We start from the raw sequence: 72,089 nt of genomic DNA on the forward strand, positions 1-72,089 counted from the left end.
GTACTGAGTATATCTGCTCTTTATGTGTATGTCACATGGTGTAGCAGTAATATGGATAATGTAGTGTTAGTGACACAGCCGGTACTGAGTATAACTGCTCTGTATGTGTATGTCACATGGTGTAGCAGTAATATGGATAATGTAGCGTTAGTGACACAGCCGGTACTGAGTATAACTGCTCTGTATGTGTATGTCACATGGTGTAGCAGTAATATGGATAATGTAATGTTAGTGACACAGCCGGTACTGAGTATAACTGCTCTGTATGTGTATGTCACATGGTGTAGCAGTAATATGGATAATGTAGTGTTAGTGACACAGCCGGTCACATGGTGTAGCTGTAATATGGATAATGTAGCGTTAGTGACACAGCCGGTACTGAGTATAACTGCTCTGTATGTGTATGTCACATGGTGTAGCAGTAATATGGATAATGTAGTGTTAGTGACACAGCCGGTACTGAGTATAACTGCTCTGTATGTGTATGTCACATGGTGTAGCAGTAATATGGATAATGTAATGTTAGTGACACGGAGGGTACTGAGTATATCTGCTCTGTATGTATATGTCACATGGCGTAGCAGTAATATGGATAATGTAATGTTAGTGACACAGCCGGTACTGAGTATATCTGCTCTGTATGTATATGTCACATGGTGTAGCAGTAATATGGATAATGTAGCGTTAGTGACACAGCCGGTACTGAGTATAACTGCTGTGTATGTGTATGTCACATGGTGTAGCAGTAATATGGATAATGTAGTGTTAGTGACACAGCCGGTACTGAGTATAACTGCTCTGTATGTGTATGTCACATGGTGTAGCAGTAATATGGATAATGTAATGTTAGTGACACGGAGGGTACTGAGTATAACTGCTCTATATGTGTATGTCACATGGTGTAGCAGTAATATGGATAATGTAACGTTAGTGACACAGCCGGTACTGAGTATAACTGCTCTGTATGTGTATGTCACATGGTGTAGCAGTAATATGGATAATGTAGTGTTAGTGACACAGCCGGTACTGAGTATAACTGCTCTGTATGTGTATGTCACATGGTGTAGCAGTAATATGGATAATATAGCGTTAGTGACACAGCCGGTACTGAGTATAACTGCTCTGTATGTGTATGTCACATGGTGTAGCAGTAATATGGATAATGTAGCGTTAGTGACACAGCCGGTACTGAGTATAACTGCTCTGTATGTGTGTGTCACATGGTGTAGCAGTAATATGGATAATGTAGTGTTAGTGGCACAGCCGGTATAAGGTATAACTGCTCTGTATGTGTATGTCACATGGTGTAGCAGTAATATGGATAATGTAGTGTTAGTGACACAGCCGGTACTGAGTATAACTGCTCTGTATGTGTATGTCACATGGTGTAGCAGTAATATGGATAATGTAGCGTTAGTGACACAGCCGGTACTGAGTATAACTGCTCTGTATGTGTATATCACATGGCGTAGCAGTAATATGGATAATGTAGTGTTAGTGGCACAGCTGGTACTGAGTATAACTGCTCTGTATGTGTATGTCACATGGTGTAGCAGTAATATGGATAATGTAGCGTTAGTGACACAGCCGGTACTGAGTATAACTGCTCTGTATGTGTATGTCACATGGTGTAGCAGTAATATGGATAATGTAGCGTTAGTGACACAGCCGGTACTGAGTATAACTGCTCTGTATGTGTATGTCACATGGTGTAGCAGTAATATGGATAATGTAGTGTTAGTGACACAGCAGGTACTGAGTATAACTGCTCTGTATGTGTATGTCACATGGCGTAGCAGTAATATGGATAATGTAACGTTAGTGACACAGCCGGTACTGAGTATAACTGCTCTGTATGTGTATGTCACATGGTGTAGCAGTAATATGGATAATGTAGCGTTAGTGACACAGCCGGTACTGAGTATAACTGCTCTGTATGTGTATGTCACATGGTGTAGCAGTAATATGGATAATGTAGTGTTAGTGACACAGCCGGTACTGAGTATAACTGCTCTGTATGTGTATGTCACATGGCGTAGCAGTAATATGGATAATGTAGCGTTAGTGACACAGCCGGTACTGAGTATATCTGCTCTGTATGTGTATGTCACATGGTGTAGCAGTAATATGGATAATGTAGTGTTAGTGACACAGCCGGTACTGAGTATAACTGCTCTGTATGTGTATATCACATGGTGTAGCAGTAATATGGATAATGTAGCGTTAGTGACACAGCCGGTACTGAGTATAACTGCTCTGTATGTGTATGTCACATGGTGTAGCAGTAATATGGATAATGTAGTGTTAGTGACACAGCCGGTACTGAGTATAACTGCTCTGTATGTGTATGTCACATGGTGTAGCAGTTATATGGATAATGTAGCGTTAGTGACACAGCCGGTACTGAGTATAACTGCTCTGTATGTGTATGTCACATAGTGTAGCAGTAATATGGATAATGTAGTGTTAGTGACACAGCCGGTACTGAGTATAACTGCTCTGTATGTATATGTCACATGGTGTAGCAGTAATATGGATAATGTAATGTTAGTGACACAGCCGGTACTGAGTATAACTGCTCGGTATGTGTATGTCACATGGTGTAGCAGTAATATGGATAATGTAATGTTAGTGACACAGCCGGTACTGAGTATAACTGCTCTGTATGTGTATGTCACATGGCGTAGCAGTAATATGGATAATGTAACGTTAGTGACACAGCCGGTACTGAGTATAACTGCTCTGTATGTGTATGTCACATGGTGTAGCAGTAATATGGATAATGTAGCGTTAGTGACACAGCCGGTACTGAGTATAACTGCTCTGTATGTATATGTCACATGGCGTAGCAGTAATATGGATAATGTAGCGTTAGTGACACAGCCGGTACTGAGTATAACTGCTCTGTATGTGTATGTCACATGGTGTAGCAGTAATATGGATAATGTAGTGTTAGTGGCACAGCCGGTACTGAGTATAACTGCTCTGTATGTGTATATCACATGGTGTAGCAGTAATATGGATAATGTAGCGTTAGTGACACAGCCGGTACTGAGTATATCTGCTCTGTATGTGTATGTCACATGGTGTAGCAGTAATATGGATAATGTAATGTTAGTGACACAGCCGGTACTGAGTATAACTGCTCTGTATGTGTAGGTCACATGGCGTAGCAGTAATATGGATAATGTAGCGTTAGTGACACAGCCGGTACTGAGTATAACTGCTCTGTATGTGTATATCACATGGTGTAGCAGTAATATGGATAATGTAGCGTTAGTGACACAGCCGGTACTGAGTATAACTGCTCTGTATGTGTATGTCACATGGTGTAGCAGTAATATGGATAATGTAGCGTTAGTGACACAGCCGGTACTGAGTATATCTGCTCTGTATGTGTATGTCACATGGTGTAGCAGTAATATGGATAATGTAATGTTAGTGACACAGCCGGTACTGAGTATAACTGCTCTGTATGTGTAGGTCACATGGCGTAGCAGTAATATGGATAATGTAGCGTTAGTGACACAGCCGGTACTGAGTATAACTGCTCTGTATGTGTATATCACATGGTGTAGCAGTAATATGGATAATGTAGCGTTAGTGACACAGCCGGTACTGAGTATAACTGCTCTGTATGTGTATGTCACATGGTGTAGCAGTAATATGGATAATGTAATGTTAGTGACACGGAGGGTACTGAGTATAACTGCTCTATATGTGTATGTCACATGGTGTAGCAGTAATATGGATAATGTAACGTTAGTGACACAGCCGGTACTGAGTATAACTGCTCTGTATGTGTATGTCACATGGTGTAGCAGTAATATGGATAATATAGCGTTAGTGACACAGCCGGTACTGAGTATAACTGCTCTGTATGTGTATGTCACATGGTGTAGCAGTAATATGGATAATATAGCGTTAGTGACACAGCCGGTACTGAGTATAACTGCTCTGTATGTGTATGTCACATGGTGTAGCAGTAATATGGATAATGTAGCGTTAGTGACACAGCCGGTACTGAGTATAACTGCTCTGTATGTGTGTGTCACATGGTGTAGCAGTAATATGGATAATGTAGTGTTAGTGGCACAGCCGGTATAAGGTATAACTGCTCTGTATGTGTATGTCACATGGTGTAGCAGTAATATGGATAATGTAGTGTTAGTGACACAGCCGGTACTGAGTATAACTGCTCTGTATGTGTATGTCACATGGTGTAGCAGTAATATGGATAATGTAATGTTAGTGACACGGAGGGTACTGAGTATAACTGCTCTATATGTGTATGTCACATGGTGTAGCAGTAATATGGATAATGTAACGTTAGTGACACAGCCGGTACTGAGTATAACTGCTCTGTATGTGTATGTCACATGGTGTAGCAGTAATATGGATAATATAGCGTTAGTGACACAGCCGGTACTGAGTATAACTGCTCTGTATGTGTATGTCACATGGTGTAGCAGTAATATGGATAATATAGCGTTAGTGACACAGCCGGTACTGAGTATAACTGCTCTGTATGTGTATGTCACATGGTGTAGCAGTAATATGGATAATGTAGCGTTAGTGACACAGCCGGTACTGAGTATAACTGCTCTGTATGTGTGTGTCACATGGTGTAGCAGTAATATGGATAATGTAGTGTTAGTGGCACAGCCGGTATAAGGTATAACTGCTCTGTATGTGTATGTCACATGGTGTAGCAGTAATATGGATAATGTAGTGTTAGTGACACAGCCGGTACTGAGTATAACTGCTCTGTATGTGTATGTCACATGGTGTAGCAGTAATATGGATAATGTAGCGTTAGTGACACAGCCGGTACTGAGTATAACTGCTCTGTATGTGTATATCACATGGCGTAGCAGTAATATGGATAATGTAGTGTTAGTGGCACAGCTGGTACTGAGTATAACTGCTCTGTATGTGTATGTCACATGGTGTAGCAGTAATATGGATAATGTAACGTTAGTGACACAGCCGGTACTGAGTATATCTGCTCTGTATGTGTATGTCACATGGTGTAGCAGTAATATGGATAATGTAGCGTTAGTGACACAGCCGGTACTGAGTATAACTGCTCTGTATGTGTATGTCACATGGTGTAGCAGTAATATGGATAATGTAGCGTTAGTGACACAGCCGGTACTGAGTATAACTGCTCTGTATGTGTATGTCACATGGTGTAGCAGTAATATGGATAATGTAGTGTTAGTGACACAGCAGGTACTGAGTATAACTGCTCTGTATGTGTATGTCACATGGCGTAGCAGTAATATGGATAATGTAACGTTAGTGACACAGCCGGTACTGAGTATAACTGCTCTGTATGTGTATGTCACATGGTGTAGCAGTAATATGGATAATGTAGCGTTAGTGACACAGCCGGTACTGAGTATAACTGCTCTGTATGTGTATGTCACATGGTGTAGCAGTAATATGGATAATGTAGTGTTAGTGACACAGCCGGTACTGAGTATAACTGCTCTGTATGTGTATGTCACATGGCGTAGCAGTAATATGGATAATGTAGCGTTAGTGACACAGCCGGTACTGAGTATATCTGCTCTGTATGTGTATGTCACATGGTGTAGCAGTAATATGGATAATGTAGTGTTAGTGACACAGCCGGTACTGAGTATAACTGCTCTGTATGTGTATATCACATGGTGTAGCAGTAATATGGATAATGTAGCGTTAGTGACACAGCCGGTACTGAGTATAACTGCTCTGTATGTGTATGTCACATGGTGTAGCAGTAATATGGATAATGTAGTGTTAGTGACACAGCCGGTACTGAGTATAACTGCTCTGTATGTGTATGTCACATGGTGTAGCAGTTATATGGATAATGTAGCGTTAGTGACACAGCCGGTACTGAGTATAACTGCTCTGTATGTGTATGTCACATAGTGTAGCAGTAATATGGATAATGTAGTGTTAGTGACACAGCCGGTACTGAGTATAACTGCTCTGTATGTGTATGTCACATGGCGTAGCAGTAATATGGATAATGTAGCGTTAGTGACACAGCCGGTACTGAGTATAACTGCTCTGTATGTGTATGTCACATGGTGTAGCAGTAATATGGATAATGTAGTGTTAGTGACACAGCCGGTACTGAGTATAACTGCTCTGTATGTGTATGTCACATGGTGTAGCAGTTATATGGATAATGTAGCGTTAGTGACACAGCCGGTACTGAGTATAACTGCTCTGTATGTGTATGTCACATAGTGTAGCAGTAATATGGATAATGTAGTGTTAGTGACACAGCCGGTACTGAGTATAACTGCTCTGTATGTGTATGTCACATGGCGTAGCAGTAATATGGATAATGTAGTGTTAGTGACACAGCCGATACTGAGTATAACTGCTCTGTTTGTGTATGTCACATGGCGTAGCAGTAATATGGATAATGTAACGTTAGTAACACAGCCGGTACTGAGTATAACTGCTCTGTATGTGTATATCACTTGGTGTAGCAGTAATATGGATAATATAGCATTAGTGACATAGCCGGTACTGAGTATAACTGCTCTGTATGTGTATGTCACATGGTGTAGCAGTAATATGGATAATGTAGTGTTAGTGACACAGCCGGTACTGAGTATAACTGCTCTGTATGTGTATGTCACATGGTGTAGCAGTAATATGGATAATGTAGTGTTAGTGGCACAGCCGGTACTGAGTATAACTGCTCTGTATGTGTATGTCACATGGTGTAGCAGTAATATGGATAATGTAGCATTAGTGACACAGCCGGTACTGAGTATAACTGCTCTGTATGTGTATGTCACATGGTGTAGCAGTAATATGGATAATATAGCGTTAGTGACACAGCCGGTACTGAGTATAACTGCTGTGTATGTGTATGTCACATGGTGTAGCAGTAATATGGATAATGTAGCGTTAGTGACCCAGCCGGTACTGAGTATATCTGCTGTGTATGTGTGTCACATGGTGTAGCAGTAATATGGATAATGTAGCGTTATTAGCACAGCCGGTACTGAGTATAACTGCTCTGTATGTGTATGTCACATGGTGTAGCAGTAATATGGATAATGTAGCGTTATTAGCACAGCCGGTACTGAGTATAACTGCTCTGTATGTGTATGTCACATGGTGTAGCAGTAATATGGATAATGTAGCGTTATTAGCACAGCCGGTACTGAGTATAACTGCTCTGTTTGTGTATATCACATGGTGTAGCAGTAATATGGATAATGTAGTGTTAGTGACACAGCCGGTACTGAGTATAACTGCTCTGTATGTGTATGTCACATGGTGTAGCAGTAATATGGATAATGTAATGTTACTGACACAGCCGGTACTGAGTATAACTGCTCTGTATGTGTATGTCACATGGTGTAGCAGTAATATGGATAATGTAGCGTTAGTGACACAGCCGGTACTGAGTATATCTGCTTTGTATGTATATGTCACATGGCGTCAGTTCCTTCTGCTGTTACTCAGAAATTAAAATGACTTCTCATTTATCTGCAGGGTTGTCAGCAGCTCCCGGGCAGACCAGCCGTTACTGATTGCTGCCCCCGCTCTCCCTGTGTGTGGTCGCGGTGTTCCGCTGTGAGCGGTGTTGGTGTATGCGGCACTGTGTGTCTCGTTGTTATAATGAAAATGAATGGATTGGAATAACGTCTATGTGCATTCTGCTGGATATCTGGCTTCCTCAGGGCAAAACAAAAAACCGCAGGAGGCAGCGTCCATGTGGGTAATATTGTCCCCAAACGGCACTTAGGTGTCAGGAAGAAAGGGCAGGGGGCATTACACAGGTAACACCGTGATGGACATCCCTAGTGGGCAGTGACAGGCATGTACCCAGGTGAGGTGTGAGAGGGTGGAGACAGGGCAGGGGGCATTACACAGGTAACACCGTGATGGACATCCCTAGTGGGCAGTGACAGGCATGTACCCAGGTGAGGTGTGAGAGGGTGGAGACAGGGCAGGGGGCATTACACAGGTAACACAGCGATGGCCATCCCTAGTGGGCAGTGAGGGGCATGTACCCAGGTGAGGTGTGAGAGGGAGGAGACAGGACGGGGTCATTACACAGGTAACACCGTGATGGACATCCCTAGCGGGCAGTGACAGGCATGTACCCAGGTGAGGTGTGAGAGGGTGGAGACAGGGCAGGGGGCATTACACAGGTAACACCGTGATGGACATCCCTAGTGGGCAGTGAGGGGCATGTACCCAGGTGAGGTGTGAGAGGGAGGAGACAGGACGGGGGCATTACACAGGTAACACCGTGATGGACATCCCTAGCGGGCAGTGACAGGCATGTACCCAGGTGAGGTGTGAGAGGGTGGAGACAGGGCAGGGGGCATTACACAGGTAACACCGTGATGGACATCCCTAGTGGGCAGTGAGGGGCATGTACCCAGGTGAGGTGTGAGATGGGGGGAGACAGGGTGGGGGGCATTACACAGGTAACACAGCGATGGCCATCCCTAGTGGGCAGCGACAGGCATGTACCCAGGTGGGGTGTGAGAGGGGGGGAGACAGGGTGGGGGGCATTACACAGGTAACACAGCGATGGCCATCCCTAGTGGGCAGTGACAGGCATGTACCCAGGTGAGGTGTGAGAGGGTGGAGACAGGGCAGGGGGCATTACACAGGTAACACCGTGATGGACATCCCTAGTGGGCAGTGAGGGGCATGTACCCAGGTGAGGTGTGAGATGGGGGGAGACAGGGTGGGGGGCATTACACAGGTAACACAGCGATGGCCATCCCTAGTGGGCAGCGACAGGCATGTACCCAGGTGGGGTGTGAGAGGGGGGGAGACAGGGTGGGGGGCATTACACAGGTAACACAGCGATGGCCATCCCTAGTGGGCAGTGACAGGCATGTACCCAGGTGAGGTGTGAGAGGAGGAGACAGGGCGGGGGCATTACACAGGTAATGCAGTGATGGCCATCCCTAGTGGGCAGTGCGGGGCATGTACCCAGGTGAGGTGTGAGAGGGGGAGACAGGGCCGGGGGCATTACACAGGTAACACAGCGATGGCCATCCCTAGTGGGCAGGGAGGGTCATGTACCCAGGTTAGGAGGGAGAGGAGAAAGGGTGGGGGGTATTACACAGGTAATGCAGTGATGGACATCCCTAGTGGACAGTGAGGGGCATGTACCCAGGTGAGGTATGAGAGGGGGGAGACAGGGCGGGGAGTCATTACACAGGTAACACAGCAATGGCCATCCCTAGCGGGCAGTGAGGTGCATGTACCAGGTGAGATGCGAGGGGGGAGACAGGGAGGAGGGCATTACACAGGTAATGCAGCAATGGCCATCCAAAGCGGGTAGTGAGGGGCATGTACCCAGGGACCTGAGATGGTGAATTCCAGTGGGGACGAATAAATAATCTGTGAGGAGGGGGATGTACACAATGAAAGGGGTGAGGAATCGGAGGATGATGATGAGGTGGACATCTTGCCTCTGTAGAGCCAGTTTGTGCAAGGAGAGATTGATTGCTTCTTTTTTTGGTGGGGGCCCAAACCAACCAGTCATTTCAGTCACAGTCGTGTGGCAGACCCTGTCGCTGAAATGATGGGTTCATTAAAGTGTGCATGTCCTGTTTATACAACATAAGGGTGGGTGGGAGGGCCCAAGGACAATTCCATCTTGCACCTCTTTTTTCTTTAATTTTTCTTTGCATCATGTGCTGTTTGGGGAGGGTTTTTTGGAAGGGCCATCCTGCCTGACACTGCAGTGCCACTCCTAGATGGGCCAGGTGTTTGTGTCGGCCACTCGTGTCGCTTAGCTTAGTCACACAGCGACCTTGGTGCGCCTCTTTTTTTCTTTGCATCATGTGCTGTTTGGGGACAATTTTTTTGAAGTGCCATCCTGCCTGACACTGCAGTGCCACTCCAAGATGGGCCAGGTGTTTGTGTCGGCCACTTGGGTCGCTTAGCTTAGCCATCCAGCGACCTCGGCGCAAATTTTAGGACTAAAAATAATATTGTGAGGTGTGAGGTGTTCAGAATAGACTGAAAATGAGTGGAAATTATGGTTATTGAGGTTAATAATACTATGGGATCAAAATGACCCCCAAATTCTATGATTTAAGCTGTTTTTTAGGGTTTTTTGAAAAAAAACACCTGAATCCAAAACACATCCGAATCCAACCCAAATTTTTCCGGTGAGGTTTTGTCAAAACGTGTCCGAATCCAAAACACGGCCGCGGAACCGAATCAAAAACCAAAACACAAAACCCGAAAAATGTCCGGTGCACATCACTAGTAAGCAGTGTAATCCATAAACACCGGAGGAGAGTAAAGGGAAAAGATACCTGTAGGCGCTATTACCAAGGTGGCTTACAAGTAAGCTTCATGTAAGCACATATATGTATTGCTGGTACACGTGGTGTCTTTCCTGTTGATTGAAGGGGAGCAACGATTGGTGGAAGAAAACCGTTTGGAAACGGGTTCACAATGTATTCCCTGCTCTGTACACCAAGTGGCTAAACTTTAGGACATTAGTGATCAGAAATACTGCACTATATTATTTTTATTGTTGTGTTTATTTTCCATATGTCTGGAGCGATATGATGGATGGATTGTGGATTTGTGGCATCCCAAGAATAACAGGGTGCTAAGTCTATCTGTGTGGTAACGTCTCTAAGTGCATATACATATGGTAGTATTTTGTGCATGTATGAGACGGGTGACTCATATTTACCTAATGTAATGCAGCGGGATTTCTAGACTGCGCTATAGAATATAGTCATTTTCATATGATTATACTTTCCTATATATGCTGAATACAGAATGGGTGAATATAATAGATAAGATAATGATGAATATGAAATCACTGTTATATTGTGATTATATAGAATCATCTGGGTATCATGTATACATACCCATGTATATACATACTGTCCAGGAATACATATATATGCCTTTAGAACGTTGTCTCTGTCACAGTATTTGGCAGTTCCACCCTCTGATCAGGGACATTATCCATGTGTCCTGTCATCTCAGGGGAATTTCTGGGAACATATAGATTACTGCTCATCATCTCATGTAGTACTGCTGTCCTGCGTCTGGCTGTAGCCTTCTGAATACAGATATTATGTAGAACCTTTCTTTCCCTGTTCGTATAGAAGGAATAAAGCTGTATACATTACACACGGTGCGATGACTATATAGTCACAATGGTAAAAAAATTAGCACATATCGCACCATGATCCTCATTCAGACCTGTTCACATGCTGTATTTTCTCACAGTAGTACGATCGGGTCTGAACTGCGCAAGCGTGTAACCCGCAATTTGCAGGCGTGTTGCTGCCCGGTGACAGGGCAGCAACACATTGCAATGCGCAGGCGTGTTGCTGCAGGGTAACAGGGGTCGCCGGAGAGCGACGGCTTCTACGATGAAAGCGATTGCAGGCATTACGGTGTGTAATAATGTGTAATGGGCATTACAGATGTGTAATAATGTGTAATGGGCATTACGGTGTGTAATAATGTGTATTGGGCATTACAGTGTGTGGCATAATATGTAATGGGCCTTATTATGGATGTGTAATAATGTGTAAGGGGCATTACGGGGTGTGGCATAAGTAATGGGCATTATGGTATATGGCATAATGTATAATTGGCATTATGGATGTGTAATAATGTGTAAGGGGCATTACGGGGTGTGGCATAAGTAATGGGCATTATGGTATGTGGCATAATGTATAATGGGCATTATGGATGTGTAATAATGTGTAATGGGCATTATGCTGTGTGGCATAATGTGCAAGGGGCATAACGGTGTGTAATAATGTGTAATGGGCATTAGTGTGAAATAATGTGTAATGGGCATTATGGTGTGTAATAATGTGTAACAATGCTGCAGATTTGTTTTAATTTTCAGCTGTGTGCTCACAATTCAAGTTGCTGTTTGTGCGTTACTATACAGGTTGTATGACACAGGTGTGTACATTACACTTGTACTTTGTAGATAAATTGTGTATAATATTTTTCCCACAGATATGTCAGCAGAAGAAGATCACAAATTCTGGTCTGGATTCATTGAATTGTATCAGGAGAACGAGTGCCTGTGGTGTGTAATAAGTGTGGACTATGCCAACAGGACACAGAGGAATCGGGCATATGACCAGCTGATCAGATACAGTAGAGCCAGGAACAGCGCTGCAGACCTAGATTAGGTAAAGAAGAACATTGCAAATTTCCAGTGTTTTTGTAGGATTACAAGAAGTACATGGAATCACAACGTTCAGGAGCCGGGACGGATGAGGTTTACAAGCCAACGCTGTGGTATTATCACCTCATGAAATTCACTTTGGAGCAAGAGACAAGGATAAGGTCACAGTGTAATCTGGATCCAGATTCTCCCACTCTTGTGGAAGAGGAGGCATCGGATAGTCTGGACCTGGTAAGTACACACACATTTGTATTGTATTGTACACACACATTTTTACATGGAGTTAATTTTTGTTTTATATTGCAGGATATTACACTGGAGCTGGAAGTGAAGCCTTCCATGAGTGAGGCAACTGAAGTGGACGACCCAACGCCACAGCAATGACCCCCAAAACAGTGGAGGTCATCCGAAAAACCACTTCTGCCCCGCCCAGCTCACAACAGTTTTTTACTCATGCAGAGTTTTTTACTCATGAGGTTCTACATAGGTCTCCGGACTTGGAGCAATCTGTTGCCAATTACATCGAGGTGGAGATGCGACTGATGAAGGAGGATCAAAAGATCTGCAAGTGTCTGGTTCTTGATGCTACCTCATGCACAATGATGAATCTCTTGTTGAGATGTGTGAGATAACACCACCTGCCATGTGCTGTCTCCAAAATGTGCCCCCACTCATCTACCCACATCACCAACCCATGCATTATGTGCCGGGAAACCCTCCTCAACAGATTAGCTGTTTTACGCAAGGACCCATACAGCCCACCCCCTCCTCCCATTCCAGCGGGTCGTCCAGTGGTATGTACTTAGACATGCTGAGTACACAGTCCTCTGTACTGGACGATCCTTGTTTTTTAAATTTGTTTTTTTTTTTCAAACCGGATTTTTAATTGTTTAAAAAAAATGTTGTTGCCCTTACCCTAGTCTCTTGCTCCAAGTAATCTGCATTGAGGTCATTAGAACCTCAGTGTCCAGGACTTCTGATCATTGTGATCTATGCACTTCTTGTGTTCCTTCTAAAAGCACTGTTCAGAAATCTGCACTTTATCTTCTCTCCCCAATGTATGGTGGCAGCACTGATATTCTGTGGGATACGCCTGATTCCTCTACTGGTTGCTGTTGGCATAGTCCGTGTTAAGAAGTCTCTTGTTCTCCTGATAGAGTCAATGAATCCAGACCAGAATTGGTGATTTTCTTCTATTTTTTGTGTATCATTTTTTTTTATTGTGTTGTGTTTTTCTTGTTTAATTAATGGTTGGTAATGCAAATGTCATTTTGTGTAACATATTTTTGTAATAATCAGAGGGTCAGCGAGACGTTATGGAGCCAATGTATCATTTACTATTTGCTTCTCATTCCCCCAAAACAACCGGACCTCCCAAATGTAGGTAGAAGGGACTGCAGCAGGTATCTCCCATACCTTCATACATGGACATTTCCAGGCGAGGGTCAGGTAAGTTTATTTAAATACTGTAAAGTTTGATTAATTTACAAGGAAAAGCAATACTGTATCACACTGTGGTTCGGGCCGCTGTAGCCACATAACGTAAGCAAATAACCGCTAAGATATGTATGCACGTTGCATATACACGCCAACACGCTATGCGCACAATGCAGTGACACGTGTGGCTGACTACACCTTATCCCCAAACAATGGAATGCGACACCAGTAGTTACATGTAATGTTGTGGTCCAACACATCAACAGTATTTACTCAAAATATACAGATAAAAGATACAACAATATTACAGAGAAGAGCTACAACCAATAGTACATACGTTTGTTCACGAGCGCTCCCGGATCCGGTCCTCAGTCAGTCTTAGCAAGATGACCTTCAGAGAATAGACTGAGCCTAGTCAGGAGGACTCTCTTTATACAATGTGTCCAAATACAGTACAATGGGAAATGTAAGCTCTTCTTACATAGGTCAAAGGGCAGGTCATTTACAGTACATGAGGGGTCATAGGTTGGTTTAAATGAATGGGCGATGCTTGGTCCAGGTGTGCTTGCAGGTGTTCACCACTGGGTTACCGCCGAATATCAAGAGTACAGTATTTACAGTATTTGTGAATATTACAATTCTGTACATATCTATGCACAGAAACATGCTATAAACTGCAAATAGCAACCGGAATGTAGATCTCAAGATACTGCACATCTGGATACCAAGCACTAAGTACTAACCTTACTCCATCCCCTCACATCCTGTAACCCTGAATAACTCTGCTGTTCTATCCTTATATATGTGCAGAAACATGCTATAAACTGCAAATAGCAACCAGAATATAGGTCTCAAGATATTGCACTTCTGGTTACCAAACACTAAGTCCTAACCTTACTCCATCCCCTCACATCCTGTAACCCTGAATAACTCTGCTGTTCTATCCTTATATATGTGCAGAAACATGCTATAAACTGCACATAGCAACCAGAATATAGGTCTCAAGATATTGCACTTCTGGATACCAAACACTAAGTCCTAACCTTACTCCATCCCCTCACATCCTGTAACCCTGAATAACTCTGCTGTTCTACCCTTATATATGTGCAGAAACATGCTATATACTGCAAATAGCAACCAGAATATAGGTCTCAAGATATTGCACTTCTGGTTACCAAACACTTATTCCTAACCTTACTCCATCCCCTCACATCCTGTAACCCTGAATAACTCTGCTGTTCTATCCTTATATATGTACAGAAACATGCTATATACTGCAAATAGCAACCAGAATATAGGTCTCAAGATATTGCACTTCTGGTTACCAAACACTAAGTCCTAACCTTACTCCATCCCCTCACATCCTGTAACCCTGAATAACTCTGCTGTTCTATCCTTATATATGTGCAGAAACATGCTATAAACTGCACATAGCAACCAGAATATAGGTCTCAAGATATTGCACTTCTGGTTACCAAACACTAAGTCCTAACCTTACTCCATCCCCTCACATCCTGTAACCCTGAATAACTCTGCTGTTCTATCCTTATATATGTGCAGAAACATGCTATAAACTGCAGATAGCAACCAGAATATAGGTCTCAAGATATTGCACTTCTGGTTACCAAACACTAAGTCCTAACCTTACTCCATCCCCTCACATCCTGTAACCCTGAATAACTCTGCTGTTCTATCCTTATATATGTGCAGAAACATGCTATAAACTGCACATAGCAACCAGAATATAGGTCTCAAGATATTGCACTTCTGTATACCAAACACTAAGTCCTAACCTTACTCCATCCCCTCACATCCTGTAACCCTGAATAACTCTGCTGTTCTATCCTTATATATGTGCAGAAACATGCTATAAACTGCAAATAGCAACCAGAATATAGGTCTCAAGATATTGCACTTCTGGATACCAAACACTAAGTCCTAACCTTACTCCATCCCCTCACATCCTGTAACCCTGAATAACTCTGCTGTTCTATCCTTATATGTGTGCAGAAACATGCTATAAACTGCAATTAGCAACCAGAATATAGGTCTCAAGATATTGCACTTCTGGATACCAAGCACTAAGTCCTAACCTTACTCCATCCCCTCACATCCTGTAACCCTGAATAACTCTGCTGTTCTATCCTTATATATGTGCAGAAACATGCTATATACTGCACATAGCAACCAGAATATAGATCTCAAGATATTGCACTTCTGGTTACCAAACACTAAGTCCTAACCTTACTCCATCCCCTCACATCCTGTAACCCTGAATAACTCTGCTGTTCTATCATTATATATGTGCAGAAACATGCTATAAACTGCACATAGCAACCAGAATATAGGTCTCATGATATTGCACTTCTGGTTACCAAACACTAAGTCCTAACCTTACTCCATCCCCTCACATCCTGTATCCCTGAATAACTCTGCTGTTCTATCCTTATATATGTGCAGAAACATGCTATACACTGCAAATAGCAACCAGAATATAGGTCTCAAGATACTGCACTTCTGGTTACCAAGCACTAAGTCCTAACCTTACTCCATCCCCTCACATCCTGTATCCCTGAATAACTCTGCTGTTCTATCCTTATATATGTGCAGAAACATGTTATAAACTGCAAATAGCAACCAGAATATAGGTCTCAAGATATTGCACTTCTAGTTACCAAACACTTATTCCTAACCTTACTCCATCCCCTCACATCCTGTAACCCTGAATAACTCTGCTGTTCTATCCTTATATATGTGCAGAAACATGCTATATACTGCACATAGCAACCAGAATATAGATCTCAAGATATTGCACTTCTGGTTACCAAACACTAAGTCCTAACCTTACTCCATCCCCTCACATCCTGTAACCCTGAATAACTCTGCTGTTTTATCCTTATATATGTGCAGAAACATGCTATACACTGCAAATAGCAACCAGAATATAGGTCTCAAGATACTGCACTTCTGGTTACCAAGCACTAAGTCCTAACCTTACTCCATCCCCTCACATCCTGTAACCCTGAATAACTCTGCTGTTCTATCCTTATATATGTGCAGAAACATGCTATAAACTGCAAATAGCAACCAGAATATAGGTCTCAAGATATTGCACTTCTGGTTACCAAACACTAAGTCCTAACCTTGCTCCATCCCCTCACATCCTGTAACCCTGAATAACTCTGCTGTTTTATCCTTATATATGTGCAGAAACATGCTATACACTGCAAATAGCAACCAGAATATAGGTCTCAAGATACTGCACTTCTAGTTACCAAACACTAAGTCCTAACCTTACTCCATCCCCTCACATCCTGTAACCCTGAATAACTCTGCTGTTCTATCCTTATATATGTACAGAAACATGCTATAAACTGCACATAGCAACCAGAATATAGGTCTCAAGATATTGCACTTCTGGTTACCAAACACTAAGTCCTAACCTTACTCCATCCCCTCACATCCTGTAACCCTGAATAACTCTGCTGTTCTATCCTTATATATGTACAGAAACATGCTATAAACTGCACATAGCAACCAGAATATAGGTCTCATGATATTGCACTTCTGGTTACCAAACACTAAGTCCTAACCTTGCTCCATCCCCTCACATCCTGTAACCCTGAATAACTCTGTTGTTCTATCCTTATATGTGCAGAAACATGCTATATACTGCACATAGCAACCAGAATATAGGTCTCAAGATATTGCACTTCTGGTTACCAAACACTTATTCCTAACCTTACTCCATCCCCTCACATCCTGTAACCCTGAATAACTCTGCTGTTCTATCCTTATATATGTGCAGAAACATGCTATAAACTGCACATAGCAACCAGAATATAGGTCTCAAGATATTGCACTTCTGGTTACCAAACACTTATTCCTAACCTTACTCCATCCCCTCACATCCTGTAACCCTGAATAACTCTGCTGTTCTATCCTTATATATGTGCAGAAACATGCTATAAACTGCAAATAGCAACCAGAATATAGGTCTCAAGATATTGCACTTCTGGATACCAAGCACTAAGTCCTAACCTTACTCCATCCACTCACATCCTGTAACCCTGAATAACTCTGCTGTTCTATCCTTATATATGTGCAGAAACATGCTATAAACTGCACATAGCAACCATAATATAGGTCTCAAGATATTGCACTTCTGGTTACCAAACACTAAGTCCTAACCTTACTCCATCCCCTCACATCCTGTAACCCTGAATAACTCTGCTGTTCTATCCTTATATATGTGCAGAAACATGCTATAAACTGCACATAGCAACCAGAATATAGGTCTCAAGATATTGCACTTCTGGTTACCAAACACTAAGTCCTAACCTTGCTCCATCCCCTCACATCCTGTAACCCTGAATAACTCTGCTGTTCTATCCTTATATATGTGCAGAAACATGCTATAAACTGCACATAGCAACCAGAATATAGGTCTCAAGATATTGCACTTCTGGTTACCAAACACTAAGTCCTAACCTTACTCCATCCCCTCACATCCTGTAACCCTGAATAACTCTGCTGTTCTATCCTTATATATGTGCAGAAACATGCTATAAACTGCACATAGCAACCAGAATATAGGTCTCAAGATATTGCACTTCTGGTTACCAAACACTAAGTCCTAACCTTGCTCCATCCCCTCACATCCTGTAACCCTGAATAACTCTGCTGTTCTATCCTTATATATGTGCAGAAACATGCTATAAACTGCAAATAGCAACCAGAATATAGGTCTCAAGATATTGCACTTCTAGATACCAAACACTAAGTCCTAACCTTGCTCCATCCCCTCACATCCTGTAACCCTGAATAACTCTGCTGTTCTATCCTTATATATGTGCAGAAACATGCTATAAACTGCACATAGCAACCAGAATATAGGTCTCAAGATATTGCACTTCTGGTTACCAAACACTAAGTCCTAACCTTACTCCATCCCCTCACATCCTGTAACCCTGAATAACTCTGCTGTTCTATCCTTATATATGTGCAGAAACATGCTATAAACTGCACATAGCAACCAGAATATAGGTCTCAAGATATTGCACTTCTGGTTACCAAACACTAAGTCCTAACCTTGCTCCATCCCCTCACATCCTGTAACCCTGAATAACTCTGCTGTTCTATCCTTATATATGTGCAGAAACATGCTATAAACTGCAAATAGCAACCAGAATATAGGTCTCAAGATATTGCACTTCTAGATACCAAACACTAAGTCCTAACCTTGCTCCATCCCCTCACATCCTGTAACCCTGAATAACTCTGCTGTTCTATCCTTATATATGTGCAGAAACATGCTATAAACTGCACATAGCAACCAGAATATAGGTCTCAAGATATTGCACTTCTGGATACCAAGCACTAAGTACTAACCTTACTCCATCCCCTCACATCATGAATGACTCTGTTATTCTATCCTTTGAGTATATGTAACTTGCTGGGAATGTGTGTGGAGACTATGTGTACATTATGCACTATATAAATAGAATATTGAATATGTCTTTGTGGCTTTTCTGTGCGATTGCGTATGCTACCGTATATACTCATACCACGTGTCAATACGTGAACCAGTGTACGTAGCGGGCGTGGATGGTGTTTGCATGTGGTGTGTATGTAATATTTTTGACTTCGACAATACAACAACCCTAATTCACCTACAAGTAAAAAAACAAAAACTGAACCTTTGAACAGACATCATTTAAAAAAAATAAGATATCTATATATACCCCACTATTCACATGAGCTGTCACACTAAGACATAGCCACAAACACAAGTACATAGTCACTATTGGTGGTTCTGGGCTCCGGCCAGTTCAAGGGAAATCGCACAGTCACAATGGCAGCGTGTGTACCCACCTTTACACACCAGACGGGATATTTATACACAGCAACACTGATATTATGTGGACACAAAAGTAACAATACAAGGGACACAGTAACAGGAAATTGTTTCTGTCACCATAGCGACAATTATCTGATAATAATATAATACACAGACACATAAAAAGACTCAACGGAAACCTTTTGTTTTTAAACAACTTTATTTCATATCTTTAATTCACAGATTTTTCTCTATATTTTAAACTTAAAAAATACTTTACTCTGCACAACAGCCTATGGGGGTCATTCAGAACCAGCCGCAATAGCGTCTCGCAACAGTTTGCTGGTGGTGGTAATATATACATGCGCACATTGCGGTCACATCCCTGAGGGGTGAACGCGGGTGGGCCGGGACCATTTTTCAGGGGCTGCGTGATGTCACATCTGCGTTCATCTCTGATTAACCCCCTATAAGCTTCCAGAGTGCACCTCGTATCTCCTCTTTTCCAAGTTACTACAAATGATATGAGATCGGTGGCAGCACTACTTTCAGGATTATTACACAGAACACACATGAAGGCTGACACAGCAAATAACAGTAACACATACAAGGGATTAATTAGAAATAAGGAAGCATGATCATCATCATGTCTAATTATCAACTTGTTCTGTGCGGGACCCATACACCTCTTTACTGCCTCCAGCAGCCCCTGTAACTGCACTGCGGCCACCCGCCCTGTCTCCCCCCCACTACTGCCACTCGCCGTCTCCCCCACTACCACCTGCCCTGTCTCCTCCCACTGCCCCATCTTCTCACACTACTGCCACCGCCCTGTATCCCCCACTACTGTCACTTTCCCTGTCTACCCCTCTACTGCCACCACCCTGTCTCCTTCCACTACTGCCACCCGCTGTCTCCCTGACACCTTAGCTCTTTTTTGGGACATGATTACCCACATAGACACTGCCTCCAGCAGCCCCTGATACCGCACTGCAGCCATCCGCCCTGTCTCCCCTGACACCTCAGTGCTGCTTGGAGACAATATTACCTATGTACACACTGCACTACACAAAATGGAAAGCTGCTCAATCAGATTGTAATGTCACTCAGGTGCTAAAAGGGGAGGGGTAATTCTGTAAGGAAAAGAACAATTAGCAGCGCTGATGGATGTATATAAAATATAATAGAAGGATTGGGTGCTGATATAAGATAATTTAATCAAATATGATCATTAACACAATAAAAACACAATAAATATAAAATAAATTATATAGTACTTAGAAGTATTTGCTAAAAAATTGAGGGGTCACAATGGTACTGCCTACTATTAGTGTAGTCCGTTCCCAATTCATATAGACTGGATAGTGCAAAATGGATGAACTACCCTGGACTGACGGCGCAGTCACTGGATGATGTTTAGTTACCACAATTTTGCCGCTGGAGGAATTAAAGTCCCTTCAAGTTGTTTATTATGGGTCCTCACTGCATCGCGGTGTCTCCTTAGTTTCCAAGGAGTGGTGGTGGTTCAATTGGGTAGAATGTTCAAAGGGTCCAAATGATAGGCACAATGTCCAGTCCTGGTCCGGATACACGTGGCAGCAAATTTCCAGTAGCTATTGGGGGCTATCACCTACTGGAAATTTGCTGCCACGTGTATCCGGACCAGGACTGGACATTGTGCCTATCATTTGGACCCTTTGAACATTCTACCCAATTGAACCACCACCACTCCTTGGAAACTAAGGAGACACCGCGATGCAGTGAGGACCCATAATAAACAACTTGAAGGGACTTTAATTCCTCCAGCGGCAAAATTGTGGTAACTAAACATCATCCAGTGACTGCGCCGTCAGTCCAGGGTAGTTCATCCATTTTGCACTATCCAGTCTATATGAATTGGGAACGGACTACACTAATAGTAGGCAGTACCATTGTGACCCCTCAATTTTTTAGCAAATACTTCTAAGTACTATATAATTTATTTTATATTTATTGTGTTTTTATTGTGTTAATGATCATATTTGATTAAATTATCTTATATCAGCACCCAATCCTTCTATTATATTTTATATACATCCATCAGCGCTGCTAATTGTTCTTTTCCTTTGTTGTGTATATATTGGGGGTGACTAACCCAATTCTTATAGCAGCAGCTGTTTGAGCAACAGCACCTACAAGCGCCCGATCTATTTATCATATTTGATAGATCATTTCCGAGGGGTAATTCTGTGTAGGAAAAAACTGTGTTCCCTAATGCACACCGAGTGAAAAATATTACTACATAATAGTCAGATAATACAGAGATCTTAGTTGCGTATATCTGCAGATATAGGGTTAATCACCCCTACGCAACTAAGATCTCCGTATTATCTGACTATTATGTAGTATTATTTTTCACTCGGTGTGCATTAGGGAACACAGTTTTTTCCTACACAGATTTACCCCTCCCTTTTAGCACCTGAGTGACATTACAATCTGATTGAGCAGCTTTCCATTATGTACACACTGCTCTGGCAGCCCCCGCTACTGCAAAGGTGCCGCCTACCCTGTGTCACCCGACATCTTAGCACTGCTTGGGGAATTATGATACTGCTGGTTACAGTCCTTCATCTGCAGATGGAACCAAACAGGGCGCTGCTTTTGGTACATGGACCCTGGTCATGTAGGGCTGGGAGAGTCAGTAAGATTATGTAATAGAGTCATCTTACAGGCAGCCGGTGAAGGGAGCAGAGAATGGGTGTTATGTGGCAGGAACAGGCTGGTTAGGTAACAGCCTGGCTGCTGCATTCTGTACAAGCTACAAGTGGTGCAATTATTTTGCTGGGAGACCAAGGTAGAGGACATTGCTGTAGTCTATGTGTGATGATACAAATACATGTATGACTGTAGGTAGATCTTCTGAGGGAAATAAGTGCTGGAGTCTGGCTGTCTTGCTATTGGCAACATCCCATCTTAAATAGAACTCCCATCTTAGTAAATTTACCCCCAAGATTCCGCACATGGGGGGGAATTCTGAGTTGATCGCAGCAGAAATTCTGTAAGCAACTGGGCAAAACCATGTGCACTGCAGGGGAGGCAGATATAACATGTGCAGAGAGAGTTAGATTTGGGTGTGGTGAGTTCAATCTGCAATCTAATTTGCAGTGTAAAAATAAAGCAGCCAGTATTACCCTGCACAGAAATAAAATAACCCACCCAAATCTAATTCTCTCTGCAAATGTTATATCTGCCTCCCCAACAGTGCACATGGTTTTGCCCAGTTGCTAACAGAATTCCTGTTGCGATCAACTCAGAATTACCCCCATGATCAGCATTTTGTTACTCTGAACCCCCAAGCTTAAGTCTGTTTGGTTTGCAAAGCTGAGCTGTAGCCCTGCCCTTTGTTGGTGAGCTTCTATCAGAAGGACCTGTTGCATGTATATTGCAAAAAGCATAAGAGATAGGACAGAATCTTGAGGAACATTACATGGCAATGATAAGTATACTCCAGAAGATTAAAATGGTTTCTCACCTGAGTGAAGTCTATTGTGTGCAACAAAAGCTTATTTCTCAGAGTATGGAAATGGCCTCTCACCTGTGTGACTTCGCTGATGTGTAACAAGATGTGATTTCTGTGTAAAACATTTCCCGCACTCAGAGCAAGAAAATGGATTCACACCTGTGTGACTTGTTATGTCTAACCAGATCTGATTTGTGTGCAAAACATTTCCCACACTCAAAACATGGAAATGGCTTCTCACCTTTGTGACTTCTCTGATGTATAACAAGAACTGATTTCTGTGCAAAACATTTCCCACACTCAAAACATGTAAATGGCTTCTCACCTTTGTGACTTCTCTGATGTATAAAGAGAACTGATTTCCGTGCAAAACATTTGCCACACTCAAAACATGGAAATGGCTTCTCACCTGTGTGACTTTGCTGATGTCTAACAAGATGTGATTTCTGTGTAAAAAATTTCCCACACTCAGAGCAAGAAAATGGCTTCTCACCTGTGTGAATTCTCTGATGATTAACAAGATATGATTTCCGTGTAAAACATTTCCCACACTCACAGCAAGAAAATGGCTTCACACCTGTGTGACTTCGTGATGTGTAACAAGTTGTGATTTCTGTGTAAAATATTTCCCACACACAGAGCAAGAAAATGGCTTCACACCTGTGTGACTTCTCTGATGTGTAACAAGATGTGATTTACTTAAACAACATTTCCCACACTCAGAGCAAGAAAATTGCTTCCCACCTGTGTGATTTCTCTGATGTCTAACAAGTTCTGATTTCCGTGTAAAACATTTCCCACACTCGGAGCATGAAAATGTCTTCTCATCTGTGTGACTTCTTTCATGTTTAGTAAGATTTGATTTGTGTGCAAAACATTTCCCACACTCAGAACATGGAAATGGCTTCTCACCAGTGTGACTTCGCTGATGTGTAATAAGATCTGATTTCCGTGTAAAACATTTCGTACACTCAGAGCAAGAAAACATATTCTCACCTGTGTGAATTTGCTGATGTGTAACAAGTTGTGATTTCTGTGTAAAACATTTCCCACTCAGAGCAAGAAAATGGCTTCACACCTGTGTGTCTCCTCTGATGTCTAACAAGATCTGATTTGTGTGCAAAACATTTCCCACACTCAGAACATGGAAACGGCTTCTCACCTGTGTGACTTCGCTGATGTTTAACAAGCTCTGATTTGCGTGTAAAACATTTCCCACACTCAGAACATGGAAACGGCTTCTCACCTGTGTGACTTCTCTGATGCATAACAAGATGTGATTTCCGTGCAAAACATTTCCCACACTCAGAACATGTCAGTGGCCTCTCACCTGTGTGACTTCTCTGATGTATAACAAGATGTGATTTGTATGTAAAACATTTCCCACACTCAGAACATATCAGTGGCCTTTCACTTGCCTTACCTGTCTGTGGGTTAATACGCTTTGTGTTCTGTGTAAAACATTTGGCATCTATAGAACAGGGAAACACTGTATCTACTGTCAGAGCTGTAACAGATGCACCAATATCAGAGTGATCAGGAGAACATTTCCCAGGATCAGGGGGATCAGCTGATAGAGCTGGATGTATAATTGGGGTAATGGGGTTATCTCCTGGAGAATCCTGTCTACTGTCATTATCTTTTATGTTACAATCCGGGGATAACATTAGATGTCCTTCTGAGATATTCCTGCTTGTGTGTCCATCTGCTGGAAATAAAATACATTATGGAAATGTGACATTTTTTGTAACAATATTAATTTTGTAAACAATAGGAGAAGACGACTCTCTAGGACACTTAATTGTAAATGTGTGTGTATAATAAAACATAACTTTTAATGAAGGCTTTATAATATTGTGTCTCAGACAATCATTGTGTCCACCCTCCTGAGAACACTCACAATAACAAATGTAATATTATAATAAGACTTAGATATATCTCTCTCTTGTACTGGTAACTAACCATGAAGTATAAATGGAGATGTAGTCACTCGCCAAGTCCTATGTCAGCACCAATGTAAAACAATAGATGGGGAACATACCGTAGACTATAGATGAACAATAACATCAGTCATATGAGCTGAAAGATCAGAGAAATGTCTCCTAACGTTACTCCTGGAAGCATTGGTAAGGTAGCATTCCTTTATGTGTGTGCTCATACGCTGGTAAGCCTGTACACGTGTTACTCACCCTTATATAAGGTATATTGCAACAGCAGAGTAGGTGTGGAACAAGGTACTTTACATGCAATACACCATATAATACCCTGTAATCATCATCTGCTAGGTTATAATCCACTCTTACACCCCCATCATCAGTGTTTTACCTCTATTCTCTCAATAGTAATAAGGATGATGTGTGTATGGTAAGTATGATACAGAGAATTACATATCAGAATCTATACAGCTGCCGCCATACTTCTGCTTCTCATACGTGTGCTACTGGCAGCAGTGAACATCTGAGTGAGAGTGCAGGGAAGACAGCAGAGTCTGATGAGAAAGAGAATGGATCTGCCTTTGCAGGGATGTACCACACCTGTCACCCCTGTTAGTATATAAAATAATAAAAAAGAGGGGTGTGGTCCATCCAGACGTGCTTTATGGAGATCTCCTCACTAAGTGGCTTCTTATCTAACCTACCTGATATCTCTTAGCCGCCGCTGGGACCAAGACCCAATCTATTAAATCCACCACTCCTACTGCCCTAAAGCCGCTCCCTCCGGGCACCGTTCACTGCCGCAGCCTAGTGACGACGCTGATGCCACAGGCTGTATTCTGGGGCTAAGTGTGCCCAAGTTTTCCTGCACGCTCCTGACACCTGACTTGGAGGCGCTTTTCGCTCAGTCGGGATCACTTGCTCTCCCACTCACACGGGTGCGCAAGTTCTGCTACTGCTGGGGACAGAACGGGCTGCCCATAGTCAGTGGAGCCCAGCGGTGATATTGGGAGCTGAGGTGACTGTCATTTTGGATCCTGGTGCCCGGCCATCGCATGCTTTGCCTTCTGCCTTCAATAAGCTGTAAAATTGATATAAACTGCTAAAAAAGTGTTGTGACGGCTGGACCGGGGTCACTACACTAAATTGAGGCATTTGCCTGGAGGTGAAACTACCTTCTATTTATATGGTACCAGTATAATCTACTTCCTCTCAGTCTACATGCAGAGCCCAGTATCAAGTATCGTCTGAGTACAGCTCATTACACTCTGATTACAACCTCACAGTATATTATTTTGTGGATTTATTCATTGAATATATTTTTCCATTTGTGTCTGTCTGTGCTGAGTACTTCACGTCTGTGATCACGCTGACCTCTAGTGGAATTTCTCGGTCATTACTGTGTTATTTGAGTTGCATTACATCATGTTTACTTGAAATTTTGGCTCGGCTACCCCTGTCATCCCGACTAAGGGGTGAATTTACTAAGGTGTGAGATTTTTAGAACTGGTGATGTTGCCCATAGCAACCAATCATATTATATCTACTGTCTGCTAGAAGCAGCTAGATAATCCTGGCATGTAATAGTTACTGTTTTAGTGTACTGTGTGTATATTTACAATAAAGGGCATTTGCCACTTTACTAAACTGTTTACCAGAGTGATCTGAGAATCCGTATCCTCACAATTAGTTACTACTTTTTAGATGCCATTTTGTCCATGTGTATCTCCATTTTGTTTATGTATGTCCTCACTGCTCTACATATGTACATTTTATTAGGATTAGTGGGAAGAATATACACAGCTTTTAGGCTGGCTGATTATAATAGATATATGTTCCTATTATCAGTATCTCAGATGGATACTGTCTAGTAAAATGTTTGGAATATTGTATACATAAGTAGGTGAAAGGGGACAGTTGTCCAGGATAAGATAAATTATGTTATTAAAGGGGGACCCTGAGGGGCGACTGAACTATATTGTTTAAACTACGTAATTGATGACCATCATCTGGGACAGATCATGAAACATCTGAGATAAGAGCTGAGTATTCTAATTTGTTCTTCCTATTACTGTAACTGAGTATAACTTGTTATTTGCCGGTTCTCATTGTTGTAACTTAGAGAAATAAATGCTTATCCTTTATAATATGTCCTGTGTCAGTCTCCATATTTATCACAGTGTATCCCAGAATCTGGTCACTTGAATTTTTCTACCGACAGTAATTTCATGGTCTGATCACACCCCTCTGATAGGGTCCTGGTCGCCTTTTCCCGCTATTAATCCTTTACCACCTTGGAGATTGCAGGATTATATATTAATGGATGCTGAAGGCACTAGAATTTTTGCAAGAGGCCCTGTCCTCCTACTTAGATGTAAATGCTCCTGAAGATACTTCCATTAGGAACCATTGGTGTGTCCTTAAGGCCATGGATCAGAAGCCAGAGAAGGCCGTCATCCAAGTGCCAGGGGACAGGTAATCAGCAGGGAATGTGCAGGATTCTGAATGCTGGTTCCCATACACAAGCTCAATAAATGTATTATACACCTAAGGCGGCGGTAGCAAGACTCAGATGCTGCCAACTCAGTAATAGGAGCCGGTCACTAGCCAATTCCCTGAGGCCGGCTGTTACAGGAGCAGGTGGATACATGACAGGGGCTGCGCCAGATATTTCCTAAGCATTGTGTCACGTGGCATGAGGAACCCTGAGCCGGTGCCCTAGCAAGCAGCCGCACCATGGCAGAAATATATGTAGTTATGGTAGACCTACTGTCGTTAACGCTATTTCTCCTAATTCCACAGTATCCACATGATATACATTGGGATATGAGGTCAGCGGATTGGCACCAATGATCAAAAGCTTTTGGCCTCCCAGAATGCAACGGGCCAGTCCTCTATATCCCCGCCTCCTGGCTCAGGAAATTCAGTTGTTTTCCAAAGCTCAAGGCAGGAGCATCATAGAGAGCCCTAATCAGGCGAGAAGAACACACATGCACACACTTCCGTACAAGAAGGAAGAGGTTAGTAAGTGTAAGGGTCCTCAAATCAGGTGTGTCAGGGTGGGATCCCTGTGGATACAGTGGACCAAGGAGAAATAGAGTTATCGACAGTAAGTCTACCATAACTACATAATTCTCCTGTAGGGTCCACAGTAATATCCACAGAATATACATTGGGATGTTCCAAATCAATTTCGTGGAGGGGGCGCTCCAGATTGGAAAGACGAATCCTTTGCCCAAATGCAGCATCCTGAGAGGCAAAGGTATCAAAGGCATAATGTCTAATGAATGTGTTAATGGAAGACCATGTGGCTGCCTTACATATCTGTTCTGCTGAAGCACCACGTTGTGCTGCTCATGACAGACCTACCTTACGAGTAGAGTGAGCAGAGACACTAGCTGGATTAGGGATATCATCTTGAGATTATGCTTCTGAATCGTCATCCGAAGCCACCTCGCCAGTGTTTGCTTGTCAGCAGCCAATCCTCTCGTGAAATCCGTAGAAAATGAAGTGTCTGTCTTTCTGATGGCACTGGTACGATCCACGTAGACCCTTAAAGCCCGGACTACGGCCCTCATTCCGAGTTGTTCGCTCGCAAGGCGATTTCAGCAGAGTTACACACGCTAAGCCGCCGCCTACTGGGAGTGAATCTAAACTTCTTAAATGTGCGACCGATGTATGCGCAATATTGCGATCAAAACCGAGTTAGCAGTTTTAGAGTAACTCCAGACTTACTCTGCCTGTGCGATCAATTCAGTGCTTTTCGGTCCCGGCTGACGTCATAAACACACCCAGCGTTCGCCCAAGCACTCCCACCGTTTCTCCAGACACGCCTGCGTTTTTTCCGGAAACGGTAGCGTTTTCAGCCACACGCCCCTAAAACGCCGTACATCCGCCCAGTAACACCCATTTCCTGTCAATCACAATGCGATCGCCGGAGCGATGAAAAAGCCGTGAGTAAAATTACTTTCTTCATAGTAAAGTTACTTGGCGCATGCGCAGTGCGAACATTACGCATGCGCACTAAGAGAATTCTCACTGCGATGCGATGAAAAATACCGAGCGAACAACTCGGAATGAGGGCGTACGTCCAAAGATGCATCTCCCGCAGAAAGATCTGGCCCTTGGAAGGCTGGGACTACAATTTCTTCGTTAAGGTGGAATTTAGACACCAACTTAGGAAGATAACCAGATTTGGTTCTGAGAACCGCTCTGTCTGGGTGAAATATCAGAAAAAGAGGGCGACAAAACAATGCCCTGAAATCTAACTCTTCTAGCTGAGGCAATAGCAGAGTAGAAAGAGAATCTTAGCTGTCAACCATTTAAGATCCACTTACGTCAGTGGTTCAAATGGAGCAATTTGAAGCACCTTTAGGACTATACCTAGATCCCAAGGCGCTGTAGGAGGAACAAATGGAGGTTGGATGTGAAGCATTCCTTGGAAAAAAGTGCAAACATCCTGCAGGTTAGCATTTTTCTTTTGAAACCCTACAGTCAATGCCGACTCCTGAACTCTCAAGGAAGCCACCTGTAGACCTTTATCCATTGCTGCCTGAAGGAATGCTAGGACTCTGGGAACTCTGAAAGACCTAGGGTCAAATTTCCTGGCACTGCACCACTGAATATAAGCATGCCATATTCGATGATAAATGCAAGCTGAGGAAGGTTTCTTTGCTCTAAGCATTGTTTGAATTAACTGTTGTGAAATCCTTTTGCTTTCAGGATGGAAGTCTGAAGAGCCACGCCGTCAAAGACAGCTAATCCAGGTGCTTGTAATAACAAGGACCCTGAGACAGCAGATCTACACGTTGAGGGAGTAGAAACGGAGTATCCACTGACAGCCTCTGGAGATCGGTGTACCAATGTCTTCTGGGTAAATCCAGAGCTATTAGTATCATGGCGCCCTTTCCCTGTTTTAGCTTTCGCATCACCCTGGGCAACAGGGCGATCAGTGAAAACATAGTCCAGACGAAAGTCCCATCTTAATGACAGGGCATCCACGAAGGTCGCTTTGGGATCCTTTGTCCTTGACCCGTATTCGGGAACTTTGTTGTTATGACAGGACGCCATGAGATCTATCTCCGGCAGGCCCAACTTGTCTACCAGAGTCTGGAAGACCTTGGGGTGTAAAGCCCATTCGTTTGCATGAATGGCATGTCGACTGAGAAAATCCGCTTCCTAGTGCCACCGTAATGTGTGGCTCACCTCCTTCATTGCCTTTTGGCTGCGAGTTTCTGATGATTGAGGTACGCTACTGGCATTACCCGAGCGAATTTGAACTGGTTTCTCCCGAAGAAAGTCCTTTGCCTGAATGAGTGCCATATATATGGCCCGAAGTTCCAATATATTTATTAGCAGGCAACTTTCTTCCTTGGTCCACTGGCCCTGGAAGCAACATTTTTCTGACACTGCTCCCCAGCCCTGAAGACTGTCATCCGTTGTCAGAACCTCCCAATCTGAGATCCTAAAGGGTCTTCCTTTGTCCAGATGGGATGTCTGTAGCCTCCAGGCTAATGACCTCCGTACTTACAGAGGAAGTACCATAGTCTGAGTTTTTATTGTCTGATATAACCCATTCCACTTGGAATTTAGCATACTCCACCATGTCGAATGTCGACACCATTGATCCCATCACACGCATAGCTGCGTGAATGGATACCCTTTGACTCTGTAGCAGCTCCCGAATCCTTGACTGTATTGTGGTCATTTTGTTCAAAGGTAAAAACACTCTCTGAAGACCAAAATTCAATACAGCCCCCAAGTGAGTCATACGTTGGAACCAGGGACAACTTTGCCCAATTTATGAGTCAACTGTGACACTGAAGCAATTCCTGAGACTGCACCAGGATTAATAGGTCGTAGAGGTATGGAAAACTCCTTATCCCTTGTCGACGGAGATAAGCCGCCATTACCATCATCATTTTGGTGAACACTCTGGGAGCTGTAGCCAGTCCAAATGGTAGGGCCTGAAAATGAAAGTGTTGCTGGAGGATAGCAAACAGTGCTATAGGAACATGCAGGTAAGCATCCTGGATATCAAGGGATACCATAAAATCCTCCAGCTCCATGGCCAAAATAATGGAAGGTAAAGTCTCCATATGAAACAGAGGCACCCAAATGTACTTGTTCAGCACCTTGAGATTGAGTATGGGCCGGAATGACCAATTTGGCTTCTGAACTAGAAACATGTTGGAATAGAAACCTTGTCCTTGTTGCGCGCGCACAGGGAATTGGAATTATCATCCCAGATTGAAGCAACTTCTGACCTGCCTGTTGTAAGGCCCTGGCCTTCGTTTCTACGGAAGATGGGCTGGTACAAAAGAACCTTTGTGGAGGGTGTTTCTTGCAAGCAAACGCATAACCATGAGATACCGCTTCTTGCTCCCAGGCATCTGTGGTGGACTGCTGCCAGATCTGTGCAAAATGATGAAGTCTGCCTCCCACCATGGGGTCCTCCAGGTGGAGGACCACACCATCAAGCTGATGGCTTATCTTCTGGCTTGGAAGCAGGCCCTCTGCTAATTGCTTTTTAGTCTTACCAGACTTGTCAGATTGGGACTGTTTGCCATAACCCTTCCCTTTTGCTTTTCCCTGGGTCCGAAAGGGCCGAAAAGCTGGAAACCTAGGTTTGGATTTGTGGGTTGAAGGAAACTTCACTTTCTTGGAGTCTGCCTCTGACTCCAAAATACTGTTTAATTCTTTACCAAAAAGAATATCTCCAGTAATAGGCAAAAGACTCTAGAACCTCCTTGGACTCTGAGTCAGCCTTCCATGTACGTAGCCAGACCGCTCTGCGAGCTGCTACTGCTGAGACTGATGCCTGAGAGACAATAGTACCCATATCTAAGGCTGCTTCTTCCATAAACATAGCCGCCTGTTTATTATGTGCAATATGGAATTTTTGCTCTCTAGATGCCAATGAGACATCATCCTCCAATGCATCAGCCGAGGCCGCCACTGCTTTTGCCATCCAGGCTGAAGCTATGGCTGGTCTTACAATTACCCCAGACAATGAGAAAATTGTTTTTAAAAAACCATCTATTTTTCTATCCGTAACAATCACATAATGATGTTGAAGGCAGAGGTAATATAGATTTTCGAACCAATCGAATGACATGTGTATCTACTTTGGGAGCCACTCCCTTTTTAAACAGTCCCCAGCTGGAAGAGGATAATGGGAATTCCATTTCCATGAAATTCTAAACTTCTTACTGGATGTGACCAAAGCCTCTTGCATAATCTCCGTCAGCTGTTCTAACCCCGGAAATTCAGTTCTGACTGTTTTGGGATGTTTAAACACAGGATTTTAACAAAGGGCTCTGCTGCCTCCTATAAGGATAGAATGGCTTTCACAGCACTAATTAGCTCAGGTATAACCACTGAGCTGGGACCTTCATCCTCGTCTCTGTATGCAGACCCAGAATGCGAGGAATCCTCATCCTCTGAAGTGTCCCCATCTGAAACATGTGTAGACTGTGAAGATGTAGTTTCATGTTACCTTCCACAGGCCTTTCAGTCCGTTTTAGTTGAAAGGCTGCAGATTCCTGGACTGGATGTGATAAAACCCAGGGGGAATGTTGCATGTAAGGGTTAACAGGGTAACCTATAATTGTTATAGGAGCTGGCATTATGCGCTCAGCTACACCAAATAATGTCTGTGCAAACGTAGCCCATGGGGGTTCCATCTGAACGTGTGCCTGCCTAGGATTATTCAGGAGGCTTTGGTGAAAGCTAAAACAATTTGCACATAATCCATTCTGCACCAGATCCTGAGAGGTTAACTAAGCTTTGCATGACAAACATGAAATCAGTGTTGGTGCTGCTGTGGAGAGTGTATCCTCCTCACCCTTGCTGCTCTTAGACATGATAAACAAATCACACATTTGTATGGTGTTAACTACACAATTTGTGACTGAAATCAATTAATAGCTTGCTAAAGTGACATGCAATCCGATTCCTCCCTGCCTTGCACCAGCACTGAGGATCTGTATACATGACAGAAATAGTAAAGTCAGCAATCACACTAGCAATCAGTCACAAGTTATACATTAGTATAATAAGCAACATGAGCACATCATCAACTACAGATACATTTCAAGTATGTAGGAGAACCATATTACTGCATTACCTTATATAGGAAACTTAACGTATTCAGTCACACAGCGAAAGAAACGGCAATAGTTTACAGACTCATATGCATCAGGCACTTATCCAACTCCTCGTACCCAATACATTAGTGAATGCTGAGTGGATCCAGACGCAAATAGTGTACACAAACTCCAAGTGCACACAACAGTGAACATAGACGTCCAAGTGAAGACCAATGCACCAGTCACACAGACGCCTATGCTGCAATTGGGTCCTTTAGAAACACAGCATCTCAGACGGAAGCAGCAAATCAGTTCATGGCAGGAAACTCTGAGGAAACTGGTCATGAACCGGGGGAGGGGTGACCAGGGGAGCGTCTTACTCCCCACTGCTGACTTCAACCCCAGGGACCCAGGCCTCACACTAATCCCTGGAGTATATGATCCCTGGAACCTAGCACTGGTGTACCGAGGTGGCAGCCGCATCAGCAACTGTTCGGTAGTCTCCCCCCCCCACCACGCTATGCGGAACTGACGCCTTACCTTCTCCCCATGCTCCGGCCACAGCCTGTTAACGTCAGCTGGACTTGCTAGTACATCCAACACAGACTTCCGCCGAAACAGCACTGTACACATGGGTTAGCGTTGTTGCGACCTGGCGGGGAGTTGTTGGAGTAACTCTTTCTGAGGTGCGTGTAAGATGCTTTTCAGAAAACTCGCTCAAGAAATGTAAGACTATAAAAATAAATGAAATAAGCTTAGGGCTGCCAAAATCAGCAACCCAAAGATCGTTGTCCGGCTCCTGCCACACCAACAAAAAAAACTGAATTGCCTAAGCCAGAAAGCAGGGATATAGGGGACTGGCCCGTTGCATTCTGGGAGGCGGAAAGCTTTTGATCATTGGTGCCAATATGCTGACGTTACCTCATATCCCAATGTATATCCTGTGGATACTGCTGTGAACCCTGCAGGAGAAAAGGAGTTTATATATAGACCGGCATGTGCTAATAGTGATACTCTCAGGAAATACCTTGCATGTAATACCATAGGCATAGGTACTGCTAGGAAACAGTATGGCTGCTGGTGACACACAGTGACATGATGTGAAGGGCGAGCAGGAGTATAATAGGGGCTCATGGCTCCTGATGTATGAGATACACCAGAGAGTGTGGTGAGGAGACTGGTCAGATCTCTGGGCTGGTAACACACAGTGACATGATGTGAGGGGGAGAGCAGGAGTATAATAGGGGCTGATGGCTCCTGATGTATGAGATACACCAGAGAGTGTGGGGAGGAGACTTGTCAGATCTCTGGGCTGGTAACACACATTGACATGATGTGAGGGGAGGAGAGCAGGAGTATAATAGGGGCTGATGGCTCCTGACTCCCGCACTGGGCAGATACATTTCCCTCATTAGTTTGTACTGACAGAGGAGGGTGTAGGATAAGAGATTGCTGTAGTGACTGAGAAAGGAGAATATGTGACTCTTTTCTGTAATAAGTGTTTATTACTCACCTGTGCTGATATCTATAGGGATTTCCTCCTCCTTACACTGCTGATCACCCTTCAGATACGTCTGTTCTTCTCCCTCTATATCTTCTGCCTTTATATCAGTCACATACGTCTCTTCTTCACCCTCTGTATCTTCTGCCTTTATAACAGTCACATACGTCTCTTCTTCTCCCTCTATATATTCTGCCTTTATAACAGTCACATACGTCTCTTCTTTTCCCTCTGTATCTTCTGCCTTTATATCAGTCACATACGTCTCTTCTTCTCCCTCTATATCTTCTTCCTTTATATCAGTCACTTCTTCTTCTTCTATGTCTTCTGTTTTAATATCAGACAGACGTTCTACCTAAAACACAAAAAAAAAAACACTATAATGATATTTGCATACAGTCAGTTTAAACTGAGGTGAAAAAATAAGAATTTACTCACCGGTAATTCTGTTTCTCGTAGTCCGTAGTGGATGCTGGGTACTCCGTAAGGACCATGGGGTATAGACGGGCTCCGCAGGAGACTGGGCACTCTTAAAAGAAAGATTAGGTACTATATCTGGTGTGCACTGGCTCCTCCCACTATGCCCCTCCTCCAGACTTCAGTTAGGGAAACTGTGCCCGGAAGAGCTGACATAATAAGGAAAGGATTTGGAATCCAGGGTAAAACTCATACCAGCCACACCAATCACACCGTACAACTTGTGATAACTATACCCAGTTAACAGTATGAAACAATAATGAGCCTCATTAACAGATGGCTCATAACAATAACCCTTTAGTTATGCAATAACTATATACATGTATTGCAGAGAGTCCGCACTTGGGACGGGCTCCCAGCATCCACTACGGACTACGAGAAATAGAATTACCGGTGAGTAAATTCTTATTTTCTCTGACGTCCTAGTGGATGCTGGGTACTCCGTAAGGACCATGGGGATTATACCAAAGCTCCCAAACGGGCGGGAGAGTGCGGATGACTCTGCAGCACCGAATGAGCAATTCAAGGTCCTCCTCAGCCAGGGTTTCAAACTTGTAGAATTTTGCCAACGTGTTTGAACCCAACCAAGTAGCAGCTCGGCAAAGTTGTAAAGCCGAGATCCCTCGGGCAGCCGCCCAAGAAGAGCCCACCTTCCTTGTGGAATGGGCTTTTACAGATTTAGGATGTGGCAGTCCAGCCGCGGTATGTGCAAGTTGAATCGTGCTACAGATCCAGCGAGCAATAGTCTGCTTCGAAGCAGGAGCACCCAGCTTGTTGGGTGCATGCAGGATTAATAGCGAGTCAGGCTTTCCGACTCCAGCTATCCTGGAAACATAGATTTTCAGGGCCCTGACTACGTCCAGCAACTTGGAATCCTCCAAGTCCCTAGTAGCCGCAGGCACCACAATAGGTTGGTTCAAATGAAACGCTGATACCACCTTAGGGAGAAACTGGGGACGAGTCCTCAGATCTGCCCTGTCCATAGGGAAAATCAGATATGGGCTTTTAAACGACAAAGCCGCCAATTCTGACACCCGCCTGGCCGAAGCTAAGGCCAACAGCATGACCACCCTCCACGTGAGATATTTTAACTTCACGGTCTGAAGTGGCTCAAACCAATGTGATTTCAGGAAATCCAACACCACGTTGAGATCCCAAGGTGCCACTGGAGGCACAAAAGGTGGCTGAATATGCAGCAAACCCTTAACAAACGTCTGAACTTCAGGCAGTGAAGCCAGTTCTTTCTGAAAGAAAATAGGGCCAAAATCTGGACTTTTATGGACCCCAATTTTAGGCCCATAGTCACCCCTGCCTATAGAAAGTTCAGGAATCGACCCAGCTGGAATTCTTCCTCTCTTTCTTACTATCCTTAGTACCCTGGGTATGCGAGGAAGAGGAGGGAACACATAAACCGTCTGGTACACCCACGGTGTCGCCAGAGCGTCCCAGCTATCGCCTGAGGGTCCTTGACCTGGCGCAATATCTTTTTAGCCTTTTATTGAGGCGGGACGCCATCATGTCCACCTGTGGTCGTTCCCACCGGTGTACAATCAGCTTTAAGACTTCTGGATGAAGTCCCCACTCTCCCGGGTGGAGGTCGTGTCTGCTGAGAAAGTCTGCTTCCCAGTTTTCCACTCCCGGAATGAACACTGCTGACAGTGCTATCACGTGATTCTCCGCCCATCGAAGAATCCTTGTGGCTTCTGACATTGCTATCCTGCTTCTTGTGCCGCCCTGTCGATTTACATGGGCGACAGCTGTGATGTTGTCTGACTGAATCAGCACCGGTTGTTTTTGAAGCAGGGATTCTGCTTGACTCAGGGCATTGTAAATGACCCGTAGTTCCAGAATATTTATGTTCAGGGAAGTTTCCTGACTCGACCATTGTCCTTGGACGTTTTCTTCCCTGAGTGACTGCCCCCCACCCTCGGAGGCATGCATCCGTGGTCACCAGGACCCAGTCCTGTATACCGAATCTGCGGCCTTCGCGAAGATGAACACTCTGCAGCCACTACGGCAGACACACCCTGGCCCTTGGGTCAAAAGATGCGATTCGGACCACTTGTCCAATAGATCCCACTGGAAGATCCTCGCATGGAACCTGCCAAAGGGAAACGCTTCGTAAGAGCTACCATCTTTCCCAGGATTCGCGTGCAGTGATACACCGACACCTGTTTTGGTTGCAGGAGGTCCCTGACCAGAGATGATAATTCCTGGGCCTTCTCCTCCAGGAGAAACACCTTCTTCTGTTCTGTGTCCAGAATCATACCCAGGAACAGCAGACGCGTCGCGGGAATCAGCTGCGACTGTGGGATATTCAGAATCCAGCCGTGCTGATGTAGCACTTCCTGAGATAGTGCTACGCTGACTAGCAACTGCTCCTTGGACCTCGCCTATATCAGGAGATCGTCCAAGTACGTGATAATTATAACTCCCTTCTTTCGAAGGAGTATCATCATTTTGGCCATTACCTTGGTAAATACCCTCGGTGCCGTGGACAGACCAAACGGCAATGTCTGGCATTGGTAATGACAGTCCTGTACCACAAACCTAAGGTACTCCTGGTGAGGCGGGTACATGGGGACACCCTCTTCCAGGTTTGCAATAACCGCCCTGAGCGATTCCATCTTGAACTTGAACTTCCTTATATAAGTGTTCAAGGATTTTAAATTTAGGATGGGTCTCACCGAACCGTCTGGTTTCGGTACCACAAACATTGTGGAATAGTAACCCCGCCCCTGTTGAAGGGGGGGTACCTCGATTATCACCTGCTGGAAATACAGCTTGTGAATAGCATCCAGTACTACCTCCCTTTCTTTGGGAGCAGCTGGCAAGGCAGATTTGAGGTAACGGCGAGGGGGAGTGGCCTCGAACTCCAGCTTGTATCCCTGAGATACCACTTGCAGAATGCAGGGATCTACCTGTGAGCGAACCCACTGGTCGCTGAAGTTCCGGAGACGCGCCCCCACCGCACCTGGCTCCGCCTGTGGAGCCCCAGCGTCATGCGGTGGACTTAGAGGAAGCGGGGGAGGATTTTGGTTCCAGGAAACTGGCTGTCTGGTGCAGCTTTTTCCCTCTTCCCCTGCCTCTGGGCAGAAAGGAAGCGCTTCTGACCCGCTTGCCTTTTTGTGGCCGAAAGGACTGTACCTGATAATACGGTGCTTTCGTAGGCTGTGAGGAAACCTGAGGTAAAAATGTCGACTTCCCAGCTGTCGCTGTGGATACTAGGTCCGACAAACCATCCCCAAACAATTCCTCACGCCTTTTAGAATCAGCATCACCTGTCCACTGCCGAGTCCATAATACTCTTCTGGCAGAAATGGACATTGCATTAACTCTAGATGCCAGCCGGCAAATATCCCTCTGTGCATCTCTCATATATAAGACTACGTCTTTAATATGCTCTATGGTTAGAAAAATAGTATCCCTGTCTAGGGTATCAATATTATCTGACAAGGTATCGGACCAAGCTGCTGCAGCACTACACATCCATGCTGAAGCAATTGCAGGTCTCAGTATAGTACCTGAGTGTGTATATACAGACTTCAGGATAGCCTCCTGCTTTCTATCAGCAGGCTCCTTTAAGGCGGCCGTATCCTGAGACGGCAGTGCCACCTTTTTTGACAAGCGTGTGAGCACCTAATCCACCCTAGGGGATGTCTCCCAACGTAGCCTGTCCTCTGGCGGGAAAGGGTACTCCATCAGTAACTTTTTAGAAATCACTAGTTTCTTATCGGGGGAACCCCACGCTTCTTCACACACTTCATTCAACTCATCTGATGGGGGAAAAACCACTGGTTGCTTTTTCTCCCCAAACATAATACCCTTTTTAGTGGTACCTGGGTTAATGTCAGAAATGTGCAACACATTTTTCATTGCCGTAATCATGCAACGGATGGCCCTTGTGGATTGTACATTAGTCTCGTCCTCGTCGACACTGGAGTCAGACTGGAGTCGACATCTGTGTCTGCCATCTGAGGTAGCGGGCGTTTTTGAGACCCTGATGGCCTTTGAGACGCCTGGGCAGGCACGGGCTGAGAAGCTGTATTGTCATCGAACCTTTTATGCAAGGAGTTGACACTGTCGGTTAATACCTTCCACATATCCACCCACTCTGGTGTCGACCCCGCAGGGGGTGACATCACACTTATCGGCACCTGTTCCACCTCCACATAAGTTTCCTCATCAAACATGTCGACACAGCCGTACCGACACACCGCACACACACAGGGAATGCTCTGAGGACAGTACCCCACCAAGTCCTTTGGGGAGACAGAGAGAGAGTATGCCAGCACACACCACAGCGCTATATAATGCAGGGATGCACACTATACAGAGTGATTTTTCCCCTATAGCCGCTTATATACACAGTTATGCGCCTAAATGTATGTGCCCCCCCACTCTTTTTTACCCTAGACGTCTGGAACTGCAGGGGAGAGCCTGGGGAGCGTCCTTCCAGCGAAGTTGTGAAGAGAAAATGGCGCCGGTGTGCGGAGAAGCCCCGCCCCTTCATCGGCTGGCTTCTCCCGCGTTTTTTATGTATAATGGCGGGGGTTAATGCACATATACAGCTTATTAAAACTGTATTATGTGCGGTTTGCCATGTAAGGTACTCTAATTGCTGCCCAGGGCGCGCCCCCCCCCCCAGCGCCCTGCACCCATCAGTGACCGGAGTGTGTGGTGTGCAGAGGGAGCAATGGCGCACAGCTGCAGCGCTGTGCGCTACCTTAATGAAGACCGGAGTCTTCAGCCGCCGATTTTCAACTTCGCATTCTGTCTTCTGGCTCTGCAAGGGGGACGGCTGCGCGGCTCCAGGACCGGACGACCGAGGCTGGGCCTGTGTTTGATCCCTCTGGAGCTAATGGTGTCCAGTAGCCTAAGAAGCCCAAGCTAGCTGCAAGCAGGTAGGTTCGCCTCTCTCCCCTCAGTCCCTCGTAGCAGTGAGTCTGTTGCCAGCAGATCTCACGGAAAATAAAAAACCTAACAAATACTTTATTTTCTAGGAAGCTCAGGAGAGCCCCTAGTGTGCATCCAGCTCTGGCCGGGCACAGATACTAACTGAGGTCTGGAGGAGGGGCATAGAGGGAGGAGCCAGTGCACACCAGATAGTACCTAATCTTTCTTTTAAGAGTGCCCAGTCTCCTGCGGAGCCCGTCTATACCCCGCGGTCATTACGGAGTACCCAGCATCCACTAGGACGTCAGAGAAAACACTATAATGACATTTGCATACAGTCAGATTAAACTGAGGTGAAACAGTATAATATCAGTATATAAGACACACAGCTCCTCTACAGATCATATAGTGACAGTCACTTTGGTATATTGGGGAGACCCTAAATCTCACCTACCTGATCCTCCTGTGGGATCCTGTGATTCTCCTCTGTACAATCCTGGGAATACAGAGGACGGGGACATCTCTCTGGGGTATCTCTGTTACTGGGTCCATCTGTAGGAGACACACAGAGACTGAGTACAGTGTATATATGTGATTATCAGGTGATGTGTGTATATAGGGGGTCCCCATACCTGCTCTCCTCTGTACAATACATGACAGTCTCCTCTTACCCAGTGATGTGAGAGGCCGGTGATTCTCCATCATCACGTCCTTGTACAGACCCCTGTGTTCCTCTATATACTCCTCCTCCTGCATGGAGACATAGACAGTGACATCCTGACACCTTATAGGAACCTGACACACACACAGTGATACAGTCATCACCCAGACACGTCCCCTGGTGTTACTGTACAATGCCCCATTCCCAGCAGTCACCTCTCCAGTCATCACCTAGACACGTCCCCTGGTGTTACTGTATAATGTCCCATTCCCAGCAGTCAACTCTCCAGCCATCACCCAGACACATCCCGTGGAGTTACTGTATAATGCCCCATTCCCAGCAGTCACTTCTCCAATCATCACCCAGACACTTTCCCTAGTGTTACTGTATAATGTACCATTCCTGCAAGTCACCTCTCCAGTCATCACCCAGACACGTCCCCTGGTGTTACTGTATAATGCCCCATTCCCAGCAGTCACCTCTCCAGTCATCACCCATACACATCCCCTGGTGTTACTGTATAATGTCCCATTCCCAGTAGTCACCTCTCCAGTCATCACCCAGACACGTCCTCTGGTGTTACTGTATAATGTCCCATTCCCAGCAGTCACCTCTCCAGTCATCACCCAGACACGTTCCCTGGTGTTACTGTATAATGTACCATTCCCAGCAGTCACCTCTCCAGTCATAACCCAAACACGTCCCATGGTGTTACTGTATAATGTACCATTCCCAGCAGTCACCTCTCCAGTCATCACCCAGACACATCCCCTGGTGTTACTGTATAATGTCCCATTCCCAGCAGTCACCTCTCCAGTCATCACTCATGCACATCCCCTGGTGTTACTGTATAATGTCCCATTCCCAGTAGTCACCTCTCCAGTCATCACCCAGACACGTCCTCTGGTGTTACTGTATAATGTCCCATTCCCAGCAGTCACCTCTCCAGTCATCACCCAGACACGTTCCCTGGTGTTACTGTATAATGTACCATTCCCAGCAGTCACCTCTCCAGTCATAACCCAAACACGTCCCATGGTGTTACTGTATAATGTACCATTCCCAGCAGTCACCTCTCCAGTCATCACCCAGACACATCCCCTGGTGTTACTGTATAATGTCCCATTCCCAGCAGTCACCTCTCCAGTCATCACCCAGGCACATCCCCTGGTGTTACTGTATAATGCCCTATTCCCGACAGTCACCTCTCCAGTCATCACCCAGACACGTCCAACAGTGTTACTGTATAATGCCTCATTCCCAGCAGTCACCTCTCCAGTCATCACCCAGACACGTCCCCTGGTGTTACTGTATAATGCCCCATTCCCAGCAGTCACCTCTCCATTCATCACCCAGACACATCCCCTGGTGTTACTGTATAATGCCCCATTCCCAGCAGTCACATCTCCAGTCATCACCCAGACACATTCCCTGGTGTTACTGTATAATGTCCCATTCCCAGCAGTCACATCTCCAGTCATCACCCAGACACATTCCCTGGTGTTACTGTATAATGTCCCATTCCCGACAGTCACCTCTCCAGTCATCACCCAGACACGTCCAACAGTGTTACTGTATAATGTCTCATTCCCGGCAGTCACCTCTCCAGTCATCACTCAGACACATCCCTTAGTGTTACTGTATAATGTCCCATTACCAGCAGTCACCTCTCCAGTCATCACCTAGACACGTCCCCTGGTGTCACTGTATAATGTCCCATTCCCAGCAGTCACCTCTCCAGTCAGCACCCAGACACATACACTGGTGTTACTGTATAATGTCCCATTCCCAGCAGTCACCTCTCCAGTCATCACCCAGACACATACCCTGGTATTACTGTATAATGTCCCATTCCCAGCAGTCACCTCTCCAGTGATCACCCAGACACGCCCCCTGGTGTTACTGTATAATGCCCCATTCCCAGCAGTCACTTCTCCAGTCATCACCCAGACACTTTCCCTAGTGTTACTGTATAATGTACCATTCCTGCAAGTCACCTCTCCAGTCATAACCCAAACACGTCCCATGGTGTTACTGTATATTGTACCATTCCCAGCAGTCACCTCTCCAGTCATCACCCAGACACATCCCCTGGTGTTACTGTATAATGCCCCATTCCCAGCAGTCACCTCTCCAGTCATCACCCAGACACATTCCCTGGTGTTACTGTATAATGTCCCATTCCCAGCAGTCACCTCTCCAGTCATCACCCAGACACATCCCCTGGTGTTACTGTATAATGCACCATTCCCAGCAGTCACCTCTCCAGTCATCACCCAGACACGTCCCCTGGTGTTACTGTATAATGCCCCATTCCCAGCAGTCACCTCTCCAGTCATCACCCAGACACGCCCCCTGGTGTTACTGTATAATGGCCCTCATTCCGAGTTGATCGCTCGCAAGGCGAATGTAGCAGAGTTACACACGCTAAGCCTACGCCTACTGGGAGTGAATCTTAGCTTCTTAAAATTGCGACCGACGTATGCGCAATATTGCGATTACAAACGAGTTAGCAGTTTCTGAGTAGCTTCAGACTTACTCTGCCTGTGCGATCATTTCAGTGCTTTTCGTTCCTGGCTGACGTCACAAACACACCCAGCGTTCGCCCAGGCACTCCCACCGTTTCTCCGGCCACTCCTGCGTTTTTTCCGGAAACGGTAGCGTTTTCAGCCACACGCCCCTAAAACGCCGTGTTTCCGCCCAGTAACACCCATTTCCTGTCAATCACAATGCGAACGTCGGAGCGATGAAAAAGCCGTGAGTAAACTTACTTTCTTCATAGTAAAGTTACTTGGCGCAGTCGCAATGCGAACATTGCGCATGCGCACTAAGAGAATTCTCACTGCGATGCGATGAAAAACTCCGAGCGAACAACTCGGAATGAGGGCCAATGTCCTATTCCCAGCAGTCACCTCTCCAGTCATCACCAAGACACGTCGCACAGTGTTACTGTATAATGCCTCATTCCCGGCAGTCACCTCTCCAGTCATCACCCAGACACATCCCTTGGTATTACTGTACAATGTTCCATTTCCAGCAGTCACCTCTCCAGTCAGCAGCGGAATGATCTTGTTGGTGAGTTTCTGGATCTTCTGGTCACTGTGTCTCTCATGTATCAGTGAGTGAGGTGGAGGCACCGTGATGGGGCTCTGGGACCTGCTCAGTCCTCCTGACACATGAGCATGGCTGCTGGGTGTCTCACGCTCACCAGATGTCTTCTTCACACCTCTGTGAAATGGGGGAGACATAAATATCACTGTAAATATCCCCTCACCTCCACAGTCATGTCCCTGTACTATTACCATAGATAATAAGAATTTACTTACCGATAATTCTATTTCTCGTAGTCCGTAGTGGATGTTGGGAACTCCGTAAGGACCATGGGGATTAGCGGCTCCGCAGGAGACTGGGCACAAAAGTAAAGCTTTAGGTCTACCTGGTGTGCACTGGCTCCTCCCCCTATGACCCTCCTCCAAGCCTCAGTTAGGATACTGTGCCCGGACGAGCGTACACAATAAGGAAGGATTTATGAATCCCGGGTAAGACTCATACCAGCCACACCAATCACACCGTACAACTTGTGATCTGAACCCAGTTAACAGCATGATAACAGAGAAGCCTCTGGATAGATGGCTCACAACAACAATAACCCGATTTAGTTAACAATAACTATGTACTAGTATTGCAGACAATCCGCACTTGGGATGGGCGCCCAGCATCCACTACGGACTACGAGAAATAGAATTATCGGTAAGTAAATTCTTATTTTCTCTGACGTCCTAGTGGATGCTGGGAACTCCGTAAGGACCGTGGGGATTATACCAAAGCTCCCAAACGGGCGGGAGAGTGCGGATGACTCTGCAGCACCGAATGAGAGTACTCCAGGTCCTCCTCAGCCAGGGTATCAAATTTGTAGAATTTTGCAAACGTGTTTGCCCCTGACCAAGTAGCCGCTAGGCAAAGTTGTAAAGCCGAGACCCCTCGGGCAGCCGCCCAAGATGAGCCCACCTTCCTTGTGGAGTGGGCATTTACAGATTTTGGCTGTGGCAGGCCTGCCACAGAATGTGCAAGCTGAATTGTACTACAAATCCAACGAGCAATAGTCTGCTTAGAAGCAGGAGCACCCAGCTTGTTGGGTGCATACAGGATAAACAGCGAGTCAGATTTTCTGACTCCAGCCATCCTGGAAACATATATTTTCAGGGCCCTGACAACGTCCAGCAACTTGGAGTCCTCAAAGTCCCTAGTAGCCGCAGGTACCACAATAGGCAGGTTCAGGTGAAACGCTGAAACCACCTTAGGGGAGAAATTGAGGAAGAGTCCTCAATTCTGCCCTGTCCGTATGAAAAATCAGGTAAGGGCTTTTATAAGATAAAGCCGCCAATTCTGACACGCGCCTGGCCGAAGCCAGGGCCAACAGCATGACCACTTTCCATGTGAGATATTTCAAATCCACAGATTTAAGCGGTTCAAACCAATGTGATTTTAGGAACCCCAAAACTACATTGAGATCTCAAGGTGCCACTGGAGGCACAAAAGGAGGCTGTATATGCAGCACCCCCTTGACAAACGTCTGAACTTCAGGAACTGAAGCCAGTTCTTTCTGGAAGAAAATCGACAGGGCCGAAATCTGAACCTTAATGGATCCTAATTTTAGGCCCATAGACACTCCTGTTTGCAGGAAATGCAGGAATCGACCCAGTTGAAATTCCTCCATTGGGGCCTTCCTGGCCTCGCACCACGCAACATATTTTTCGCCAAATGCGGTGAAAATGCTTTGCGGTCACATCCTTCCTGGCTTTGATCAGGGTAGGAATGACTTCTTCCGGAATGCCTTTTTCCTTCAGGATCCGGCGTTCAACCGCCATGCCGTCAAACGCAGCCGCGGTAAGTCTTGGAACAGACAGGGTCCTTGCTGGAGCAGGTCCCTTCTTAGAGGTAGAGGCCATGGGTCCTCTGTGAGCATCTCTTGAAGTTCCGGGTACCAAATCCTTCTTGGCCAATCCGGAGCCACGAGTATAGTTCTTACTCCTCTCCGTCTTATAATTCTCAGTACCTTGGGTATGAGAGGCAGAGGAGGGAACACATACACTGACTGGTACACCCACGGTGTTACCAGAACGTCCACAGCTATTGCCTGAGGGTCCCTTGACCTGGCGCAATACCTGTCGAGTTTCTTGTTGAGGCGGGACGCCATCATGTCCACCTTTGGTTTTTCCCAACGGTTTACAATCATGTGGAAGACTTCTGGGTGAAGTCCCCACTCTCCCGGGTGGAGGTCGTGCCTGCTGAGGAAGTCTGCTTTCCAGTTGTCCACTCCCAGAATGAACACTGCTGACCGTGCTATCACATGATTTTCTGCCCAGCGAAGAATCCTTGCAGCTTCTGCCATTGCCCTCCTGCTTCTTGTGCCGCCCTGTCTGTTCACGTGGGCGACTGCCGTGATGTTGTCCGACTGGATCAGCACCGGCTGACCTTGAAGCAGAGGTCTTGCTTGGCTTAGGGCATTGTAAATGGCCCTTAGCTCCAGGATATTTATGTGAAGTGATGTCTCCAGGCTTGATCACAAGCCCTGGAAATTTCTTCCCTGTGTGACTGCTCCCCAGCCTCGCAGGCTGGCATCCGTGGTCACCAGGACCCAGTCCTGAATGCCGAATCTGCGGCCCTCTAGAAGATGAGCACTCTGCAACCACCACAGGAGAGACACCCTTGTCTTTGGTGACAGGGTTATCCGCTGATGCATCTGAAGATGCGATCCGGACCATTTGTCCAGCAGGTCCCACTGGAAAGTTCTTGCGTGGAATCTGCCGAATGGGATTGCTTCGTAGGAAGCCACCATTTTTCCCAGGACCCTTGTGCATTGATGCACTGACACATGGCCTGGTTTTAGGAGGTTTCTGACTAGTTCGGATAACTCCCTGGCTTTCTCCTCCGGGAGAAACACCTTTTTCTGGACTGTGTCCAGGATCATCCCTAGGAATAGAAGACGTGTCGTCGGGATCAGCTGCGATTTTGGAATATTGAGAATCCAACCGTGCTGCCGCAACACTGCTTGAGATAGTGCTACCCCGACTACCAACTGTTCCCTGGATCTTGCCCTTATCAGGAGATCGTCCAAATAAGGGATAACTAAAACTCCCTTCCTTCGAAGGAGTATCATCATTTCGGCCATTACTATGGTAAAGACCCGGGGTGCCGTGGACAAACCAAACGGCAGCGTCTGAAACTGATAGTGACAGTTCTGTACCACAAACCTGAGGTACCCTTGGTGAGAAGGGTAAATTGGGACATGGAGGTAAGCATCCTTGATGTCCAAAGACACCATATAATCCCCTTCTTCCAGGTTCGCAATCACCGCTCTGAGTGACTCCATCTTGAATTTGAACCTTTGTATGTAAGTGTTCAAGGATTTCAGATTTAAAATAGGTCTCACCGAGCCGTCCGGCTTCGGTACCACAAACAGCGTGGAATAATACCCCTTTCCCTGTTGCAGGAGGGGTACCTTGATTATCACCTGCTGGGAATACAGCTTGTGAATGGCTTCCAATACCGCCTCCCTGTCGGAGGGAGACGTCGGTAAAGCAGACTTTAAGAAACAGCGAGGGGGAGACGTCTCGAATTCCAATTTGTACCCCTGAGATACCATTTGAAGGATCCAGGGGTCCACCTGTGAGTGAGCCCACTGCACGCTGAAATTATTGAGACGGGCCCCCACCGTGCCTGAGTCCGCTAGTAAAGCCCCAGCGTCATGCTGAGGACTTGGCAGAAACGGGAGAGGGCTTCTGTTCCTGGGAACTGGCTGTTTGCTGCAGCCTTTTTCCTCTCCCTCTGCCACGGGGCAGAAATGAGGAGCCTTTTGCCCGCTTGCCCTTATGGGGCCGAAAGGACTGCGCCTGATAATACAGCGTCTTCTTATGTTGAGAGGCTACCTGGGGTAAAAATGTGGATTTCCCAGCAGTTGCTGTGGCCACCAGGTCTGATAGACCTACCCCAAATAACTCCTCCCCTTTATAAGGCGATACTTCCATATGCCTTTTGGAATCAGCATCACCTGACCACTGCCTCGTCCATAACCCTCTTCTGACAGAAATGGACAGCGCACTTACTCTTGATGCCAGTTGGCAAATATCCCTCTGTGCATCACGCATATATAGAAATGCATCTTTCAAATGCTCTATAGTCAGTAATATACTGTCCCTATCTAGGGTATCAATATTGTCAGTCAGCGAATCCGACCAAGCCACCCCAGCACTGCACATCCAGGCTGAGGCGATTGCTGGTTGCAGTATAACACCCATGTGAGTGTATATACATTTTAGGATATTCTCCTGCTTTCTGTCAGCAGGTTCCTTAAGGGCGGCCGTATCAGGAGACGGTAGTGCCACCTGTTTAGACAAACGTGTGAGCGCTTTATCCACCCTAGGGGGTGTTTCCCAACGTGCCCTATCCTCTGGCGGGAAGGGGTATGATGCTAATAACCTTTTAGGAATTATCAGTTTTTCATCGGGGGAAACCCACGCTTCATCACACACTTCATTTAATTCCTCAGATGCAGGAAAAACTACAGGCAGTTTTTTCTCACCAAACATAATACCCTTTTTAGTGGTACTTGTATTACCAGAAATATGTAAAACATTTTTCATAGCCTCAATCATGTAACGTGTGGCCCTACTGGAAGTCACATTCGTCTCTTCATCGTCGACACTGGAGTCAGTATCCGTGTCGGCGTCTGTATCTGCCATATGAGGTAACGGGCGTTTTAGAGCCCCTGATGGCTTTTGAGACGCCTGGACAGGCACAAGCTGAGTAGCCGGCTGTCTCATGTCATCAACCGTCTTTTGTAAAGAGCTGACACTGTCACGTAATTCCTTCCATAAGCTCAGCCACTCAGGTGTCGACTCCCTAGGGGGTGACATCTCCATTACAGGCAATTGCTCCGCCTCCACAACATTTTCCTCCTCATACATGTCGACACAATCGTACCGACACACAGCACACACACAGGGAATGCTCTGATAGAGGACAGGACCCCACTAGCCCTTTGGGGAGACAGAGGGAGAGTATGCCAGCACACACCAGAGCGCTATATATACAGGGATAACCTTATAGAAGTGTTTTTCCCCTTATAGCTGCTGTTTATGTTAATACTGCGCCTAATTAGTGCCCCCCTCTCTTGTTTTACCCTTTTCTGTAGTGCAGGACTGCAGGGGAGAGTCAGGGAGACATCCTTCCAGCGGAGCTGTGAGGGAAAATGGCGCCAGTGTGCTGAGGAGATAGGCTCCGCCCCCTTCTCGGCGGACTTTTCTCCCGCTTTTTGCTGTATTCTGACAGGGGTTAAAATACATCCATATAGCCCTGGGGGTTATATGTGATGTATTTTCGCCAGCCAAGGTGTTTTTATTGCTGCTCAGGGCGCCCCCCCCCCCCAGCGCCCTGCACCCTCAGTGACCGGAGTGTGAAGTGTGCCTGAGGAGCAATGGCACACAGCTGCAGTGCTGTGCGCTACCTTGGTAAAGACTGATGTCTTCTGCCGCCGATTTTCGGGACCTCTTCTTGCTTCTGGCTCTGTAAGGGGGCCGGCGGCGCGGCTCTGGGACCGGACTCCGAGGCTGGGCCTGTCTTCGGTCCCTCTGGAGCTAATGGTGTCCAGTAGCCAAGAAGCCCAAGCTGGCTGCACGCAGGTGAGTTCGCTTCTTCTCCCCTTAGTCCCTCGATGCAGTGAGCCTGTTGCCAGCAGGTCTCACTGAAAATAAAAAACCTAAAACTAAACTTTTTCTAAGAAACTCAGGAGAGCCCCTAGTGTGCACCCTTCTCGGCCGGGCACAAAAATCTAACTGAGGCTTGGAAGGTCATAGGGGGAGGAGCCAGTGCACACCAGGTAGTCCTAAAGCTTTACTTTTGTGCCCAGTCTCCTGCGGAGCCGCTAATCCCCATGGTCCTTACGGAGTTCCCAGCATCCACTAGGACGTCAGAGAAAATAGGATTTTGGTACTTACCAGATAAATTATTTTCTTTGAATCCACAGGGGGCACTGGAGTACTCTTGGGATATGGACGGTGCAATAGCAGGGATAGGCACATTTAAACATTTAAATGTGTAACCCTCCTTCCCCTTCCATACTCCCAAGGTGCCTTATTGTTTTTTTGCTGAGCCAAATAGGAGCGACAGAAAGGATGAACAACGGAGAATTACATATAACATTATAACATAACGGACAACTATAAAGTTGACACATAACATAACAGACAATTAGAAAGTTGACATGACAATAGATAACAATCACCTTAACATTTGAACAAGTCTGTGAAAATGTGTTACCATAAGAACTATTGAACTTACCACCAGCCAGGCGAAACTGCCCTGGGTGGGTGTCCAGTGCCCCTGTGGGTGCAACGAGAAGTATTTATCTGGTATCAAAATCCTGTTTTCTTTCTAAGCCACTAGGGGTCACTGGAGTACTCTTGGGACTTACCAAAGTTTCCCCCTTGGGCGAAGAGCTGTCTGATGTGAAAGAAGATACTACCTGTGGTAGAAAAGCAGGATTTGTCCAAAGTTCCGCTCTGTCAGTATGAAATACCAGATACAGTGGCTTGCATGACAAGGCACCCAATTGTGCAACACACCTTGCTGAAGCTAAGGCTAGGAGAAACATGGTTTTCCATGTTATAAACTTACCATTCACGAGTTGCAAGGGTTCAAAACTTGACTGCAAAAACATGCAAAACTACATTCAAGACCCATGGAGCTGTAGGTGGAATGAATGGAAGTTGAACTCTAAGGACACCTTGCAGGAAATTGTGAACTGTTGGCAAAAGAGCGAAACGCCTTTGAAAGAAAACTGACAAGGCAGAGACCTGCACCATTAGTGTCGCGAAACGTAGTCCTTCATCTAACCCCGTCTGTAAAAAGAGCAAAAGATGGGATAACTTGAAAGAATATGTCGGAAACATCCTAGCTTCACACCAACCGCTCGCCAAATCCTGTGATAATGAGCTGCTGAAACTGGCTTCCTAGCACGTAACATGGTTGGTATAACCAACTGTGGAATGCCCTCTCATCTTGAATGTAGTCTCAACAGCCACCCTGTAAAACGCAGCCACGCTAAATCGGGGTAAAGGAACAACCCCTGCTGTAGTAGGTCTGGACATAGCGGGATCAGCCAGGGATCATCTGCGAGTAGTCCATGGAGATCCGAGAACCACACTCTCCGAGGCCAACGAGTCGCCACTAGTATGACGGTCTTGGACTCTCGTTTGATCCACTTTAGCAACCGAGGAAGCTGGAGAAATGGAAATAGATACACAAGGCTATACGGCCAGGCTATGGTGAGAGCAATCACTGCCACTGTCTTTGGATCTCTTGTTTTGGACACATATCTGTCTGATGATTGTGGCGAGAAGCCATTAGATCCACCTTTGGGTAACTCCACCGTTGGACTAACATCTGGAACACTTCTGGATGTAAGTCCCATTCTCCTGGAGGAAAATCCTGCCGACTGAGATAATCTGCTTCCCAGTTGGGCACTCCTGGAATGAAGACCGCCAACAATATCACGTGGTGATGTTCGGCCCAATTGAGGATTCGAGCAACCTCTCGCATGGCCTTGTGACTTTGAGACCATCCCCTTTTTGTTGATGTATGCGACTTCTGTCGCGTTGTCTGACTGAACCTGAACAGTCTGAAACAGGAGCAAGTGAACTGCCTGACGCAGAGCGTTGTAAATTGCCCAGAGTTCCAGGACAGTGGTTAACAGTAATCTTTCTCGGTCTGAACATAGACCCTGAAACTGACAATGTTGGACCACTGCTCCCCAACCTTTGAGACTTGCGTCCATCATCAGAATTATCCAATTCCAGACTCCAAACCTTTTTCCTGCACTGAGATTTTGTATGTGGAGCCACAAGAGTAGTGATACATAACGGACAATTAGAAAGTTGACACAACAATAGATAACAATCACCTTCACATTTGAACAGGTCGGTGAAAATGTGTTACCATAAGAACTACTGAACTTACCACCAGCCAGGTGAAACTGCTCTGGGTGGGTGTCCAGTGCCCCTGTGGGTGCAATGAAAAGGATTTATCTGGTAAGTATCAAAATCCTGTTTTCTTTCTGATCCACTAGGGGTCACTGGAGTACTCTTGGGACCTATCAAACTTGTAAAAGCACACAAACGTGTGCACTGATGGCCATGTAATTGCATGGCAAGGTTGTGTCGTAGAAGCTCTAAGGCCTGCTGCCCATGACGTTCCCATCGACTAGCATGAAAGTGCACCTGACGAATGGTCAGGTTAATCTATCTGGCCATGGTCTGTTTGGAAGCTGGCCAACCTATATTGACTGCATCATAGAGAACAAACAAAGTATCGTTATATGTACAGTTGATGTTCGGGCTACATAAACGCGGAGTGCACGTACCACATCCAATGTAGCTGGAGTACCCGAATCTTCTGAAAAACAGGAACTACGATTGGTTGATTGATATGAAAGAAGATACTACCTGTTTTAGAAAAGCGTGATTTGTCCAAAGTTCTGCTCTGTCAGTATGAAATACCAGATACAGTGGCTTGCATGATAAGTCACCCAATTGTGCAACACGCCCTGCCGAAGCTAAGGCTAAGAGAAATACTGTTTTACAAGTTATACTACAGCAGGGGTCGTTCTTTTACCCCGATTTAGCGTGACTGCATTTTACAGGGTGGCTGTTGAGACCACTTTCAAGACGAGAGGGCATTCCACAGTTGGTTATACCAACCATGTTACGTGTTAGGAAGCCAGTTTCAGCAGCTCATTATCACAGGATTACTGTCAATCAGTGTCCTGGAACTCAGGGCAATTTACAACACTCTGCGTCAGGCAGATCATTTGCTCCTGTTTCAGACTGTTCAGGCTCAGTTGGACAACGCAACAGAAGTTGCATACATCAACAAAAAGGGGATGGACTCAAAGTCACATGGCCATGCGAGAGGTTGCTTGAATCCTCAATTGGGCCGGACATCACCACATGATATTGTCCTGGAGACAAGCGCACCATCTGATGAATTTGTAGATGAGAGCTGGATCACTATGCGAGAAGATCCAGTTGAAAAGGACCTGAGTGAAAATCTTCCGAACTGGAGTGTTTTGAAAGATGCCCCCATCTGTCTTAACAGTCGAATGCACAAATGCATCGAGACTGTCCGTGGTTTGAGCACTGGCAGTACTAGATGATGAATAGCATGTACTTTCTGTTGTGACAGGTAAATGCATTGATCCACCGTAATCAGAATCATTCCTAAAACTGAATTCTTTGACAATCCAACCATACTGAACTAGTGCACTGTACAACAGTAAGGCATGTTAAAGAATTTGTTGAGACGAAGCCTTGATGAGAAGGTCATTTAAGTATGGAACGATTATCACTCCCAAGGATCTGAGATGAACTATCATCACAGACATCACCTTTGTGAATACCCGAGGCGCTTGTCGTACTGCAAACTTAAGTACGCCAGATGCGGATGTGGTGGCCAAATTGGAATGTGTAAGTACGCATCCTTGAGATCCCGCAAAATCATGAATTGCTGTGGTTCTAAACCTGCAATCACTGACCGTAGGGATTCCATCTTGAATGTGTAGTAAGTGATGTACCGATTGAACCCCTTTAGGTTCCATATCGGTTTGACTGAGCCATCCGGCTTTGGTACTACAAAAAGATTGGAATAAAACCCTTGACCTTGTTGGTGTACTGGAACCTGAACCAAAACTGCTGAATGTACGAGAGACTGAACAGCGGTCTGCAGACCTGCTCACTTGTCTGCTGACACAGGCAGACCCGTCTTGAAAAACTGCATCGGTGATAGACAGTCAAACTCATTGAAACCTCTTAAAACAAAACTGCGGATCCACCCATCTGTGATGTCTGAAACTACGCGAAGGGAAACTTCTGAAGGTGTGCTCCCACAACTGAAGAGCCGAGATGGGCTGGAAGCCCGTCATGCCATTGGCTTGAGTCCTGACGACGGTCAGTGGTTTGTTGAAAACCACGTCCCTCTGCATGGTTGGCAGGTAAACAGATCTCCCACCCTCATTACTGAGAATTCCATTTGTCCAATTCAGGACCAGATAACATTAGTAGAAGGCAACGCCTCTATTCCTCGTTTTGACTCTGCCTGTCTAGAACGCAACCACAGCAGCTGTTGGGCTGCAAGCCGAGAACAAACTTGTCCAACGTACAACGAAGCCGTACCTAAATACTCAACCAATTCACAAATGTGATCGGTAAGAAATATAAGCTGGTCTGAGGGAAAACCCTGTTGTAGGCCTAACCTGAGCTGTTTCATGCAACTACAGCCTTGTTAACCCAAACTCCAACTCAAACAGGTGTAAGCATCACCCCTGTTGCTGTATACATGGACTTTAGCATGGCCTCCAGCTTACTCTCCGAGGGGTCTTTAAGCGTAGCTGCACCTGGGACTGGAATAGTCAATTTTAATGAAAGTTTAGATACTGAAGACTCCACCGATGGCGATTTAGTTGTCATTGCCGGTGGGAAAAGATATTTAGACAGAAATCGCGTTGTCCCAGAAAAGTGTTTTACTGGATTTAGCCATGCTTCTATTAACTGCTTAGTAAGAGATATGAATAAGAAAAACACACAGTCGCCCATAGTCTGCTAGCAATAAAACCTCATATGTTTCAGTGCAACCCAGCAGCTGGCGTACCGCTCTAATGAGATCATCATAGCTCGGGCTATTAGTGACCTCACTATCTGACTCCTGACCCAATGCTGAGATATCAGATGTGGCATTGAATCCTCAGAATGTAATTATGAGACAAACGATGACCATTCTTAGAAATTGAACTATACATGGACTTTGTAACCCAGCAAAGTTCTAGAAACATCCTGAGCCCACATTGGCTGCTCACATGGTATTAACCATGAATCAGACTTAGCCGCCTCACGGTCTTTTCATGCAGCGGACAACTCTGACTGCAAATCAGACATTCTCACAGTTATCACAGACAAGCTGCTGTTTCTCATATTGTCATGCAGACAGACAATAATACAGTGAGACAACGTCCGCACAACTCAGTGAAAATAACTGTAGCGTTTATAATACCACGTGCACCGCACTGTGTTATAGAGGAAATCTATGATGGTCACTGTGCCACCTACTAAACACCCCTGCCCCCTCCAGTGGCCGTGTGTTGTAGGACTGACATATTGCTGTAGGAAGAAGCAGGAAGTAGGTGTGTAACCTTTGTGTGAAAAAAGCGTCCCAGCATGTTTTAATAAACCTATAGACATCTGACTATACCCTAGATGTAAAACCTATGTACCCCCAAAAGCACTAATAACCTAGGCTTAATAGCCTGTTATGTCCCTTATAGCACTGGCCACCATCCCTTATATTTAGGGGGAACCGCTGAACTATGGACCGCCATGACCTCCCCCAGCAGCTATCCACTGTGGTCTGTGCACTTGTGGCAGCTGGAGAGCGGGTAGATGTGTGATGTGATGTGACGGGCGTCCAGTGGCGGCAGTGTGATCTGTCCGCTGCTGCAAGCCGCACTGCCGGGAGCCACTTCTCTGGAGCTGCGAGGTGTAGCCTGACAGGTGTCCAGCGGCAGCATTATTTGACCACTGCTGGAAGCCGCATCCCAGTTGTCTAGAGGGGCAGATTGTAGAGGCCAGCGGCAGCGGTTTGGAGCTGCGCTGCCAGGAGCCGGGGAGTGGGCAGGTGTGGAGCGACGCAGGCGGCCAGTGGCAGTATGTGTCTGACCACTGGTGGGAGCCGGGAAGCGGGGGAGATTGAGCCAGTAAAGCTATACCTTAGTAAGCAGCTCATGCAAAACACTTTCCCCGCACATGGAGGGGCGGCAGCAGGAGCTGACTGCCCCACTATCACAGCAACAAACAGGCCCAACGGAGCGGCGGCAGCATAAGCTGTTCTCACAGTTATCACAGACAAGCTGCTGTTTCTGATTTTGTCATGCAGATAGACAGACAACACTGATGAAGGTCTATGGGGGGCTTCCCTGTCTAAGCACCAATAAGCCTTCGCTGCACAACAGCAGCACACACTCACGGACCCACGCTTTCTAATAAGCTGGGAAGGGAGTGTGATTGATACAAGAAAAAATATTTAGAAAATTTAAAGTAAACCCTGGAATGACTCCAAAATGTGACCTTCCCTAGTGAAGGCACAAAGATCACTGAGGCATCTTGGGAGTATGGAGGGGGGAAAAAGGGTTACACATTTAAATATTTAAATGTGCCTATCCCTGCTATCGCACCGTTCATATCCCAAGAGTACAGTGCCCCCTAGTGGATGAAAAATAAATAAGTGATGTCACTGTGACGCTCCCAGATCCTCTCACCTCCCACTCATGCCCCTGTATTATTACTATAGATATAAGTGATGTTACTGTGATTCTCCCAGATCCCCCTCACCTCCCCAGTCATGTCCCTGTATTATTACTACAAATATAAGTGACGTCACTGTGACGCTCCCAGATCCTCTCACATCCCACTCATGTCCCTATATTATTACTATTGATATAAGTGATATCACAGTGACACCCCCAGATCCCTCTCACCTCCCCAGTCATGTCCCTGTATTACTATAGATATGTGATGTCACTGTGACGCTCCCAGATCACCTCACCTCCCCAGTCATGTCCCTGTATTATTACTACAAATATAAGTGACGTCACTGTGACACCCCCAGATCGCCCTTACCTCCCCAGTCATGTCCCTGTATTATTACTATAGATATAAGTGATCTCACTGTGACGCCCCCAGATCCTCTCACCTCCCACTCATGTCCCTGTATTATTACTATAGATATAAGTGGTCACTGTGACATCACCACCACTTCCAATGTATAATAATAATAATAATAATAATAATAAATAATACCAGGACACCACAAGCTGCTCCCCCATTCTAATAATAACCATACACAAAAACCTGTATTGTACTAATAACAACAGGACACCCCATATTGCTCTCCCTGTATATTAAACATAAAATGACACCATAGGCTGCTCCCTCTGCAAAAAATAATAATAATAATAGGACACAACAGGCTGTTCCCAATCTATAATAATAATAATAACAACAACAGGACACCACAGGCCGCTCCCTTTTGTATAATAGTAATAATAATAATAATGCTTCCCCTGTATAATAATAACAGGACACCACAGGCTGCTCATCCTGTATAAAAACAGGATACCACAGGCTGCTCTTACTGTACAATAATAATAAGAGGACACCACAGGCTGCTCCCCCTGTATAATAATAATAAGAATTTACTTACCGATAATTCTATTTCTCGTAGTCCGTAGTGGATGCTGGGGACTCCGTCAGGACCATGGGGAATAGCGGGCTCCGCAGGAGACAGGGCACATCTAAAAAAGCTTTTAGGTCACATGGTGCGTACTGACTCCTCCCCCTATGACCCTCCTCCAAGCCTCAGTTAGGTACTGTGCCCGGACGAGCGTACACAATAAGGAAGGATCTTGAATCCCGGGTAAGACTCATACCAGCCACACCAATCACACCGTACAACTTGTGATCTGAACCCAGTTAACAGTATGATAACAAAACGAAGTAGCCTCTGAAAAGATGGCTCACAACAATAGTAATAACCCGATTTTTGTAACAATAACTATGTACAAGCATTGCAGACAATCCGCACTTGGGATGGGCGCCCAGCATCCACTACGGACTACGAGAAATAGAATTATCGGTAAGTAAATTCTTATTTTCTCTAACGTCCTAGTGGATGCTGGGGACTTCCGTCAGGACCATGGGGATTATACCAAAGCTCCCAAACGGGCGGGAGAGTGCGGATGACTCTGCAGCACCGAATGAGAGAACTCCAGGTCCTCCTTAACCAGAGTATCAAATTTGTAAAATTTTACAAACGTGTTCTCCCCTGACCACGTAGTTGCTCGGCAAAGTTGTAATGCCGAGACCCCTCGGGCAGCCGCCCAAGATGCGCCCACTTTCCTAGTAGAGTGGGCCTTTACAGATTTAGGCTGTGGCAGGCCTGCCACAGAATGTGCAAGTTGGATTGTGCTACAGATCCAACGTGCAATCGTCTGTTTAGACGCAGGAGCACCCATCTTGTTGGGTGCATACAATATAAACAGCAAGTCAGACTTTCTGACTCCAGCCGTCCTAAACTATATATATATATATATTTTTAGGGTCCTGACAACGTCTAGTAACTTGGAGTCCTCCAAGTCCCTAGTAGCCGCAGGCACCATAATAGGTTGTTTCAGGTGAAAACCTGACACCCCCTTAGGAAGAAACTGGAGACGAGTCCCAGTTCTACCCTGTCCGAATGGAAAATTAAATATGGGCTTTTGTAAGACAAAGCCGCCCATTCTGACAATCGCCTGGCCGAGGCCAGGACCAACAGCATGGTCACTGTCCATGTGAGATATTGGTCAACAGCATGTTCACTTTCCATGTGAGATATTTCAAATCCACAGATTTGAGCGGTTCAAACCAATATGATTTTAAGGAATCCCAACACTATGTTGAGATCCCACGGTGCCACTAGAGGCACAAAAAGGGGTGTATATGCAATACTCCCTTGACAATCTGGACTTCAGGAACTGAAATCAATTCTTTCCGGAAGAAATTCTACAGGGCCGAAACTTAAAACCTTAAAGAACCCCAATTTTAGGCTCAAAACACTCCTGTTTTCAGGAAGTGTAGAAATCGACCTAGTTGAATTTTCTTCATGGGGCCTTCCTGGCCTCACCCACGCAACATATTTTCACCACATGTGGCGATGACGTTGTGCGGTCACCTCCTTCCTGGCTTTGACCAGGGTAGGTATGACCTCTTATGGAATGCCTTTTTTCTTCAGGATCCGGCATTCAACCGCCATGCCGTCAAACGCAGCCGCGGTAAGTCTTGGAATAGACATGGTACCTGCTGAAGCAAGTCCCTTCTTAGCTCCCCAGGCCCTTAGTCCTCTGTGAGCATCCCTTGAAGTTCCGGGTACCAAGTCCCTCTTGGCCAATCCGGAGTCACGAGTATAGTTCATACTCCTCTATGTCTTATAATTCTCAATACCTTGGTTATGAGAGGCAGAGGAGGGAACACATACACCGACTGTTACACCCACGGTGTTACCAGGACATCCACAGCTATCGCCTAAAGGTTTCATGACCTGGCGCAATACCTGTCCCGTTTTTTGTTCGGGCGGGACGCCATCATTTCCACCTTTGGTCTTTGCCAATGGTTCACAATCATGCGGAAAAACTTCCCTATGAAGTTCCCACTCTCCCGGGTGGAGGTCATGCCTGCTGAGGAAGTCTGCTTCCCAGTCGTCCACTCCCGGAGAGAACACTGCTGACAGTGCTATCACATGATTTTCCGCCTAGCGAAAAATCCTTGCAGTTTTTTCACTGCCCTCCAGCTTCTTGTGCCGCCCTTTCTGTTTACGTGGGCGACTGCCGTGATGTTATCCCACTGGATCAATACCGGCTGACCTTGAAGCAGAGGTCTTGCTAAGTTTAGACCATTATAATTTTGCTCTTAGCTCCATCTATGTGGAGAGAATTCTCCAGACTTGATCACACTTTCCTGGAAATTTTTTCCCTGTGTGACTGCTCCCCAGCCTCTCAGGCTGGCCTCCGTGGTCACCAGCATCCAATCCTGAATGCTGAATCTGTGGCCCTCTAGAAGATGAGCACTCTGTAATCACCACAGGAGAGACACCCTTGTCCTTGGATATAGGGTTATCCGCTGATGCATCTGAAGATGCGATCCGGACCATTTGTCCAGCAGATCCCACTGAAGAGTTCTTGCGTGAAATCTGCCGAATGGAATTGCTTCGTAATAAGCCACCATTTTTACCAGGACTCTTGTGCAATGATGCACTGACACTTTTCCTGGTTTTAGGAGGATCCCGATTAGCTCGGATAACTCCCTGGCTTTCTCCTCTGGGAGAAACACCTTTTTTCTGGACTGTGTCCAGAATCATCCCTAGGAACAGTAGACGTGTCCTCGGAAAAGCTGCGATTTTGGAATATTTAGAATCCACTCGTGCTGTCGTAGAACTATTAAAGATAGTGCTACTCCGACCTCTAACTGTTCTCTGGACCTTGCCCTTATCAGGAAAGCGTCCAAGTTTCTTTTAAGAATAATCATCATTTCGGCCTTTACCTTGGTAAAGACCCGGGGCGCCGTGGACAATCCAAACGGCAGCGTCTGAACTGATAGTGACAGTTCTGTACCACGAACCTGAGGTACCCTTGGTGAGAAGGGCAAATTTGGACATGTAGGTAAGTGTCCCTGATATCCAGTGACACCATATCGTCCCCTTCTTCCTGGTTCGCTATCACTGCTCTGAGTGACTCCATCTTGATTTGAACGCTTGTATGTAAGTGTTCAAATATTTCAGATCTCACCGAGCCGTTTGGCTTCAGTACCACAATATAGTGTGGAATAATACCCCCTCCCTTGTTGTAGGAGGGGTACTTTGATTATCACCTGCTGGGAATACAGCCTGTGAATTGTTTCCAATACTGCCTCCCTGTCGGAGGTAGACGTTGGTAAAACAGACTTCCGGAACTTGTGAGGAGGAGACATCTCGAATTTCCAATGTACACCTGGGATACTACATGTAGGATCCAGGAGTCCCCTTGCGAGTGAGCCCACTGCATGCTGAAACTCTTGAGATGACCCCCTACCGCACCTGAGTCCGCTTGTACTGCCCCAGCGTCATGCTGCGGACTTGGCAGAAGCTATGAAGGGCTTCTGTTCCTGGGAATGGGCTGCTTGCTGCAGTCTTCTTCCCTTTCCTCTACCCCTGGGCAGATATGACTGGCCTTTGCCCGCCTGCCCGTATGGGGACGAAAGGACTGAGACTGAAAAGACTGTGTCCTTTTCTGCTGAGATTTGACTCGGGGTAACAAAGGGTGGATTTTTCAGCTGTTGCCATGGCCACCAGGTCCGATGGACCACCCCTTTATACGGCAATACTTCCATGTGCCGTCTGGAATCTGCCTCACCTGACCACTGTCGTGTCTTCGTCTGGCAGATATGGACATCACATTTACTCTTGATGCCAGAATGCAAATATCCCTCTGCGCATCACGCATATATAGAAATGCATCCTTAAAATGCTCTATAGACAATAAAATCTTGTCCCTGTCAAGGGTATCAAAATTTTCAGTCAGGAAATCCGACCAAGCCCCCTCAGCACTGCACATCCAGTCTGAGGCGATTGCTGGTCGTAGTATAACACCAGTATGTGTGTATATACTTCTTAGGCTATTTTTCATCCTTGAGGGCGGCCGTATCTGGAGACGGTAACGCCACTTGTTTTTATAAGCGTGTGAGCGCCTTATCCACCCTAAGGTGTGTTTCCCAATTCGCCCTTACTTCTGGCGGGAAAGGGTATACCGCCCATAACTTTCTATCGGAGGAACCCCACGTATCATCACACACTTCATTTAATTTATCTGATTCAGGTAAAACTACAAGTAGTTTATTCACACCCTACAAAATACCCTTATTTGTGGTACGTGTAGTATCAGAAATATGTAACACCTCCTTCATGCCCTTAACATGTAACGTGTGGCCCTAAAGGAAAATAAGTTTGTTTCTTCACCGTCGACACTGGAGTCAGTGTCCGTGAGGTAAATGGGCGTTTTTACAAGCCCCTGACGGTGTCTGAGACGCCTGGACAGGTACTAATTTGTTTGCCGGTCGTCTCATGTCGTCAACCGACTTGCAGCGTGTTGACATGATCACGTACTTCCACAAGTAAGCCATCCATTCCGGTGTCGACTCCCTAGAGAGTGACATCACCATTACAGGCAATTTGCTCCGCCTCCTCACCAACATTTTCCTCATACATGTCGACACACACGTACCGACATACAGCACACACACAGGGAATGCTCTGATAGAGGACAGGACCCACTAGCCCTTTGGGGAGACAGAGGGAGAGTTTGCCAGCACACACCAAAATGCTATAATTATACAGGGACAACCTTTATATAAGTGTTCCTCCCTTATAGCATTTAATATATATTTATATCGCCAAATCAGTGCCCCCCCTCTCTGTTTTAACCCTGTTTCTGTAGTGCAGTGCAGGGGAGAGCATGGGAGCCTTCCCCTCAGCCTTTCTGTGAGGGAAAATGGCGCTGTGTGCTGAGGAGAATAAGCTCCGCCCCTTTCTCGGCTGGCTTTTCTCCCGGTTTTTAAGAACTGGCCTGGGTTAAAATACATACATATAGCCTTAATGGCTATATGTGATGTATTTATTTTTGCCAAATAGGTACTTATATTGTTGCCCAGGGCGCCCCCAGCAGCGCCCTGCACCCTCCGTGACTATGTCAGTGAGCCGTGTGACAACAATGGCGCACAGCTGCAGTGCTGTGCGCTACCTTCATGAAGACTGTGAAGTCTTCTGCCGCCTGTTTCCGGACCTCCGTTCCGCCGTCTTTCTTCAGCATCTGTAAGGGGGATCGGCGGCGCGGCTCCGGGACGAACCCCAGGCTGACCTGTGTTCCGACTCCCTCTGGAGCTCAGTGTCCAGTAGCCTAAGATCCCAATCCATCCTGCACGCAGGTGAGTTGGAGATCTCTCCCCTAAGTCCCTCGTTGCAGTGATCCTGTTGCCAGCAGGAATCACTGAATGAAAACCTAAAAAAAACTTTTCTAAACAGCTCTTTAAGAGAGCCATCCAGTTTGCACCCTTCTCGGACGGGCACAAAAACCTAACTGAGGCTTGGAGGAGGGTCATAGGGGGAGGAGCCAGTACGCACCATGTGACCTAAAAGCTTTTTTAGATGTGCCCTGTCTCCTGCGGAGCCCGCTATTCCCCATGGTCCTGACGGAGTCCCCAGCATCCACTAGGACGTTAGAGAAAATAATAATAATAATAATAATAATAATAATAATAAGACACCACTGGCTGCTCCCCCTGTATTATTATAATAATAATAATAATAATAATAATAATAATAATAATAATAATAATAATAACTGTACACCACAGGCTGCTCCTCCTGTATAATAATAATAACAAGACGCCACAGGCTGATACTTCTGTATTATTATAATAACTAGGTGCTTCATCGCGCCCTACGGGCGCTCTTCACACCGTCGTAAGGGGCTACGCCCCCTTAACCCTTGCATGCCTTTCTGGGGTTCAATATTTGTATTATATAGAGATTTACCTGCATTCCTTTGTTAGTGGTTAAATATTGCACAATGAAAGGGCGTGTGATGGTGAAGGAGGCGCAGCCCCTTGCGACGGCGTGAACAGCACCTGCAGGGCACAATGTACAGAATGTAGCAGGTGCGGGGGGGGGGGGGAGGGGGGCTGTGGATGGGGGAGGGTGTCTGTAGATGCTGCGGGTAGAGGGGAGGTGGAAGCGGGGAGCCCGGATGGGGAAGGGTCGGGAGATGCTGCGGGTGGGGGAGGGGCAGAGGAGTGGGGGCTGCAGATGGGGGATGGGGTCCGGAGGCACTGCCGGTGGGGGAAGGGCATGGGTGCCAAGGGTGGGAGAGGGGCAGGTGCGGGGATGTTGCAGATGGGTGAAGGGTTCCGGAGGTGCTGTGGGATGGGAAGGGGCGGGGGTGGGGTAGGGGGTCCGGAGGTGCTGTGAGTAAGGGAGGGGCAGGTACAGGTGGTGCGGCGGATGGGGAAGGGGGTCCGGAGGTGCTGCAGGTGGTGGAGGGGCAGGTGGGGGAGGGGTGGATGAGGGGGGCACCGCGGATGGAGGAGGGTGTCTGCAGATGCTGCGGGTGGAGGGGGGGCAGGTGTGGGGGGAGACATATATGGGGGGTGGATGGTGGAGGGGGTCTGGAGGTGCTGTGGGTGGTGGAGGGGCGCAGGAGTGGAAGCCACGGGTGGTGTAGGGGGTCTGGAGGCACAGCGTATGGGGGAGGGGTGGGGTGCCGCATGTGGTAGAGGGGAAGGTGCGGAGGTGTGGTTCATTGGGGAGGGGTCTGGAGGCACTACGGGTACTGTACCTGCCAAAAAGGTAGTTGGAGGGTATGCAGTAACAGGGCCAGGACAGGGGTGACAGGGTCAGGACAGGGGTGACGGGGCCAGGACAGGGGTGACAGGATTAGAATATGGGTGACAGGGTCAGAACAGGGGCGACTGGGCCAGGATAGAAATTACAGGGACAGGATAGGGGTGACATGGCCATGGTAGGGGCGGCAGGACCAGGACAGGGGTGACAGGACCAGTATAGGGTTGACAGGGCAAGCACAGGGGTGACAGGGCCTGGATAGGGGTGACAGGGCCAGGATAAGGGTGACAGGGCCAGGATAACGGTGACAGGGACATGACCGAACACAGGGCACGGGAGAGATTGGTATTAGGGACAGAACAGTGGTGACAGACAGATGTGTGTTACCGGAGTCACTGCTGCTGGCTGCTGCTGTTCCACTCCAACCTGTTGGGATCTGCTGCTGCTGGAGACTTGGCATGGCTGACTCTCTCAGGCTGGAGTCCTGCTTCCTCTGCCCGTCCGCATCCCTCCCCCCCTCCTCAGTCACACACTGCAGACCTTGAGCAGCTGCCGGGCACTGTGGTAAGGGGAGACTGGGAGTGACTGGTTAGCCCCCAGGAGACGCTGTGGCTGGAGGGAGGAGGGGGTCGGAGCCTGCAAGCAGCGTGGACTTCTGCAGCGCTGCCTGCCAGCTAAAGTGTGTGAAGGAGCTGGGCGCACCTCACTGCGGGCGGCAGCACTGCAGCTAGCAGTGGGGTTGCCGGAGATAACAGAGGCAGTATGGAACCTGCACAGCGGCAGGTGCCCCACAAAACTGCAGCTAAGAAGCGTGGAGTGTGCTAGAAAGTGACGCTCCTCCGCGCCAGAGAGACCCGGCTGAGTATGCTGATATGGGGGGTCAAGCACACAGTGAGCCGGTGCCCGTGTGTCTGTACGGCATACCCCCTCACACACCCCCACACCTCCCAACCATCCCGATTTTAGCGGGACAGTCCCATTTTTTAGGGTCTGTCCCGCTGTCCCACCCGTGGGCCACAGTGTCCCGCTGTGGTGGTGGTGTTGGGGGGAGGGGGGGGGCAGTTGGGAAGCTCCTGTACTCTCTGTTTTGCTTAGAGCAGCGGTGAATTTAGTGGAGACAGAGGGAGAGGGGGCATCAGGGGGTACGGATTAAGGGGGGGTTCCAGCAGCAGAGCCGGATTAAGGGGGGCAGGGGGTACGTACCATGGGCCCCACAGTTTTATGGGGCCCCCTGGCTGGAGATGCTCTGTCCCAGCTCAGAAGTTCCCCCGTCCTGCCAGCAACAGCGGCAGCATTGTACTATAGTCAGCACACGCTGCTGCGTGTTGGCAGGTCTGTGGTGTTGCAGGGAGGCAGCAGTCTCCCTGCTTTCTTCTGCCTGTGCGGGTGTGTAGGGGAAGCGACCACCCCCTCTGGATTTACCTGTAGCTGAGGGGCCAAAATTCCATAACAAAAAAAATGCCTGGAATTTGCATAAGGGGGCGTGGCTTCACGGGGACGATTAGGCCACGCCCCCAATCCCACAGCAGGCACAGCAATGAGATAGGGCCCCTTGTCTTAAGTGCCCTGGGACCCCAGACTCATAATCTGCCCTTGGGGGCATGCCAGCAGCTCACAGAGCGCTGGGCATGCCTCCTCACTGACGAAAACGGGTGCCCTCCCGTGAAGCCACGCCCCTTATGTTTGCCACGCCCCCTTTTCGCCGTGTGGTGTTTTGTGTGTGTGTGTGTGTGTCCCTCCTGCCTGAAGAAAGCTGGGAGGTGTGCACCCCTGCCTGTGCCATGCCCATACCATCTGCTTCTGCTGCTGGTCTCCTATAGATTTGCCCAGTTCTGTGACTAATTTGAATAACTCCACCCACCACTGTAACTCCGCCCAGCGTTACAGCACAGAGTCACAGATTAAGGCAAATATATAGGAGATAATAACAACAAAAACAACAACAGGACACCACAGGCTGCTTCCCCTGTAGAGTAGGATGCCACAGGCTGCTCCTCCTGTCTATTATGACAACACAGGATGCTACCCCTGTATATTATTGCAACACAGGCCGCTCCTCCTGTATACTATGACAGTACAGGAAGCTACCCCTGTATACTATGACAACACAGGCCACTCCCCCTGTATACTATGACAGCACAGGATGCTACCCCTGTATATTATGACAACACAGGCTGCTCCTCCTGTATACATTGACAACACAGGCCGCTCCCCCTGTACAGCACAATGCCACAGGTCACAACACCTGCAATGTCCCGTGTATAGAATTACGGTAACAGTTTGGTCTTGTGCCACCTGTATTACGGTAACGGTGGGGTCTGCGCCTCCTGTATTACGGTAATGGCGGAGTCTGTGCCACCTGTATTACGGTAACGGCGCGGTCTGCGCCACTTGTATTTTGGTAACCACGGGGTCTGCCCCAAATGTATTACCATAACGGTGGGGTCTGTGCCACCTGTATTATGGTAACGGTGGGGTCTGCGCCTCCTGTATTACGGTAATGGCGGAGTCTGTGCCACCTGTATTACGGTAACGGCGCGGTCTGCGCCACTTGTATTTTGGTAACCGCAGTGTCTTGTGCCTGCTGTATTACAGTAATGGCGGGGTCTGCGCCACCTGTATTATGGTAATGGCGGGATCTATGCCACCTGTATTACGGTAACGGCGGGGTCTGTGTCACCTGTATTACGGTAACGGCGAGGTCTGCGCCACCTGTATTACGGTAACGGCGGGGTCTGCGCCTCCTGTATAACGGGAACGGCGGGGTCTGCGCCACCTGTATTACAGTAATAGGACACTAGAGTGTCAGCCACCTGCACAGGGATAATGCAGCACCAGAGGCTGCTCCAGCTGCACTATAACAAGGCACCAGAGGCTGCTCCCCCTGTAGTACAGAACCTGACACCAGAGCTGCTCAGCCTATAGAATAATAATAATAATAATATCATTACCTGCTGCCAGACACAGCAATGGCTGCTCTCTGCTCCTGCTGCCTTGTGGGAATGATAGAAGGAAGGCGGAGCTCAGACCAGGGGAAAATGGCCGCCGCTCCTGACGTCACTACACGGCCAGGGAACCTATTGCTGCTGCCGGACTGGTCTACAAGAAAATGGCCGCCGGCCTCCTGCACTGAGGACATGTCTGGTATTTATCATTACAGAGGGCGGGGCTGTGGGCGGGGAGGAACCAGTCACTGGGAATCAGCTTGTGCCAATCACTGTTTCCACCTTACTTCCACATACAGGACTGCTGCAGTGTCCGTGGAGATCAGGTAATTATTATACAGGGGGAGCAGCCTGTGGTGCCCTGATATTATTATTATACAGGGGGAGCAGCCTGTGGTGTCCTGTTATTATTATTATTATTATTATTATTATTATTATGACAGCTGCAGAGCATTACTACACCACTGGCAGTGTGACAGCTGCAGAGCATTACTACACCACTGGCAGTGTGACAGCTGCAGAGCATTACTACACCACTGGCAGTGTGACAGCTGCAGAGCATTACTACACCACTAGCAGTGTGACAGCTGCAGAGCATTACTACACCACTGGCAGTGTGACAGCTGCAGGCTGAGCCCCTCATTGCCGCCCCCCCCCCCCCCAGCAGTCACGTCACTATAATGGTGCAACATGTGACATTCCCGCTAGGAGGCACCACACATATAACGACGGCCATCTGCTGTAGAGACACCGGGTTGTATTATATAATGCCAGTATCAGAAGAGATGTATGATAACAGTAACCAGATATAAATCCCACATAATCTCTATTTTAATTACATTTCATGTTTGTATCACCCCCTCTATACTTCGGCTTCCTAAATACTAATTTATTAACACTATAGTTTTTTTCACTGGTATGCTACGCTGGGCTTTCTGGCTTATGTTGGTGTTTTGGGGTGCCACACCCTGCACCTAGATATAGCGCTAGGGACCCCAAATATACAGAGACGCCTTGATGCGGGTTTGGGGCTTATTCACACATTTGCGCAAATATGTGTAACGAAGATCTCTGAATTCTATTATTATGTGGAATTTATATCTGGTTACTGTTATCATTCAGGGTGCTGGGGGAAACCAATTGCCTTTCTTTCTTGCTGAGAAATACCCCTCCCTTTCGAGCACCTGAATGATATCACTAAGCTAATTGAGCATCTACCAATATATATGTTCACTATGCAGTACAGCCTTATGGAGCTGGGTCACAGGAACCTCGGAGACACTGACCAGGAATCTATGGCTGTGAGGAAATAGGAGACTTAATGGCCACTCTATTCTACATTTACTATGTTACATGTGCAATATGTTTTATGTATTATATTTATTCCAGGAACTCCAGCTGTGAGGAACGGAGTCTTTATTACACATCACACATTCTGTATTCTCTCTGATTCACCGAGGATGGACAAAGACATGAGTCACAGGACTGAGAGGATAATAAAAATCACCCTGGAGATCATCTACCTGCTGACTGGGCAGGTGAGTGGATCTGGGAGCGTCACAGTGACCTCATCTATAGTAATAATTCAGGGACATGACTGGGGAGGTAAGAGGATCTGGGAGCGTCACAGTGACCTCATCTATAGTAATAATACAGGGACATGACTGGGGAGGTGAGAGGATCAGGGAGTGTCACAGTGACGTCACTTATATCTAAAGTAATAGTACAGGGACATGACTGGGGAGGTGAGAGGATATGGGAACATCACTGTGACCTTATATCTATAGTAATAACTCGGGGACATGACTGGGGAGGTGAGTTCTGGGAGCATCACTGTGACATCACTTTTCTCTAACGTCCTAGTGGATGCTGGGGCCTCCGTAAGGACCATGGGGATAGATGGGCTCTGCAGGAGACATGGGCACTTTAAGAAAGAATTTAGGTTCTGGTGTGCACTGGCTCCTCCCTCTATGCCCCTCCTCCACACCTCAGTTTGATACTGTGCCCAGACGAGCTGGGTGCTTTTCAGTGAGCTCTCCTGAGTTTGCTATAAGAAAGGTTTTTTATTTTCAGGGAGATCTGCTGGCAACAGACTCTCTGCATCGTGGGACAGAGGGGAGTGAAGCATCCCTACTCGCTGAATCTAGGTCCTGCTTCTTAGGCTACTGGACACCATTAGCTCCAGAGGGATCGTACGCAGGATCTCACCCTCGCCGTCCGATCCCAGAGCCGCACCACCGTCCCCCTCGCAGAGCCGGAAGACAGAAGACTTCACAGGCGGCAGAAGACTCCGTTCTTCACTGAGGTAAAGCACAGCACTGCAGCTGTGCGCCATTGCTCCCAAACACCTCACATATTCCGGTCACTGTAAGGGTGCAGGGTGCAGGGCGCAGGGGGGGGGCCCTAGGCAGCAATATAAACCTCTTATTTGGCAAAAGGAGCATATATACAGCTGGACACTGTATATAAGCATGAGCCCCCGCCAATTTTACACTTTAAGTGGGACAGAAGCCCGCCGTCGAGGGGGCGGGGCTTCTCCCTCAGCACTCACCAGTGCCATGTTTTTCTCCACAGCACCGCTGAGAGGAAGCTCCCCGGACTCTCCCCTGCTTATACCACGGTAGAAGAGAGGGTTTTAAAGAAGAGGGAGGGCACATAATTCGGCGCAGACAATAACAGCGCTACTGGGTAAACATTAAATTGCTGTGTTTTTTCCTGGGTCATATAGCGCTGGGGTGTGTGCTGGCATACTCTATCTCTGTCTCTCCAAAGGTCCTTGTGGGGGAGCTGTCTTCAGATGAGCATTCCCTGAGTGTGTGGTGTGTCGGTACATGTGTGCCGACATGTCTGAGGTAAAAGGCTCTCCTAAGGAGGAGATGGAGCAAATATGTGTGTGAGAGGGTGTCTCCGTTGACAACGCCGACACCTGATTGGATATGTGAAATAAAGTGCTGAGGTAAATTTATTGCACAAAAGATTAGAGAACAGACAGGAAATCTACCCATGTCTGTCCCTGTGTCGCAGAGACCTTCAGAGTCTCTCAATGATCCCTATCCAAAATAATAGACACTGATATCGACACAGAGCCTGACTCCAGTGTCAACTACGTTAATGCAAAGTACAGCCAAGACTGGCAGAAAAGTATTCAATATATGATTATTGTAATAAAAGATGATTTGCATATCACTGATGACTCATCTGTCCCTGACACACGGGTACACATGTTTAAGGGGAAGAAAGCTGAGGTAAATTTCCCTCCTCTCATGAAGAAAAAGAGCGGGAATCTCCAGACAAGAAGCTGCAGCTTCCCAAAAAGAATTCTCAGGGAGTATCCTTTCCCCACTAAGGTCAGGATACGATGGGAATCTTCCCCTAGGGTGGACAAGGCTTTGTCACGTTTACCCAAAAGGTAGCGCTGACTTAACAGCTATCCTCAGGGATCCTGCATATTGGTTGCAGTAAAAGTACTATGAAGTCCATTTACACACATTCTGGTACACTACTCAGACCGGCGATTGTGTCGGCATGGGTTTATAGCGCTGTAACAGCGTGGACAGATACCTTATCATCGGAGATTTGAACCCTAGATAAGGATACCATGGTGTTGACCCTAGTATGTATGTATGTATGTATGTATATATATATATATATATATATATATATATTAGTGATGTGCACCGGAAATTTTTCGGGTTTTGGGTTCGAACGCGTTTTGGCAAAACCTCACCGATTTTTTTTTTGTCGGATTCGGTTGTGTTTTGGATTCGGGTGTTTTTTTCCAAAAACACTAAAAAACAGCTTAAATCATAGAATATGGGGGTCATTTTGATCCCATAGTATTATTAACCTCAATAACCATAATTTACACTCATTTCCAGTCTATTCTGAACACCTCACAATATTACTTTTAGTCCTAAAATTTGCACAGAGGTCGCTGGATGGCTAAGCTAAGCAAGACAAGTGGCCGACACAAACGCCTGGCCCATCTAGGAGTGGCACTGCAGTGTCAGGCAGGATGGCCCTTCAAAAAAATACTCCCCAAACAGCACATGATGCAAAGAAAAAAAGAGGCGCAATGAGGTAGCTGTGTGACGACTAAGCTAAGTGACCCTAGTGGCCGACACAAACACCTGTCCCATCTAGGAGTGGCACTGCAGTGTCACGCAGGATGGCCCTTCCAAAAAATACTCCCCTAACAGCACATGACGCAAAGAAAAAAAGAGGCGCAATGAGGTAGCTGTGTGAGTAAGCTAAGCGACCCTAGTGGCCGACACAAACACCTGGCCCATCTCACGCAGGACAGCCCTTCCAAAAAATACTCCAAAAACAGCACATGACGCAAAGAAAAATGAAAGAAAAAAGAGGTGCAAGATGGAATTGTCCTTGGGCCCTCACACCCACCCTTATGTTGTAAAAACAGGACATGCACACTTTAACGAACCCATCATTTCAGCGACAGGGTCTGCCACACGACTGTGACTGAAATGACTGGTTGGTTTGGGCCCCCACCAAAAAAGAAGCAATCAATCTCTCCTTGCACAAACTGGCTCTACGGAGGCAAGATGTCCACCTCATCATCATCCTACGATTCATCACCCCTTTCACTGTGTACATCCCCCTCCTCACAGATTATTAATTCGTCCCCACTGGAATCCACCATCTCAGATCCCTGTGTACTTTCTGGAGGCAATTGCTGCTGGTGAATGTCTCCATGGAGGAATTGATTATAATTAATTTTAATGAACATCATCTTCTCCACATTTTCTGGAAGTAACCTCGTACGCCGATTGCTGACAAGGTGAGCGGCGGCACTAAACACTCTTTCGGAGTGCACACTGGAGGGAGGGCAACTTAGGTAGAATAAAGCCAGTTTCTGCAAGGGCCTCCAAATTGCCTCTTTTTCCTGCCAGTATACGTACGGACTGTCTGACGTGCCTACTTGGATGCGGTCACTAATATAATCCTCCACCATTCTTTCAATGGTGAGAGAATCATATGCAGTGACAGTAGACGACATGTCAGTAATCGTTGGCAGGTCCTTCAGTCCGGACCAGATGTCAGCATCAGCAGTCACTCCAGACTGCCCTGCATCACCGCCAGCGGGTGGGCTCGGAATTTGTAGCCTTTTCCTCGCAGCCCCAGTTGCGTGAGAATGTGAAGGAAGAGATGTTGACGGGTCGCGTTCCGCTTGACTTGACAATTTTCTCACCAGCAGTTCTTTGAACCTCTGCAGACTTGTGTCTGCCGGAAAGAGAGATCCAACGTAGGTTTTAAATCTAGGATCGAGCACGGTGGCCAAAATGTAGTGCTCTGATTTCAACAGATTGACCACACGTGAATCCTGGTTAAGCGAATGAAGGGCTCCATCCACAAGTCCCACATGCCTAGCGGAATCGCTCTGTTTTAGCTCCTCCTTCAATGCCTCCAGCTTCTTCTGCAAAAGCCTGATGAGGGCAATGACCTGACTCAGGCTGGCAGTGTCTGAACTGACTTTACGTGTGGCAAGTTCAAAGGGTTGCAGAACCTTGCACAACGTTGAAATCATTCTCCACTGTGCTTGAGACAGGTGCATTCCACCTCCTTTGCCTATATAGTGGCCAGATGTATAGGCTTGAATGGCCTTTTGCT

General features: G+C 46.4%; 1 protein-coding gene across 1 annotated transcript; it reads right to left on the bottom strand.

The window, feature by feature from the left end:
- Positions 1-23,857: 23,857 nt before the first annotated feature.
- On the bottom strand, positions 23,858-53,548 carry LOC134984796 (oocyte zinc finger protein XlCOF7.1-like). Its single transcript, XM_063950278.1, has 3 exons — positions 53,422-53,548; positions 34,491-34,829; positions 23,858-24,661 (listed from the first exon to the last, which is right to left on the bottom strand). Exons 1-3 carry the CDS (start codon positions 53,546-53,548, stop codon positions 23,946-23,948), a joined length of 1,182 nt encoding a protein of 393 aa, XP_063806348.1. The 3' UTR covers positions 23,858-23,945.
- Between the last annotated feature and the right edge of the window lie 18,541 nt (positions 53,549-72,089).

The sequence above is a fragment of the Pseudophryne corroboree genome, assembly GCF_028390025.1.
Source record: "Pseudophryne corroboree isolate aPseCor3 chromosome 3 unlocalized genomic scaffold, aPseCor3.hap2 SUPER_3_unloc_80, whole genome shotgun sequence".
Lineage (NCBI taxonomy): Eukaryota > Metazoa > Chordata > Amphibia > Anura > Myobatrachidae > Pseudophryne > Pseudophryne corroboree.

Excerpts from the sequence above, each read along its gene's own strand:
- LOC134984796 (XM_063950278.1), bottom strand. The coding sequence starts at position 53,548 with ATGCAGAGGGACGTGGTTTTCAACAAACCACTGACCGTCGTCAGGACT. Across the intron at positions 34,830-53,421 it reads CTTCAGAAGTTTCCCTTCGC|AACGTCTGTCTGATATTAAA; the intron begins GTAGTTTCAGAC and ends TGTTTTAGGTAG. Across the intron at positions 24,662-34,490 it reads CCCTATAGATATCAGCACAG|CAGATGGACACACAAGCAGG; the intron begins GTGAGTAATAAA and ends TTTTATTTCCAG.